This window comes from Alosa pseudoharengus, unplaced genomic scaffold (genome assembly GCF_046254945.1).
Source record: "Alosa pseudoharengus isolate Yale_2024_CS ecotype anadromous, Long Island Sound unplaced genomic scaffold, YU_APseudo_1.1 YU_APseudo_1.1_scf_15, whole genome shotgun sequence".
NCBI lineage: Eukaryota > Metazoa > Chordata > Actinopteri > Clupeiformes > Clupeidae > Alosa > Alosa pseudoharengus.
Window position 1 is genome coordinate 12,445,272 of NW_027468620.1, and position 72,089 is coordinate 12,517,360.

At 41.5% G+C, this 72,089-nt stretch overlaps 1 protein-coding gene across 3 annotated transcripts; it reads left to right on the forward strand.

Annotated features, from left to right (window-relative positions):
* Window positions 1–1,741: 1,741 nt before the first annotated feature.
* mlip (muscular LMNA-interacting protein) lies at window positions 1,742–38,013 on the forward strand. 3 transcript variants are annotated; one of them, XM_076285583.1, is made up of 12 exons: window positions 1,742–1,864; window positions 6,319–6,444; window positions 7,397–7,537; window positions 8,205–9,824; window positions 10,401–10,472; window positions 11,220–11,300; window positions 11,411–11,497; window positions 11,618–11,677; window positions 14,015–14,065; window positions 30,486–30,530; window positions 30,732–30,860; window positions 37,352–38,013. In XM_076285583.1, exons 1-12 carry the CDS (start codon window positions 1,829–1,831, stop codon window positions 37,562–37,564), a joined length of 2,661 nt encoding a protein of 886 aa, XP_076141698.1. In that variant the 5' UTR covers window positions 1,742–1,828; the 3' UTR covers window positions 37,565–38,013. The 3 variants fall into 3 exon arrangements, with proteins under 3 accessions (XP_076141698.1, XP_076141700.1, XP_076141701.1); XM_076285586.1 differs by lacking the exon at window positions 1,742–1,864 and adding an exon at window positions 5,816–5,920; XM_076285585.1 differs by lacking the exon at window positions 6,319–6,444.
* The last annotated feature ends 34,076 nt before the right edge of the window (window positions 38,014–72,089 follow it).

Here is a 72,089-nt window from a genome sequence, read left to right on the forward strand (position 1 = left end):
GAGAGTGTGTCCATGACTGTGTTAAGGGGTGTGGAAGTGTAAAGGGTGTATATCTTGTCATGTGAATGATGGTGATTGTCATGGCGAAGTTGTAGTTTATTCTGGAACAGTGGAATTCTCATTATACACTGGGTGCCTTTTTGTAATGGCTAGTGATTTTGGCAGGGTCTGTATTTATTTACACTCTGTGCTTACATTTCACATGATTGTGATTTCACAAGTTCAAATTATATGTTTCTACCAGTTTAGGAAACACAACACATCTATAAATGTGTACGTTCACCCCACTGTCTGCAGACATTCCCCTGGGGATGCCATATGCATGTTTTAAATATTTGTGGCAGACGTAAACCTGTGGACGAAACGTAGGCTACCTTTTAAATGAAAGAGATGGGTGCGCACACAGCTAAACAACATCTGAGGTTCGCCTCCAGCAGTAATACATGATCAGACACGATAGCGCCTGCTGCATTATTTATTTTCAAGAGAGCGCTTGTGTACTGTTTAAAATCAACACATCAGGCACACATTTATAACGAACGTCATCAAACATTTATATCCATGCAGCAAACAAGACATATCAGGTTTAGAGAAAATATATCTCAGCCAAGACACATCAAGAGACATGGAACAGCAAGTAGATACAATCATTTCTGAATTGAGGTTACCGCAGAAGATACCTCAATCAGTCAAATCAAATTTATGCACCCAGTGAGTTAGGATTATATAGTGATGAAAACCTATTATCGTAGACCATCTAAAATGGATTTCTCAGACTAAATGTCCATTCTTACACTGACCCCCTGGATGTAAAGTGTAATGGCGAAGGCTAGTCTTACAAGCCGTACAAATAAAGTCAGCAAGAAATCTCATTGGCATACCGAAGAAAACGAGAGCCAAGTATGCCACTCACACTGACCTTATACAATTTTAATAGGGCAAATAATTTGAGGAATGACCTTTAACTGAGTATGCATGACCATTTGTTCAAATGTTCCTTTCTAAGTTACTGAACTGATTGCTTGAGTCCGAAGGCTAGACCAGCTAAAGGGGTTTAAGAAAGAATGCATGACTAACTCATATCTATTGTCTATTTTTGACAGCATGGGGGTTCCAATCAACAAAGTTTAAACAGAGAGAGATAGCAGATGATTAGTAAATTAATTAGTAATTAAATTTAATTAAAATTAAATTATTTTTCCCCCTGAACAGAATAGATTGAACAATGTATGCTGGATGAATGCTAGAACTCTTAGCTATTATTTAGCAATGTAAACGATGAACCAGACATGCCTATTAACTGTTGATGAGAGAGGAGAAAAAAACATTGAAATGTATGCATTTATGTTGTGTGAAAGTAAATGTTTTTGTTTGAGCTGTTGCTTCATGGTGTAGTGGCATCCAAAGCATGTGCTTTCTCTGAAAGACAAAAATATGTCCTGGCATTTTTCCAACACCTCTGATTTCTAGCTTCAATGCACCCCCCCCCCCCCCCACCACCACACACACACACCAAACTGCAGCCTTGCAACATGAGCAGTGGCAAAATCTCAAACATACTGTCTTCAGCCACACAAAATGACTGCCAGTAGAGGGAAGCCTCAATGTCGGTAATTGCGCAGTCATTGTTTTTATCGGTGCCATGTAGGCTGGCTTCCATCACCATGCTATTTGTGGGTTTGAGTATCTATAAATGGCAGTGAGCTCTACAGCCTACTGCCACCACTGCAGCATGTCGGATCTCATCTGAAGTAGCTGAGAAGTATGCGATTCCCAGTAAGAGCGCACAAAAGTTGTTTAGCTCCATAAGATTACCCCAGAGGAAGATATGGACATGGAACATATCAATGGCAGCCTGAACAAGGTAAGAGAGCTGTGATTTTTTTGGAAAGGGCAAAGTCAAGAACAGCTGACGTGTGTTCCTGACGTGAAGACAGATGGGAGGCAGAGGAGACAGAAGGCCATGGCCCATGACCATCATGTAGTGTAGTATAATTCTGAGGGGAATGCGATGGAAAGGTTTAAATAGAATATGATTTGTTCTCTTTTGTCTGGGGAGACAAAAAGGATCTGGTGAATAATTGGAATTAAATTATTGAACTATCCTGAACAAATGTCACTTTCATGCTAATTGCATTATGCCATTTAAATTAAAATGTAAAATATTACATTTATATTTTATAAACCTCATAGGACCATACTAGCCTCTGATTTGTGGATACAATTATTCACTTAAATGTGTTTAAATACTTTTTTAAATACAATTAGGCCTACTTCAGTTTTTTTATTTATCCTAATAAATAAGTGTTTAAATACTTAAATACAATGTTTTAATCCTAAAACCAGTGATAATTAAATACATAAGTACCACTACCAAAGCAATCAATCCTTGCTAAAGCCATGTATCTAATACTCTGAAAAGTAAAAAGTAGTGTGTAGACTTTAAAATAGATGTAAAAATTAGTAGGCATACATAAAACATACTAAACAATGATAAGAACAGATATGACTAAAGCAGCTCAACAATCAGTTTAATCAGTTTACTGCAGTAAAAGTTATACCAGTCAAATGCCATTGGTTGCGTTTAAAGAGAAACTTAATTGAACTCAAGAAATATTTATTTTTATTCAGATCAAAGCTCGCTTTGGAGTTGTGTATATTTTCAGGCCAGGCTTGTATTTAGGATATCCTTACAAGTCGGATGGAGAGGCACACCCACTCCAAGCCTCAAACCACCAAGGACCTACAATCATGCCTTGTGGTTGGAGTCATTTATTATTATTGGCCTGAGGTTTGGGGGCTTCTGAGCAGCACTGGCAATCATGAATTCAAAAACATTCAGGCACTTTGTCAACCGTCTACCCACACACACACACACACAGACACACACACACACATACATACGCTCATTCAATCACTCTCACTAAACCAAGAGTGCTACTTAGACCTCCGCTGTAAAATCTTGAGATATATCTGAGAATCTGTAAACAACAGCTGTCACATTTTATTTATGTACAGTGTGTATCTCTCAGTGATAATGGATATTATTAAATGAGTGCTCTCTCTCTACAGCACTGAATGATACACCAGCTGAAAATAACACATTCATATTGAAATGATAGCACTCAGTGAAACGTCATCCGTGTTAAAGTTCAAGGGAGACCTGAGTTATTGAGTGAAAGTCATGAATTGAGACTGAGTGAAATAGCGGCCGTCATGGGTGGTGGTAATCTGATCTGGGAGGACGGTATGACCTCGGCAACGTCCACAGCAATTAAATCACCATAGACAGCTTTTACTGGGAAGGAGGAAATGCCACCGGTAACCTTTAAGCAGACGTGTGTGTTTGTTTGTTTGTAGTTTGTTTACATCTCCTTCTGTCACTGTAGTTACAAAAGAAACAGCCAGAGAAGAGCCAACAAACTATTTTTATTCTAGACTCACACTAAGAGTTACTCAGTTAAAAGCAATGTTTCTGTACTATTGATGATAATGATTCTGTTCTATTTATATACATATATTTATTTTTTATATATATTTATATATATATATATATATATATATATATATATATATATATATATAACCCCAGAGGTTGAATTTTAATGATATGTGTGGTCATTCTCATTGAGTTTTATTGATCGGTTTTGGTATCAGGCAGATTAGGTGGGTTAAGGCTGCTGTTGGATCACAATGCCTGTCCTTGCTGCCAGTCTACTAGCCCTCCCCTCTCTGTAGCCCCTCTAAAGTCTTTACTGATTATCGCTCTCCATGCCACCTGCCAGGGAAAATAACACATTTTACATTCCAAAGTAGTTTTTCTTTCTGAAATACTATGGAGGCAGGAGGGTTGTTTTTATTTCTTATTATTCCAGTCCTTACCCCCCTCTAAAAAAGGCAGCCATGCAAGAAATCAGCTTCACCAGGCTGTCTGAAGTGCCAGCACTGTTTTTGAAAAGGGAAACAAACAACTCTCACCTCCTAGCGGTAATTATTTTCAAATGAGAGATTACTTGACCAACACCACTTGTGTTACAAATCCCTCACTCAGGACCTAGCAGTATTGAACACCTAGCACAATAATTAACACTCTTAAGAACAGGCAGAGGGCCAGTTGCATTGCCTTCAATCCTCCTGCATTTTTATACGCGTATATCAACAGTGATTCATGGCTGCTATTTACTTCTCTGCCACCCAGGACGTGTCCCTTAGCCATCTTACTCTTTGCTTGCTTCCCGTTTGTCTATTTTTATCATGCACACAGGCTGCATGGCATAGCATGAGGGCTAAAGGTTAAGGCTCAACTACTGGTTACTGTACACAAATCAGACACACGATTCTTTCAAACAGCAATATTTTGTCAGTGGTCAGATGAATGACTAAGATGTATACAGACCACCATGGTAGCAACATATAATCTTGTATGGTGGCCTATGTTTATTTATTTATTTATTTTAATGTATTTTTACATAGGTAGTCTCATTGATAGAAGTTTGAACAGTATCAACACTGACACTGTCAGATCTCATGTATGTCATGTGTAAACCACATACAATATATTCTATTATGGCACACACTGTGAGGACTACACTGATAAAGTCATCACACTGAACATACCATTGGCCCAATCATACTACGTATGTGGAGTGTTGAGTGGTTGTGGTCAAGCACTCATGTGACTCATATCTCTCCATATGTCAGCCCTACACCGAGCGATCCTATACATTGTGATCTCCATAGATACCTAACATCACAGTTCATTCAAGTGGGGCTGTCTTGCATGAATCTTTCACCAGGGTCAAAGTCGGTCTCTGACTTTACAGATCCCTTTGTCTATCAACAGCAAATGGTCAGTTCTGTACTACTCCGAAGTCAGAACTGCACACATTGCTTTTGTCCGGGTTGCCTTTTGCTTTGTTTGTTCTTGTCCGCTGACAGTGTTTCACCTTTACAACCTGACTCTCGCCAGATGTATTTCGTTCCGCCTAACTCCACTCATCCATCTGGGATCGATCCATTGGAGAGGTGTTTCAGAAGGCTGGGCCTTATCAAAAATCCTTGCATATGATTGGATAAGCCACTTGTCCGTCATCTATTGACGTGCTACTTCAACCACTCACATCGAAGCCAACCCGTGATTGACTCAGTGCTCCTTCCCTCTGACCTTAATTAAAAAATACGCACTCCAAAAGCCACGGCTGTGTCTTAGAGTGACGGAGCATAGCGCGATCTGTTAAGGTCTTCTTTTCAAGGCAACTGTTTTATCCTAGCTGCAGGGGCTCTGTAGTCGGCTTAGCCCTAGTAGTGTAATTAATGCTGTTTTGAGGGAAATCAAATTTGCTTCATTTTATTGTCAGCAGATATCTGTGGGTGCTTAAATTTTGACAGAAGATGATGTAAGATAAAAAAAATTTCTTGAAAATGGCATTATGTCAATTTTCCATTAAGTTGTTGCCTTGTACCCACTCAGAAGATCCTCATTGCTGTCTATTTTTGATGCTACCATGGCATAATGCCATGCAATGCATTACACAATCACATCTCAAGGCTACTGAGAAAGTAATTTTGCCTGACAAGATCCATTTGTTGTAGAGCGACAGACAGCATTCAGGCAGATGTCCTTGGCCCAGCCTCTCTACCGACAAAAGTTAATTGTCAACGCTCGAAATGTGAACAGGAAAGTTCTGCCCTCTTCCTCCTACATGTTCTCGGACATTGAATAGAACTACTGTTCCAGAGCATTCCATTTAACATACAGCAACCTCTTAGTGAATTGGGATACCAGACCACATTATACTCATGAGGTTCGTTCAACTCAGCATAAGAGCTGTCTGTTCACTTCACAAGGCAATGTGTTAGGATCTGTCTGAGCGCTTCCTAAAGCGCCGCACAGACATCTGCAAAGCGGATCCTAATTGAGGTACCAGCTCTTCTGTTTAAAACCTTGTTATGCCAGAGAGAGAGAGAAAAAACTATTTCAACTACCAGCTAAGTCACTGTTATGCTGGAAATTATATGTGCAGTTATGGCTAATTAATTCAAGTTAAAACTGCAGTGTTTGTGTTAGGGATCATAATGTTGGTTGAATAGATTATTGCTTAGATTATCTAATTTGGACATAATTTGGTTGATATTTTATCTGATTGTATATCCAGTGTTGTGTCTTAGTGTCAGTGTAATGAGGCCTTTCCCTGAAAATACTGTTCGTGAATGGCTCCTGACAAGATGAGGGTCAGATCTATTCCTCAGTCAGGTGCCAACTCATTTCCTGTCTAAAAGAAAATATTGATTGAGTTTTTTTTTTAATCCCTGATGTAGGCATCACCTGTAGGCCAAGCAAACCTCACCCCGTTCACCTTTGTGCCAATTCTGGCAAAGCTGCCAACAAAGAGCAGAATCATACTTGTCGGGAGAAAATTACTATCAGCATTTCACCAAAACCAGGTATGGGCTTTTAAAAAGCTGTTGTGTTTACATAGTTTGTAACTTTTTAGCACCCTGTATGCATCTTTGTATGTATTTGATTTCAGAATCACCAATACAATCCTCCCTTTGTAAGCTTGCCAATATCAGCAATGTTCACAATGTTTTGATAAGTCAATAATCAAAAAGTTGTCTCTGTCAAATTTAGACTTCAGCTTGAGTAAACACCTTACATCTTCACTTTAGTTTAATACAGATGTCTGGAGATATCCTTGTGTGTACTTCCTTTAAAATATACCCTGTAGTTTCTATCTTAATTATTCATGCAACAGAGCTTGCTATAATTGTGGTCTTTGGCACACCTTCTCCGTTGTGTCTAGAATTTTGGTTTGATAATTTTAATAATTCAGAACATGCTCAGCAGAAATGAAATTGGTATGTTCCTGACCTAAAGTCAAATGAGAAAGACCCCATTCCTGTGAACTCCTGTGGAGCCCTGTGTGTGGAATGTTATATTCAGGCGTGGTGACCTGGCATCTCTTGAGGTCGTAGCATATTCACTGCCGCTAGAGTACCCCACTCCCAAAACCCTCTGCTGAGCGAAAGGCATCTGCTGAGCGTGAGCTCTTACACAACCTCGATCGGAGTCATGTGTGGGGGCATGTGCAACAAACATGTGGGACAGATTCTCTAAAGGAGGGATGTGGGAGCTGGCTGCAGAGGACATACACACACACACACACACACACACACACACACACACACACACACACACACACACACATGTAAGCCCATATGCTAACACGCAGGCAAGCCACACTCCCTACTCAACTTAGAAGGAGCTTGCACGGAACAAAATAGTTTGAGTCCTACAGTTGACTCCCTGATTAGACACTGACAGATCTGACAGAGTTTTTCTGAGTTTTTTTTTTTCCGTCCGACTTTCCAACTCCCCACCCCCACCCCTTTCCAGAGTTTAGAGGAACCCATCAAAGACACGTCGTATGAAAATACCATGGACGGGGGTGTTTACAAGGCAGAGTTTGTGTACATAGGAGACTCGGAGGAAAACGAGCCAGCAGACTCCCCTCGAGAAACGACACAGGGGAAAAAGGTGAGTTTTCACCGATAAAGATTGACTTTCTTCCTGAATCGAGAGGTTACAGAGTTGCAGTTGTTGTTTTGGGGGGTGTGGGGCACTTTGATGCTCAGTCACTGCCTTTGAAATCATCAAATATGACCTCCCACTGTACTGTGAAAGCGAGAGGGGGGAAGTAAAAGCTCAAGGAAATCAGACTTCAGAGCCATTTCACCGACCAGTAATCAGCAAAGATGGTGAGACCCACAGCAGGGTCCTTGCTGAGGGATGTTGACAGGCTGTTGAAAAAGAAAGATCAGGAGTGTGAAACTCAGCTGGCAAAAGCCTTCTTTTCTTCCCTCAGGAGAGAGCTCCCACCCTACTGAGCTTCACATTAGTCCTAGGACATACTGTTTGTCTCTGATATGGTTTTTACAGTGTGGACTATGTATGCAAAGGCAGCCAGGATTGTACAAAAGAGTACTGTTACAAAACAAAATAGCATTTGCTCTTTAAAAGTTACTGAGTGATTTGTTCAGTTAACCTTGGCCCTTTTGAAGGTTTCTTCTCAGTATGTGCTGTTACTGTGCCTGTCAATACATTTTAATTTGACAGGGATAATGCTGTTGAAATGGCTGAGATTCTCTCTCTGCCTGGAGAATGTGCTTAGGTGATCTCATGTCTGTCTCGTGTTTCTTCTCAGCTGAAGGCGTCGTCCGCTGATCTGATCGCTCAAACCCCACCCTTACCCTTACCCTCACCCTCTCCCTCGCCCTCTCCCTCACCCTCCACCCCTGTCCCCGCTCTCGGGCAGATCTCGATCTGCAACTCCAGTGACTCCAGCCCCGCGTCCCTGCGTGCAACCATGGAAACCGACCCCAACAAACACGAGGGCTTCTCCTTTCGGCCCGGGTGTCACAGCACGTCTCCAGGCACCAGCGGGCGGCTCTATTTCAACCATGAGCCGGAGTCGGATCGGGACGAGTTCTTGAGCCCCGCCACGTCCGTCGACCTGCTGCCTTCGCTGGTGTCGTCGTCACGGGAGTCCATCCTGTCCGAGGGCTGGGACAGGGACAGAAGCTGCCTGGCGTCCCCGGCGCCGTCCTCCCTCAGCCGCGCCTGGTCACCATGCTCGTCCGTGCGCTCTGGCGCCTTCTCCCCAGCGGTGGTCCGATTGACACGCCACTCCCTGGCGCCCGGCGCCAGTCTGGTGCGAATGACCCCCGGCGGCGGCGCCAGCTGCTCCTCTTCGCGGGCGGCCAGCCGGGGGCCGTCGCCGTGCCCGTCCGTGTCGCCACATGTCCGACACCGGCCGCCCCCCACGCAGCTCTCGCTGCTGACGGCCATTCTGCGCAAGGGCCGGCTACCCGTGCTGTCAGCCGCCACCGAGAGGCCCTACTCACCCTGCTGGCCAATCAGCCCTGTCCACATGTCCTCATGTCCAGCCTGCAGGGCCGCTGCACGGGTGGGCCCGGTGGTGGGCGGGGGTGTCGGACCACAAGACTCTGATGCACACACACCCCAGCAGCACAGCTTGTGTCACAGAGAGACGTCCGAACCGAAGAGCCTAAATTCAGTGGGAGAGCCGCAGTTCATTTCTACGTCAGATGGAGTGTATGGCTCTCAAAATTCTATTTTCAGATCTGAGCCCTTGAAGAGTTACGTCTCTAGTTGGGGCGCCGAGGCATCACGGCTGTCCTCTCCAGCGACTAGGACCTACATGTCGGACAAATCCGCCAGCAATCCTCCGCGACGTGTCCTCAAGCCAGTCAACGCCGAGATCCGTGTTTCCCCAGCCCCGAGTCCACAGCTATACACATCCTTCTCCCGACTCTCCAATTCGCCCAAACCCAGCTACGCCTCCTGCTGCGCCTCCTGCTGCGCCTCGGAGGGCCCGGGCCCCACGTCGCCGCCGTGCCACAGAGGTACTGCTTGCTCCGCTCAGTCAGAAAACTCTCGACCAGCCTCCGGCTCAGAGAACGATGGCAACGCCACGCGACTTTCCTCCGATAAGCTCTCACCGGCGGCGATCCACGCTCACAGGCTGTCTCCTCTTCCCAGAATCCCCCAGCTCTCATCCCCACGACGCACACCCACCCCGACCCTGACCCTGACCCCCACCCCCACCACGATGTCCACCTCTGTGTCACCCGCCCCCTACCGCTCGGCCGCCACCCCAGACCGCTTCACTCTCTCCCCTTCCCCACTGACCCTGAGTCGCGACCTCAGCCCGTCCCCCTCCTTCCCTCCCTCCTCGACGCCCTCGCCCACACCAAAGGGCCGTGTGTCAGTCTCAGCTGACAGGGAGGATAAAAAAAGCCAGGTACCCTGCATGTTGGCATGTGGATTGATTGCACGCCACCTGCATGCCTGCGTTCCACCAGCAGTGCTGAGACGATTGGAGGGGGTGGTGGGGGGGGGGGGGGGGGGGGGGGGGGGGGGGGGCGGGGGTGTAGGTGAGGGAGGAGATAGCATTCAGAATTCACTCCCTGACTGACACTTATGGGATTGCAATATCAGGTCCCATGCTGCTAAGAGCAATGCTACGCCACCCACACACAAATGTACTTTTGTACTATTACTTTCAAAAACTATTTCCACATTTCAGTGTTTTACAGGTGCATGAGTTCAAGTGGTAGAGCTCAGGTGGCATTGATACTTGTGTTTTAAACCCATTTATTTATTTACTCTCACTAAAGCGATCCACAGGTGCTCAGGTGAGCAGAATACCCTGCATGTGTCTTTAACGCTCACAAATATCTGAGGAGAAATCAGCCACCACGTTTCTCACATCTCTTTATACTTAGAAAAAGAGAAAAAAAAAAAAAAAAACCCTACAAAGCATGATTGATAATTCCTCTCTTTCTGTGTGTTCTCAACACTGTCTGTGTCTTTTCAGCCACGCAAGATCAAGTCGTCTTACAAAGCACTCGCCGCCATCCCCACAAACACCCTTCTGCTGGAACAGCAGGTGAGCGCCTATCTCCTGTCTGGCTGTGCACTGAAAGACAGATCCTAACGCATGCTCTTAATGGCCTCATAATTATACTCAATGCTGACATATTCACTCCATGCATATTTTTTTATCATAATGGGCTCCAGGGTCATTATTTTAACTCTAATTTTATACTCAGCCAAGCTGCCCAGCGACAATCAGTGGCCTACTGCTGTGTGCACCATGTGGCTCTGAGTCTGAACTGAATTGGCTTAATACAGATAGGATACATTGATATGGCAATGCTACACTTGAAAACTATTACTGTCGTAATTGACAGTTTATGTCACCAACCAGGCTTAGACAAAAGTGACTTGATATTCTGACAAGCTGATTAGCCAATTATTTAATTATGTTTTCATCCTTAATAAAAAAAATAGATGTATACATTCACATGCAAATAAGGATGGGGAAGGAAAAATAAAATAAAAACACAGATAAACACACCACTTCAAAAAGATCAAAACCTGTCAGCATAACAGACTTTGGGAACATTTCAACATATGACATTCTTGAAGTTAAAAGATTAAATATAATTTTTGACAAATCACAGAAGTGGGCCTCTCCACTAGTCACCCAATTTCATCTTTCCTATAATCAGCCTTCCTCCACTGCTCCTTTCTCATTAAACCCTAAAACACAAACACAGAACAGAACTTTGATCCATTTCCCACTGATTCTCATCCTCTGTATGGCATTCAACTTTAATGCTGTTGTCTTCAGGCCATTGACGATGAGGTTGAAAAGAAAGAGAATTCACTGGACCCGTCTGAGACATTCTCAATGGAGGAGGCTCGAGCTGAGGTAGAGTTATAGTTTTTATTACCCAGCTCAAAATGATGGTCAGTGATCTGTGGCCTATTGCTGCAGAGCAAGTCACCTGTGCTAAGTGTCTGTTACTCTGCTGGGGATAGATGTGCTCGCCTGCCCAGCTGAGGGCCCAGTCCGAGGAGTTGTATGCTGTCATCGACGAAGTCCTGGAAGAGAGCCCCATCCCTTTTGTGAGTTATGCTGATTCATTTTCCCATCCCCTGCTTATTCGCTGTCTCTTTGATCATGTTTCAAAAGTAGATTGTATAAAAGATTCCCTTTGATTTCACAATAACCACGTTCCTCTCCAGCGGCGGCCTCTCCTCTCCCCCTCCCCGACTACGCGCTGGGAAGAAACCGACTCGGTGAAGGTATGCAATTACTGCAGGTTATAATCTCATTGCGCGTCATGAGCACTGTTATTAGCGACGCAGGCATTTCCATTTTCTCTTTTTCTTTGGCAAATGTTATTTGCAACAATGCCTAAGGTCACCCCACAGCATCATCTGTGGTTGAATGATTCACAGCTTTAAAATGGATGCATTTCACTCGTTTACAATGTCAATGTCAAAACAGCATGTTACATAGAGATATTACTCTTTGTAATCTCCATTGCAGCAGATGATCTAACTTGAACATTAGCTACTTCATTTAAATAGGAACGCGTTTGAACACGCACTACAGCGAAAGAGAGAGTGGCAGGTTCCAGCTGGCTTGTCATTGTTGATAATTGATATCTCTTTTTTATAAGAAACTTAAAAGGAATTATTCCACTGCTTGGTTGAATTTCCCATTGTCCTACGTAATTTAGAACGACCATTAACCATATGTTATCTGCACACCTATGAAGTAGATCCATTTTTTTGGCTGTATCACACTTGTATATTAATTCGCCAAACTCGTTGTGAAGTTTAAATGAACTGTCACGTTGCATCCGAGCTGTAAAATGCAGACGTTCAGAACATTGCAACATTGTAGCATATGACGTACAGAACATTGCAACATTGTAGCATATGTGGTGGCTTTTAGCTAGATGGATGACAGCAGGCTAAGTAAAAGCGATGTTTCAAAGCTAAAGTTCATCAGAATCTTGGGATACGCCCGCTTGACAACGGGAGAGATAGAACTAACGACTGGCCTTTGGCCGTAGCAACCATCCATTTAGAACTAGTAACGGCAGTTTGTCCTGTGAGTTGAGAAATTAGTTGATATGTGTCGGAAGAAATTAGTTCTACAAACAAGACAGTTTTAGCGATTAAAACGTTTAAATTGTAACAGGAAATGAACACAACGCAAGTGGCAACAGTGGAATAAGCGGGATAATGGACTCCACGGTGGTCTGTTCACAGAAGTTAATGCACTACTCCGCTTCGCGTCGGGGCCGTTTTACAACCTCGACCGTGCATTAACTTCTGTGAACAGACCACCGTGTCGTCCATTATCCCTTACATAATGAACAGTTCCCACTACTGACCATTTAGAAACTGTGAGAGGGCACAGCCATAGGCCATATTTGAGTGGAGCTGGCAAAAGATCATTAGAACTAAAGGTGCACGTAAACACAATGCTTAAATTGACAGTTCACCATTTATAAATGAGTTAAACAGCATTAAATTATCATCTTTTTTTTTTTTTTTTTGCCGATCCCTGGTCTGTCTGGTTTGAGTTGGCATTCTCCAGCCTCACCTGTCACTTACCTCAGCCACAGCAATGATAAAACCCAAAGTGCAAAAAGCGGCCAACCAGACAATAATTGCTTAGCTGACAGCTCAGTGCACTGTGCACCTCTACACAATCACACTATCCTTGGCCGGTGGACAGACGGTCTGACAAGGGAGTTGTTTGGGTAGGCTACTCCACTCTAGGGCAGGTATTAAGCAGAGAGATGACAGTGCTTCTAATGATGATTTGTGCTTCTACTTCTAATTTTATTGTACTACTGTGCAAAGTCAAACCCCTTAATATTTTCATGGGCTACACGTCACCGTACTGTATACCACACATTTGTTCCTTTGTATTGGTATGGTATAGCCTGCAGAAGGGTTATTGTATTCACTACATAAAAAGTTACTCTTCTTTTTGTTATTCTGTCTTTCACACTGTGTACATCAGTGTTTTTCAACCACTATGCCGGGGCACACTAGTGTGCCGTGAGAGATCAGCAGGTGTGCCGCAGAAAATTACCCAAATGTCACTCACTGGTCCAGAAAAGCAACTGTTGCATCAAAGAATTTATAACCACATGCCCTCATTGATTGTATGATTGCACTATTTGTGGTATGCAGGCATTGTACAACGGGGGCCCCATATCCAGTATTCACAGAATCATCACATATCCAGTTCATAACAACAATTAAATTAGATATAGTCACCTACAAATGAAACAGAGGGCGCTTGTTTTATTGAGCAGGTCTTGCATAATAATAAGGCCATATCTGTGTATTATTTGAAATTTTAGGCTATGGTATGTTTATTTTTTCTTCACACAGGATGTTAGTGTGCCGTGGGACATTTTAAGTGTCAAAAGTGTGCCGTGGCACAAAAAAGGTTGAAAAACACTGGTGTACATGTTTATGTTGCTAGGCTGACACCAGACATAATTTCACTGCATTTCTTACTTCCAGTAACTATATGCATGTGACAATAAACTTCCTTGTATCCTTGTATGTGTGGATGTGTGTCTGTGTGTTTGTGTTTTGCTTGTGTAGAGGTACACGCCAAGATCCTCACCAAGAACTGTGGGAAGGGAAACTAAATATGTGAGTAATTATGTTTTTTATTATAGTGATGCTGTGTTTTGCCTCTTGGCAGTGTCTTGTAGGAGGTTATGCACCTTCCTTGCCAAGGATGGTTTCCCACCCACATACCATTAGCATTATACCTCATTCTCGCCTGGCTGCCAATGTTGATGGTATTAAGTTATTTAACACATAATAATCTTAATATTAAAGGGATATTCCACCATTTGGGGAATTACACTCATTTTTTCACCTCCTCTTGAGTTAAACAATTGATTTTTACCTTTCTTCAGTTCATCCAGCCGTTCTCTGAGTCTGGCGATACCACTTTTAGCTCCAGCCTAGCATAGATAATTGAACCGAATTAGACAATTAGCATCTCGCCTGCTAGCATCACGTTTAAAAGTGACTAAAAAAAAAAATCAATTGTTTAACTCAAAATGGAGGTGGAAAATGAGTGTAATTCCTCAAATGGTGGAATATCCCTTTAATTTAAAGGTTGTATCAGCGATAGCGGGGATACGTCACTTCTGTTGATGTTCAACAAAAGAGCTAGCTCACTACTCCCTCCCCCTCCCTCCCGTGCAATTAAAACTCTCCTAAATGCGCATCTCGTCAGTTATTGGTTGAAACACTTTATTTAGCCTTTGAGTTGGTTGCCAACCCTTAGCAATAGAGCATCACAGTCCCGCCCACAGGAGTTTCCGGAAGTAAGAATTCAATGCAATTTCTCCATTGACAATTCGGGTATAAGCCATAAAAACTTAACTGCACATGGTAGAATCAAAACCAGCTAAGCGATTGTATATGGTCATATAGAGGGCGAAAATTCAAGGGGCACTAACCTTGTTTTGAAATAAATGTCTTTTAATCACGATGTCTTGGATAAGTACTTCATTACCCACAATCCTGAACAATCCCACAATGATGCCTCTGATTGGTGGAAAGGCCGTTATGATCATAGTTTGAAACTTTATCAGCGAAAATTATTGACAAAGATGGCGGAGTCTTTTACTGCCTATGGCGAAAATCTTAATGTGAATAAAAACTTTCTAGATGAACATTGGTGCTTGTATCAACAAGGATTGTGGTTTATATATCACACAAACTTAATCAGGGCCAATACACCATCAAATAGAACACTGTAAATGCCAGTTTAAAAACACTTAACTTTTCAGGTAGGTTAATCATTAGCCTTTCAGACATTAGAATGTCATTATAATGCTGCTAACATTAATATAATGTTTTAGTGACCTTGTTGTTTCTATGAACATGAATTGTTGTTTATAGGAAACATAAACTTAGTCGAGGCATAAAAAGCCCTGTATCTCAAGTACTTCAACTTTTGAACTAGCTAGCTAGCTGATAGCACGCTGGATGCTACCACCAGCTAGCAGCTAGACACTGCAGTAAAATGGTTAGCAAACCGTCCATGCCCCCGTGAATATTTCACTGTTTCAATACAAGGACGAAATCCAAAGGGGTGAAAATCACTTTAAATCGGGTCACATTATTGACTGTTGTGTGTCCGAGGGTTAGCTTGTGGGTTTTGTAAGGGCCAGCATGAGGGACAAGACCTACAAAGTTGTGTGGTGAGTTTTGCAGGGAGGTTGGTAATGCTAGTTAACATTAGTTAACATTAGCTAGGCTACTTCATACTGTACGAGTCATATCATCAATCATTAACCTAGAAATACTTCTTCGTACATTTAATGAACATTTTGCGTCAGGATGCCAGTCGAAATATCACACCGGTAAAACATCTGTAGGTAGCGAAGTTGAAAAAGCTGGTGGGCAGATTGGCCTACACACTTCTGCCATCTAGTTTCCACTGGATTTTTTGATTGTCGGTGCCGTTTAAGTAGTATACTATAGACTATACTATAAAACTATACTATAAAAAATCCAATTTCCAAAATCCAATCAAAAAATTGAATTAACTGATGTAATCCTATCAAGGCCTGTCTGACCTATGCAAATTATGGCTATCTAAACCTAGGGTTAGCATTTCTAACTTGTATAGCTCATAGACAGACTAAATTTGGCATGTGACATCTATGTATGACATAAAATACATGAGCTAAGTAAAATCACAACTCACACATTCACAGACTCTATAGCGCCCCCTAGAAATCTACATTTTCCAATCTTTGGCTCCGCCTCCTGACAACATACAAGCAGCTGGAGGTCTCAAATTTCACAAACAAGTTTGTTATCATTCCCTGTATTGAAATATGTGCCACATGTTGACATTTCAGGACATAATGGGTGTGACACTTACCTAGGCCTGTCTGGCCAACATGGGTATCTAAATTGTAGTTTCTGAGTATGTCCGTTGCATCAAACTTGCCATGGCAGGTAAGGTCAGTGAAACTGGGATTATTTCAGCACAGCACACCTCTCTGTATCATAATCAATGAAAATATGGATGTTTTAATGGTTTGTGTATGATTTAAGAACTTTTGTTGGTCAACATCGGTCAAAAATATGCTTTCTGAACAGCGATTTCTGAGGATTTCTTGTGCCTCAAAATTCCCACAGCATCTAAGATAAGTGAAATTGTGTTTATTTCAGCACAGCACACCTCTGTGTATCATAATCAATCAAACAATGGATGTTTTGATGGTTTGTGTATGATTTAAGAACTTTTGTTGATCAACATTTGTCAAAAATATATGCTCTCTAAACGGCGGTTTCTGAAGCTTTTTTGTCCATCAAAATTCCCACAGCATCTAAGATAAGTGAAATTGTGTTTATTTCAGCACAGCACACCTCTGTGTATCATAATCAATCAAACTATGGATGTTTTGATGGTTTGAGTATGATTTAAGAACTTTTGTTGATCAACCATTGTCAAAAATATGCTCTCTAAATGGCGGTTTCTGAAGCTTTTTTGTCCATCAAAATTCCCACAGCATCTAAGATAAGTGAAATTGGGTTTATTTCAGCACAACACACCTCTGTGTATCACAATCAATGAAAATATGGATGTTTTAATGGTTTGTGTATGATTTAAGAACTTTTGTTGGTCAACATAGGTCACAAATATGTCAATAGGTCATTCGCTTTGAGGCCTGCTGGTGCCACGCGGACGACATTCCCCCCATTTTTTTTTCAGAATGCGGTTCACCTACCAATAATGAACAGATGACACCGATATGGGAGATAGACATTTTTTAGTTTTCTTAGCCTAACAACTTTTGCGTTGACAGTGTAATTGCATTGTGCCAATACAGTTCAAAAGGTAATTCAGTTTGAGGCCTGCTGGTGCCACGCGGACGACAATCACCCCAATTTTTTTTCAGAATGCGGTTCCCCTCCCTCTGATGAATAGATGACACCGATTTGGGAGATAGACTTTTTTTTAGTTTTCTTAGCCTAACAACTTTTGCATTGACAGTGTAATTGCATTGTGCCAACACAGTTCAAAAGGTCATTCGATTTGAGGCCTGCTGGTGCCACGCGGACGACAATCCCCCCAATTTTTTTTCAGAATGCGGTTCCCCTCCCTCTGATGAATAGATGACACCGATATGGGAGATAGACATTTTTTAGTTTTCTTAGCCTAACAACTTTTGCATTGACAGTGTAATTGCATTGTGCCAATACAGTTCAAAAGGTCATTCACTTTGAGGCCTGCTGGTGCCACGAGGACGATAATCCCCCCAATGTTTTTTTCAGAATGCGGTTCACCTACCTCTGATGAATAGATGACACCGATTTGGGAGATAGACATTTTTTAGTTTTCTTAGCCTAACAACTTTTGCATTGACAGTGTAATTGCATTGTGCCAATACAGTTCAAAAGGTCATTCGGTTTGAGGCCTGCTGGTGCCACGCGGACGACAATCCCCCCAATTTTTTTTCAGAATGCGGTTCCCCTCCCTCTGAGGAATAGATGACACCGATATGGGAGATAGACATTTTTTAGTTTTCTTAGCCTAACAACTTTTGCATTGACAGTGTAATTGCATTGTGCCAATACAGTTCAAAAGGTCATTCGCTTTGAGGCCTGCTGGTGCCACGCGGACGATAATCCCCCCAATGTTTTTTCAGAATGCGGTTCACCTACCTCTGATGAATAGATGACACCGATTTGGGAGATAGACATTTTTTAGTTTTCTTAGCCTAACAACTTTTGCATTGACAGAGTAATTGCATTGTGCCAATACAGTTCAAAAGGTCATTCGGTTTGAGGCCTGCTGGTGCCACGCGGACGACAATCCCCCCAATTTTTTTTTTAGAATGCGGTTCACCTACCTCTGATGAATAGATGACACCGATATGGGAGATAGACTTTTTTAAGTTTTCTTAGCCTAACAACTTTTGCATTGACAGTGTAATTGCATTGTACCAATACAGGTCAATAGGTCATTCGGTTTGAGGCCTGCTGGTGCCACGCGGACGACAATCCCCCCATTTTCTTTTCAATAATAATTCCATTGTGTAATTCCATTTTGCCAATACAGGTCAGTTCGGTTTATTGCTTGGTTAACTTATACCACAGACGACAATACCCCAAAACATCCAACATGGCTTTACATTTTCTATTTTACTACTATGAGCAGTAATACAAGCATACACTAAAATGCTACTATGCACCATAAGGACAGAGAAACAGAAGTAGGTATAAAACACATCAGCATCAGCCATTATTGAAGGAAATGAGTGGAATGAACAGCAACATATACAACTTTGTAAAGGTTTAAAGATGCTGTAGGAGGGGGTGATGGGCAGCACAAGGCGGTTGGCATCGGGCTGGGGCGGGTAGCTGGGGCTGGTAGCATGAAGACGGTGGGGGGCAGCATGAAACACATGGCGGGTACAGTGTCCTAGGAGGTGGTGAACACACACACACACACACAGGGTTAATACTGCAGAATTTGATATTGAATTTAAGGCATAATTCAAGGCTTTTTCTGTGCCCCTGCTCTGACACCCACTCATCAACAAATAACTGTTTCATCCACTGCTATTTTTATAAAATTATTATAAAATATAATACAATGCTGATGATGAATTCATGTATGTGTGTTACTCACTTTGAGCAGGCAAGCCTACCTTTTAGCGCGAGTAGGCCTATTGTTGATATCAATGTCAAGAGACCATCACGCTATTTTGTGCTATTATGCTTTCCCATCGCGAGTAGCGATGTATTTCTAAGCTTAAAGCATCTAACTTTATATCAATTATTTGACATGTGAAATGTGATTGGTAATTAATTATCCTGAAAAATCTGTTTGCTACACATTTGCTAACAGGTTCGTTATAGGTTCACCCAGGCTAAAGTTCGTAACGTTTTCCCAACAGCTCAACTAATAAACATAAGCTAGGCTACAAACATAATAGGGGGGTAAAAACAACTTTACACATAAGTGTCTTATTATTTTTTTATTCAACAACCTGTAGAAGTGCAATCCCAGACAAAGTTTAAGTCGTGTTAATTCTACTAGAGGGAGAGCAGCTTCACAGAAGAGAACTTCTGACGGCAAATTTGAGGAAAAGTCGGTAAACCACCTTTCTTACCTAATTTGAGGGTGCTGATTCTGAATATTTTGTTTACCAAGCTCAATTCTGAGTTCTAAGCCTCATAATCGGCATTTTAAAATAAAATAGCGATTATTTTGCTTGTTTTTCCCTTAATTGGGTTGATTTCAAAAGTAATCACTAAAACCAATTAAAAGTGATCTCTAATGTGTGATCATGTTTGAGCATTAAAGAAGACATACTATAGTTTATTAACATATTTAAGTTTTAATAATTAAGTTTCATATTAGGTTTTAGTTAACATGTAATGAACTCGAAAATTCTAATCAAAACACAACCATATTTTTTATTGCTATAGTTAGTCACTCATGTGGTGATTTAATGCATTTCATCACAATAACATAACACAATAACATAATAAAAAGTTGCACAGATAACCTTCAATTCAGAAATAAACCTACATATGAACTTAGATAGCGGGAATAAGCCCAACTGCAATATCTACAACATCTACATTAAAACATCAGCAACAACCGACAAGCATTTTTATTCACAGTTTGAGTTCCACACAAGATGCCTTCATCTTCTCATTCGTGGTAATTTATTCCATTGGCCTGTTATTTATCAATCTCCAGAGGGTCACTGCAAAATACATTAAATTGTTAATTAAGGACATGTGCCAGTATGTAAGAGTAAAAGAAACTAAAAATAAAAATAAAATAGAAATAGAATTAAAACTTACCTTCCTCGGATATTCTATTCCTGGTCTTCATCTCCAGTGTTATGGCATGGGTGATCAGCAGTAGCTCTACATCTACAGGCCCCTGTACAGAGTAGGCCAGCACTGTGGCAACTGCATTTGCCTGTCTTACAACCAGACTTGCATCTGCAGTTCACCATCAGGTTGCAGCTTTTTGGGATAGGTGCAACAGACATGAGCTTGGGTTCCTGGTTGCCACTGACTAAATTCCATCCCATTTTCTCAACAGGTGGTAGCACTGGATTTGCTATGTGTGCTTGTCTCCATACCATAGCTTGATAATGTGCTCTTCTTATATGCCATTGAGCAGCATCACTTGTTGGTGGTAGTGCCTCCGGTCCTCGACATCTAGAAAATAGAGTGGCTCTGGCATCATTAGCTCTCATCGGTGGTGTCATAAACATGGCAAATGAACTTCTCAGCAGACTTTATTGTTGTTTCACTCAGTTCACCCCTGCCGAGTCCATCCAGGAGAGCTGGCTGCTCCAAGAAAGTCTGCCATGATGTTTTCTTGCTGTGACCCGCAAAGTAAGAGACTGTGTCACAGCCAGTTATCGCATGAAAAGAGAGAACATTCTCAATATTCAGTATCTGTGCCCTTAGAGACTCACGCACGGTGTGTATAGGAAGATTCTTTGGCTTCTTACACGTTCCCATGCTCATCCACAACTGCTTGCACTTCATTTTATCAAAATGCGCAATTAATAACAGAAATACATCTGTGTCTTGACTTGAGACAACAAGGAAATCTGCATCAGAATGCACACAGTGCAGGACCATTCGAGTGTCTGCTTCCTCATGGTAACCCTGAAGAGCAGTGATGTCTACATCTGAACGTGAGCATTTCACTGTGTTCTCCTCTTTAAAACCACCCGCTGCAATGATGATCTTGTCATCTGGAGAAAGAGCCAATAACTCATCTGACAGAAATCGTGCAAGGTCTGCCTTATTCTCATCAAGAGCAAGAAAGTTAGACCAGTTCTTTGGCAGTGGCACAGAACCATCTTCAATGGATCGTCGAATGGGTGTAAACCTTCTAGTGCGTTTCTTCCTTGTTGTGTTTTTAATAGAGATTTCCCTGTATCTGTCAAATGTTACATCAATTCTGTGAAAGTTTTTGCCAATTGCAAGCACCCCTCTCACAAACTTTCCTGCATACTCCTTAAATGTGCTGCAGTCAGATGGGTGTCCTAAAGACATGACTAGAGCTTGACCATCTATTACCAGTGTTGAATGAGCAGTTTTTGGAGTGATCACTACTGGACATTCCACATCGCTAGACAGCACCTGAGTTAGGATAGACTTATTTCCACTTCGCAAATAACCATCATTATCTGCAATAGCTACAGGGACATTAATCAGTTCATAGCTGAGAATTTGTCCTAGGTCCACTTTCCTTCCAGCATCATACGCAGTAATGATGCGTTGCAGGATGTTTCTTTCAGCTTTAACTTTGATTACTGCCTTATCACCTCCTTTCTTTCCTGCTGTATGGAGAGAGGAAAATGTGAGGGCTTTATTTTTGGGCAAAGTGTCTCTGAGCTTCTTATGCTTGCCATCTTTCCTTGGTAGCATGAGCCTCTCTTTCACAAAGTTTATCAATTTCTCCTGGCCAAGATTAAATGCATTAAGTAGAGAGTCTTGTATTTCTTGTGTTGCAAGGTCTTTGGTCAATGTTCTGCAACTTATCTGGTATTGCTCCCTTTTTGCCATCAGCGAAGACCATTGACTGCTGCAACAGCTCCACCACTTTATCTTCATCAGCATTATCCTGTAGCTTCCTAAATAGGTTTGACTCACTATGACACATTTGATCCTCATTGTCAACGTGGTACATTTTCCTTGTATGTTCAGCAATGCGTGCACGAAGACTGTATGATAAAGTCCACCGGAATAGCGCTGATGGTGTTCGAGTGATACCAACTATCCCTCCACTTCTTTTCCCTATTCCATTCAGCCACTCTTGAGCTTGATCAGGATCCACTTGATTGAATCTTCGGGATGAGCCTTTTACCACCCAGTTTCCTCTCTCAAATTCTTCATGTACTTCAGCTGGCAGCTGCTTCATCTGTGCAAGGTACACAGGGCCCCATCTTGCATAGTTTGTGTGGTCATAGCGATGGAAGAAAGGTAGCATTTCCTGAAAAGCATACAGGTGTAAGTCCCACTGTCCTTCTCTCTGAGCTCGGATGAAAAGCAGGATATGAACCATCTCTGTGTATTGCCACCAGAAATGAAAATTGGGGTTGTTTTCTTTCTTTGAGGCAATGAAAAAGGACAGAAGTGTTGTGTAATTGTCAGATGATAGCAGATTATGCATTCTTTCAAATTCCTCCCTTTTATCAGATTCTGCACACTCATCAAGACTTTGTTTCAAATTCCCATCATGTTCTTCCATATAGGCCAGAAGTTGTGGTAGGAGAAGCCGCCACAAGGCTTGGAGAGTAATTTTGTGAGCTCGAACACCCCTATTGTACTCTTTCCCCTCAAACACATGGTCAACCTTTCGGGGACCTAACAATCCACTCTCCACCCAGATTTCTGCTAGTCCAGAGCCTTGCATATGCTGACCTAGAACCTTTAGAAAGTTCATTGATGTATGAAGACCCCCTAGGCGAGGAATGAGACTGTTTTTGTATTCTGGAACAGCCCATTTCAGTTCCATAAGCAGTGGGAAAAGTGCTTGGTCAACTGTGAGCACTACATGTGATTGATTAAATGACCCAGCAACTTGAAAAATTCTTCTGACGACGGTGTTCATAGTGTTTATGTCATGTGCTGGAGCTGTTATGATGGGCATATAGCCAACCATGCTTACTTCAGGGTCCTCTTCAGTGTAATCTTCATTAAAAAGGGTCCAGCCTGGCTTTAGATTCAGAGTTTGACGCTTAAAGTAAAACGCCATGTCTGCGGCGACTGCTTTTTGTGCCCCTGGACATTCACTGAGCTTTTGTTGAAACCATTGCTCACAGACTCTTCGTTTGAAATCTGGCTCAACACTTCCCTCACGGATGTACACAGGCAAAACTGCATTTATCTCTTCTGGGATTTTAAGACTTCGCTGCTGAGTTGGAGCTATATTCTCCAGAAGGTCACTAGACTCTTGACCTCTTTGCCAAGCAGCGTACTGCGTTGCATGAAATGTGTTTTGACCATCAAGCGTTTCCTCATTTATGTCAATGTTGTCTGCAGAGAAATGGATGAAGCGCTTCTCAGTCAAATTGGTTGGGATGACAGATCCAGTGTCTGTGTCCATTGATGATAGAGTATGTGCTGCAAGTGCAGTGTCAATCCGAAGAATATCCCTATAACTAACGATATGTCCTGCATTATGAAACATCTCAACTAGCTTTCTTGACCGAGTTGCCTGATGTAAGCTTGCACCGAGCCCAATGTGTTTAGGTGTCCACTTCTTTCCCCCACTCACCATGTACACCAAGTCCTGTGCAATACTCAATACTCTGGTTTCCATCTTCTCTTCATGTTTCCTACGGAGCTTTGCTATTTGTCTTTCCTCTCTCTTTGGGCCTCTTGTCTCATCATCCTCAAGTTCATCAGCAGGGTCAATCTCATCATCTGTTTTCTCTTCTTCACTGTCTTCAATTTCATTCTCAAGAAGAGACTGACCACCAAGCAGAAGTCTTATGAACATGTACAATCTCTCTGGAACACAGGCAATAGCATTTTCTTTAGAAACATTAAGGCCTCTGATGACTGGGTGTGCTAATATATCCGACCGAAGTTGTAGCGCTACATGCACCATTGACAGGAAATCATCTTGCATGTCAGGCTGATAGACCGGTATAGAAAACTCATCATCAGCAGCACCCATACCTTTATTCAATAACTCTGAGACCGGGATATGCGCAAATTCTTTAGGAAGAAGGACGGTTTGACGCTCTGTGATCTCCTCATTTTTAAGTCGAATGAAATCATAAAAATCAGTTACATGAGGCTCAATGTATTCTTTAAACGTTGATAGACGACTGAGAAATGAGAGTGGGATTTCAACGGCTAGTTCGGCAGAAAGTGAGCAGTAATGAGAAAAAACCTATTTCAGTTCCAAAATGTGTCCCATTGTTGCCGACTTCTGTAGGTCATTAATAAGCCACATTAGTATCCTCCCCTTCTCATCGGTTGCCTCTCCTTTCGAGCGTGATACTCTTCGTAGGAATTTCTTGTAACAGTTGGGATGATACTTGCCCTCAGCTGCTATCAAATCACTGATCCCTGCCACACGCACAGAAAGACTGTGATCACACTTTGCACCCTCAATAATCTGTTGACTGACTTTAAAAGTCATAACAGAACTTAGGGTTTCTTTTTTTGAACCTTTACTCTCTTGACAAAATATGCACAAATTCCAGTTGGATGATGAAATCCTACTCCGTAGCCCAGAGCTGGTCGTCTGTGGATTCTGCTTGAATGAAGATAATTGCTTTTTTAATCGAGTGATCTTACCCTTGTCTGTGAAAATAGCAAAACATTTCTTATGCCAACGAACATCTTCGATGTTGTCCTCAGCAGTAGACAAAATTCTTTCAATCGTGTCCATATTAGCAACATCTTTAAAATTTTGTCTTTCCTCTGCAGTCACTTTTAATGACTGTAAACCTTTTGTTGTTGCTTTATAAATGACATCTTGTCGAAATTCTTTGCAAATAATGCAATCTCCATAGCGCTCTTCATCGCTATTCAAACATGCACACTCTTCCATTTTTCTGCATGGCTGGAATTTCAATGATGGGAAAGAGTACCAGAGAGAGGTTTTATAACTAGGCAAGCACAGTCACCTTTACAGTAAAAAAAGAAAATACAGTGTAAATCCTCTGTAAAGACTGAACACTGATGATAATAGTTAGTGACAAATGAGCAGTCAGCTACTATTATATCAAATTATAATCAAGGAATCTATTTTGTTTCTAAACGTCATACCAATTTTTAGCTATTATTTCAATTTATATTTTAATTTGAGCTTATTTTCATGTTAATTTGCTACTTGGGGGTCACTGGGGTAATTCCTATCCTGTCCTACAACCTATCTGATACATAAAGAGTATATTAGTGCGTTATTTTTTTGCGATTCCTATGATATCTGATGGCAAAACCAAAAAGTATGTGAATTATGCTAATTATGCTAATTAGCAATCTTAAAACTCCAAATTGAGCTTGGTAAACAACATATTCAGAATCAGCACCCTCAAATTAGGTAAGAAGGGTGGTTTACCGACTTTTCCTCAAATTTGCCGACAGGACTTTTTCTGAATGTTTGTCAGCTATCTGCTCTCCCTCTATACTGTTCCCATCGATATTCAGGCTGTCTTCATCAGTCATCTCCATGGTCAATCTGAAACAACACAAAATAAACATAGCCATTTATTCTTTTTTGAAAATAGGCTAGGTCACAATTACACTCGTTTTTTTATCATCAGTAATCCTGTTAGCGTTATCACTGTTTTTTCCAAAATAGGCTGGCTGTTTTGCTCAAGCTAAGATAGTAGCCTATATATTGCTGGAAATTACAGTAAGTTATCAATCGCTCGGCTGCTTGTTGTCTCTGAATAAACCAACAGAGATAAAAAGCAGATAGCCTACCTTGAAAAGTTGGGCTGTGTCCTAGTCCAACCCCAGGCTGGCAAATCATGCCAAAAGATTGATAGTGAGCATACCAAAGATCCTTGATTAACGTTAGGCCTACTGCTTAGACTTCTGCAGTGACAAGAATATGGGGTTGTCTCATAGCACTGTTTGATCTGACACAAACAACAATTGACTACTTTTACCACTGCTAGGTAATAATACAAATAATGAAACGAGCATATGATCAATATTGAGCCAACTATCTTCTTTTCCAGCCTTACTGTAGGCCCTAGAAATGAAGTGGCCATGGGAACATGTGCACCCCCCTGGTTTCTAAATTTGTGCCATTCCAAAATACCTTTTTTTTTTCTTTAGCAGCCAGTTGACAAGTGGGGAAAGGACAGTCAATTTAGCAGAATCAGCACCTTAATTACTATAATTACCACCTGGGTCTGCTGTGAAAAAATGGTCCTTCGGCTCATATCACAGGTTTGGGCCAAATCAGTGTTTTGTATTTTAAACGCATTTCCTGACTTCCAGTTGAGTTGCGGAAATCGGACCTGGGACAAATCTGTAAACCGGTGATAAAACAGCATTAGGCTACTAGCAGAGCTGAAACCTATCAGGAGCATATCTGGCCCACAGTCAGATACCGTATGTCCGCTACAGGCGGATCTAAAGGCTTTTATGCGGATCCGGCCCAAAGGAAATTGCTATCTGGGAAAGAAACAATGGTCAAAAATAAGTATTCTGAAATTTACTGATTGTCTCCTTATAGTCTACAGTCAATGTCCATTAGTTAACCAGTGTGTCAAAGTAGCCTACACCAAAGAAACTCTTTCAAATTGTGTCAGAAACCAAAAACACTCCTCTGTCTTTCTTTGATGTGCTTGGCTTTTCAAAAACCACAGAGATGGTTAGGACTCCTCTTCCCAGAGGCACTGTGTGACTTTGTAACAGCGCAGCCTATATACCATGTCCTCATTTTGTCTTTAAGCTCTCAGCCCTTTTCTTATGTAAGGGAACACATGTTAATCACTGTGTATCTCCCCTCTTCTACCTCCTTCTGATACCACTTTCTCCTTCTACCACACTTTGACTACCGTAATTTCCCAACTATTAGCCAAAGTTTATTATGACCGCCGCTAGCGAAGCTAGCGAAGCGGTCATATAGGGATTGTCAAAGTTTTTTTTTTTTTTTTTTTTTTTTCCCGTCATCTACTTCCTGAATTTTTGGTCAACGATACCCGGGACACCGAACCACCGGGGCACATGAAATTTGGTGGGTATGTAGCCCCACTAGACTTTTATGGAAAAATTTTTGTTTCGTCCCCGGGGTCCACTCCCCCCCCGTGCTGGGCCCCCCGAACCGCAAAAAAAGCAGTTTTTCCTAAATAACTACCTGAACCGTGGCACCGAGGATGAAGAATCTTTTATGGTATGTTGGTCTCAAGGGCCCACATCAATCTGGCCCATAATCACTCATTTGTGATTTGCACCCCCCCGGTAAAAAATGAAAATGCAATATTATTCTGCTTTAATCGTCCCTATCTTCAGTTAAGATGTTCAGAACTGCACCAAATTTTATGTGTATGATTGACCTGGCATTCTCTGGGGGTATGCCAAGTTTCGTAGAATTTCATCCATGGGGGGGTCTTTAAAAAAATAGATTATGTGTACATTTAGTGACTGTACACTCATTGGCCTGTAGATGGCGGTGCACACATATACACATGCACACACACACAGGCACCCACATACTATCGGTATTAGAACGGCTGATACATAATTACAAATTCAGTAGGATTAAAAGAAAGCCAAAATAAATATTCATCATCATCATCATCATGGCTGCATTTCCAGTATTGGCGATAAGTAGTCGTTTGTCCACTAGATGGCGCATCGTTGCAGTGAGACGTAATTTTGTTGGAAGTTAAACGTGGGTTGGAATACAATGGCCGCTTCCTACAAGGACTATAGTTTACCGCAGAGAACGTCTAATAAGGATAGGATGATGTTCACATGAAATGTAATTCCCATTTCTTCTTGAAGCCGAAATAAATCTGAGGATGTTTATCGGACATGCTTGGTTTTTACTGCAGGTACGTTAATCTTATAATATCAATAAGGACCTAGGCAATGTTACCGTTAGCGTTGGTTGAGTGATGGAGGCCAATTTGATTGATTGCATTTGTAGAAAACTATAAATGCGGTTATACCAAGCAAATTGATAACAGCACTGTAATTGTATCTTTCGACTGTCATTTGTTGCACGTGCTACAAAAATCATTCTGTGCAATGGAAGATTTACCAACGTTACACCGATCTGATACAGTTTTGCCTACATGCGTGAGACTGAGACGCCTGTTTATTTTGTTTGAAGTGCGTGCAGGGTCTGAGAGGGGAATCGATGTGCTTTGATTCCAGCTTGGTAGTTGTAGTCTGTGAAATTAAAAAGCACGTGTGTGTGAAGTATCCAAACAATGACACCTTCATTTCATTATGGCTGCTTTAGCAACACACCATAAGCTACTGTTTAGCCTAGTGGGTCCCATTTAGAGGTGGCTACTTCATTCGCGCTTTCCTTGACTCATGGAGCTGCGTAAATTTTATTACAACTTTTCGCCACGATATGGCAATTTAAGTCCGCTTGATACTGTAAGGCTTAAGCCATTGGTTTCCAAAGGAGATTTTATTTGTGTCGCCAGCATAGCTTATTGACAATTTATGTTGTAAATAGGCCTACCTTATAAGCCTACCTGTAGCTTAAGGAAGCTAACAGCTTTCTATTAGGATCTAGTTTGTTAGTTACAGTTTTGTCATAACTCCCTGATGCATTTTTGCATTTAGAATAGCCAGAGCGTGAACAATATCGGGTGCCTATGGACTAGGCTCGCTTGGTGAACCCAGCCTGATCTGCCCGCTATTTATTTTTTGATTTCTTAAAAGATTGAGCTTGGTCTGGTGAAAGCCAGACTAGCCATGGACCTCAGTTACACAATGCAAGGGAACATGAATCAGCCTATATTTGCACGAACAATAACGGACAACAGCTCTTCAACTTTGGCCCGTTAAAATGTGTATGAACAGTCTAGCGACGCATTTCATCAAGGGCCATTTGGACATGTCAGTTATTTGCACCACTAGTAAAACAGCATTTCGTTTCAGACTACTGTTACTTAATTTGTGCATTAACAATAACGTTTCAGACTACTGTTACTTAATTTGTGCATTGACAATAAAGTATTACATGAACTAAAGATGACTAAAATCTTATGTAGAAGAAGAAACATTCACAAAAAAATCCATCCATCCAAAAATGACCTTTGTTTTTGATAGCTGTTGAAAACGGCTGAGATGTTTTTGTAAATAAATAAATAAATAAACAAATAAATAAATAAATAACATTATGCTGATACCTTTTGCTTTTCCCAAATACAATGTAGCCTACAGGTGTAAGTGACCTTTCATCAATCCAGTTGCAATGGATGAACTGTGATGAACTGCCCTACTTGTGATTGTTTAGAGATTTTAAAGGTTTTATAACAATGCTACATCTTCTTTGGCTATTCTACAATCTATTCACCTTTTCAGCACCAGTAGGCTACTTTCTGTGCAGCCGCACACACACACTCAGGCATGCCAAACAAGCATACACAAAAGTTTCAAGAGTGGGGGATGGAGTAAAATATGGAGACAAATTGAAGTGTGCTTTATTTTCGCGGAACGGATGTACAGGACTGAGCGGCGGTCATATTTTGTACCGCTATGCGGTACATCTAGTTGATTTTGAAATTTCTTCAGCTATGATTATTAATACACGGGGGGCAGTTAATATGGTATTAATATGATTTTGTTTGTTTAACTTGCATAAAAGACTGTCTTGCGGTTTATACACAATGGGGCTAATGCACAGGAAATTACTGTAGTACTAGGTACTCTTCTCTTATAATGATGATACTGACAGGTGCAGAAGTAATTCCTAGCTCTCCTCTGCACTGTAGCTTGAATTTCATTCTCCTTCTGTAAGTTGCTTTGGATAAAAGCGTCTGGTAAATGAATAAATGTAAAAGTAAATGGTTCTAACAAAATCCTAATACATAAATGGCATGAAGGAGAAATTACTGAGGAGAAAAAAAACATCTGACTTCAGACTGGCTAGCATTTATACATGAGAGACTGTCTAAACCAAACATGGAGAGACTGGAATCCACAAAAAACTACTGTAACGTTTTTTTTTAATGGTTTCAGTATGCATTCAGTATGCATGACATTATCCACATACAAATTATTTCAAATTATGAAATAATATTGGATAACTGCAAGTTATTATTAAAGATTATAAACTTATAGCAGCAACTAGACATTTGGAAAAAAGTGCAGAAATGCTATTTGTTGCCAGTTGTTGCCAATTTTCACCCCCAAAATTATGTTTAATTTTAAACTACATATTTTCAACAAACAATCATTTTACTGTGGGCAGAAGACTGGAGCACACTACATTCTGTAAGGCCTTGTGTAACAAAGTGCCTAACCTGATGGTGAGATGACTCTTATGCTCTCAAATATTATGTATATGAATGCAAAACAACATGAATATGTCTCTACTTTATAGGCAAACCACCATTTGCAATCACCTGGCCTGGGCGAACAGCATGTGGTGAGTGTCCATTTATAGCCCTCTTTATGTGGCCGATGGGTGCAAATGACCTGTAATTTATGGCAACACATGCAAATCGACAAAACACTTGCAAATACTGTAGACAAAACACACTGCAAATTCAAAACACAAAACCAAATTCAGACAACACAGTATTCAAAAATACTGATAAACTGCTCTCTGATGTTGTAATGGTCCCAGACAAAGCCAGGAGTGATCCGTCCAACCTCTGTAACTTCAAGGTTACCCACTGATAACGAAGAGGAAGAGTACATCCCAAATCCTTTCAAGACGTATCAGGACAGTCATCTTAAGAACAACCCAAACAAGGTAAGTCTAATTGTGTGATTGCCTGTGTCAGTGTCATTATGATGCCAGCTGGTGCCAAAGCAGGCTACCAGATAAAAGTAAACAGGTAAAAGTACCAACACGTTTACCTTATTCTTGATTCAGAGCAAGAACCCCCAATTTTTTGCTTTTTTTTAAAAAAAAAATACAAATTTTAAATTGTATTCAAGGCTCTATCAAGATAGAAGTTTGGTTTTTTTCGAGATCATTGCTAAGGCAAATGACAGACCTTCATTTAGGATTGGCAGGCTTTGCATGTCTGCACTGATGTTGTCAAGTTCCATCTCCCAAAGGAAACAGCAGGGGCTCTAAAACACAGACACACAAATGTCATGGAGCACTATTGGTGTATAACTTGAGGCTTTAAGAGATTCCCTTGGGAGGCAGGAGAGATACGTTCCCAAGTAGAATTTCTACATGACTTATCATCAACATGGGAGAAACAGTGGTAACACTTTACTTGGACAGTTAGATAGCATAGAATGAAAATAACTATTGAGGCAATCATTGTTCAGATACAGTCAAGGAATAAAGGCTTCCAATAGTAGCTTGTATGTTTTGTGAATGAGGAAGGAAATGAGTGAGCTGAATTGAACATTTACCAGTGGCTGCTGTTATTGATTATGTCAAAGTCCCTCAGTTTCCATTAAGACAGTATAATGAATAGGCCTACAGGTCTCCTCAGTTCATATACTTTCCAAGATACGGAGTCAAACTTGTCCCAGCAACCACATCTCTTTGTTGTCAGAGATAGAAAAGCTGAGTGCCCAAGGCCTTATCTTCGAGCAAGCCGTCTGACACCTCTGCATCCCCGTGAGACAGAGACTTCTTCACCCGCACAGTTTTGTGATCACATTGTTAGAAAGAAATGCTCTCTGTTCTACGCCCATCTCACACACGCTTAGCTTACCTTTCTCCCAGGCTAGTGGAAACTTAGTCTCTCTGTGCGCTGGTGATTATTCACTGAGCTGAGGGTCATTGACAGTGAACTGGCCTTGCTTTTTTTCTGTGTCTTACTTGGGCAGCCATGGTGTGCTGTTCTAAAAGTATTAGGCGGGATCACACTGGCCAGCAGCAGGTTTCCTATTGTTCTCTATATGGTTCGGCAGCGGAACCGTGGCAGCGCTAGCGTTGAACAATAAGTGTTGAACTTGGTTCAACTTTCAAATTGCAACGCAAGCATATTCAATTGTCAGTTAAGGCAAACCGTTTGTGTTACTTAGGAATGAGATAGAACTTATTATGGTCTGAGCTTTGTATTACGTTTGGCACTGCTGCTCGCCGCTGGCCAATGTGATCCCCAAGGCCACTGGCCAATGTGATCCCCGCCCAATGGTCTGCATTCCTCATGGTCCTTAGCCAGTACTACCCTTTGATTAAATGTTAGAGCATCGTATTGGTTGGGACTTGGGAGTCTAATTATGATTGAATAAAAGTGAAGATGAATTCCCATAACAAATGCTCCATATCCCCCATCTCATCATCATCTGATTTTCCTATAGAGATTATTCTCGCAGGTGGAAGTAGGGTTCATTCTTTCTGAATATTAATAATATCATCTCATCTCACCGTGCTCATCAAATATCCACTGTTATTTGGTCTCATTGTGCATTGACACATCAAACATTATCATAACCCCATCATAAACATGTACTGGCAGATGAAATTCTTTCATTATCACCAGGAGAGAAGAAATACTTTTTCCTGATTAGCTGGTGGGGTGGCTATGGACGACACAGCGTTCGGTTCACAGAAATTAATGCACGTACAAGGTTGTAAAACGGCCCTGATCCCTACGGCCTCATCCCTACTTTTGGTCAGTAAAAGTGAGTGAAAAAGAGTTGTTCATCCAGATGATGATGATCCACATCTGGAACATAGGACACACACATAAAGATGGACAGACAGATGGATCCGATTTCAATACCTCTACATCAAGGGCAATAAGGGCACCTGCTCTTACACAAACATTTAGGCATTCACCACAGCAAAATTGAAGGAGCATGTTAGTTATATACTGTGACCCATTAGGTTTCCTTGTTGGTTGTATTCTATTGATTTGCCAGTGTTTTTGCCCTGACAAGAAAGCGCAGATTACAAGAAAATATGCCAGTCTCCATAATGACAGTGTAGACCTCCCCGCTCAAAGAGAGCAAGCTTTTAGGGAGCATGTATGGCACTAAAATTGCATTGTTGCACTGACACCCTAAACACTGGTCTTATTGTAAGAGGCTTTTACATGACCCGAGGTATTTTAAATTGTGTAAGGGCATGACAACATGGCAGTCTTGTAAATGGGAGTGTGATTGCAGAAAAGATGCAATTGTGGGGCGATTTTAGCGACTTGGAGGCCCTGGGCAAAGGACAATTTGGCATGGCAATTTGAGTTGGCCTATAGCTCAGTTTTAAGAAACTTAAATGCATGCATGCTTAGCATTTTGTGAAAATAAATCAGTATGGCTACATTGACAAACTCTTATCCATGAGCTGTGTATCCTCTGATTTTTAATATTTACAGATATCTAGGTGATTTAAGCACAGCTCAGTTTTAAGAAACTTAAAGGCCAAAGTTGGAGACCATGTTGCTACCATTTCAAAACCAGATTACTCTGGAAGGGCTAATTGTACAGGGGAATGCATTACACCGTTTTGTTCGGTAAGGTCTGCTGTTTATTCTGATATATGGTTTGTCTGATACAGTGCAACTGGAAAGTTTTCAGACCCTTTCAAATTTTCCACATTTTGTTATGCTTTCACTCATCTTAAAATGGATTCAATTTTTTCTCATCAATCAATTTTTTCTCATCAATGGTCACTATGAATGAGATCCAGAGTTCCTTTGAGAAGATGAGAAAAGCGTATAAAAGGACCCTGTTTTGCAGGTCTATGGACAATTCTCTCGACCTCATGGCTTGTTTTCACTCTGACATACACCATCAACTGTGAGACCTTATATAAAGAGATGTCTGCCTTTCCTAATAATGTCCAGGGAATTAATTTAGGCACAGGACTCCAATCAAGTTGTAGAAGCATCTCAAGGACCATTGATAGAAGTAGAATGCACCAGAGCTTGATGGCAAGTATCATAACAAAGATGAGTCTGAAACATAACAAAATAAGTAGAAAACTTGAAAGGGTCTGAAAACTTTCCAGTTGCACTGTATAGGCCTATAGTTTGTCAGTAGGCCTAATTACATTTCTTGAAAAACCTAAATTAATTAGTAATCAAGGATCTTTGATTCAATACAGATCCACAGATCTCGCTATGCAGTCATTCTTAAATAAGCGTAGCAGTGGCACATGAGAGCATAGCAGCATTTCTAAATTGTAGCCTAGTGTCAAAAAGTAAAGCGCTATGTAATTGATAATAATTGTAATAATAATAATAAAAAACATGAAATACGAAACATGACAAGGCCCTGTGGTGACCGAGGCCTTGAGCAATTGCCCGACCTTGCCCAATGGGTTTGCATGCTTCTGATGTAAAATGAAAATCTGACAACCTAAGTTATCATCAAAGCTTAAAGAGAAACGGTTGGACTTGCTTTTTTCACAATGTCAGTTTAGGAACTGGGAACTTACGAAAAAGCTGCTCCTTTATTTTACTCTATTTTATTTTCTCCCAATATCCAGAGCTGTGTGTATGTGTAAGGTCATATACTGTAGTAATATTGGGGAGAAAATGTTATAAGCACACCACATATTTTACTGTTCTTTGTTTATCTTTATGAAATGGAGTTGCCATACTTATTTCCTCCTCTGGTTTAACACCTCACTGTAGCTTTCATCTGCCCCCACAGACAACCATGGTTCACATATCAATCCCCTGCTGTTGTTACCCTGGAGAGCAGAGCAGACTGCTCGCCTGATTGCTTGGGGTGATAAACTTTACTACATCCTCTGATTAAGCTGCTGTCTGCTTCTGGATTTATAGAGACATTTTACATCTTACAATGTTCTGTATATACCGGTAGTAATACATATTATATAGTTATTATTACCTCCCAGCTTGACATATTAAGCATTAAATAGATACTTCCTAATGTGGTATCTATTCAATACTTTACATGTAAAACTGGGAGGAGACAAATAATGTGTGTATGTACACTACAGTATGTATGTATGTTACCATCTATGGACTTGATTTTCACGTACCATAACAATCATGTTGCTGAGTGGTTTCAGCATGAATTTTAGTTAATAAGCAAAAAGGAATCTTGCATTTTAGATAAATGATAATTGACAATTAATGACAAAATTACATACAAATGACCTGTCAGTGACAGTGTTAAGTCAACTCTGAATCAACTGAGAATAGTGTTGAATTGGATATGTTGCATTTCTCGGACATCAATTCAGATTCAAAATCATTTACAAAATAGGGAGCCCCAACACACTGCATTAAATAGAAAGAGAAGAAGGAACGCTTCACTGGGTCGAAAAATTTTAATAGTCAAACAAATTCAGGGTGCTCTTCAAAAAGGGCCTAAGCTAACTTGGCTAAATTGGCTACATGCTAACGCGTTTCAACTATACAGTTTTCATCAGATGAAAACTGTATAGTTGAAATGCGTTTTCTCACACTGCATTAACTATTCTTCCATTTAAGAGCCTGCAAAGCAACAAATTGAATTAGATATGTTGTAAGTCCTCCTGTGAGGCCAGTATGCAGTTAACATGATAATTACAAAGAAATCATGCTTTGTATTGCTATGATACTGCCCCCCACCCCCCCTTCAAAAAATACCTTGGAGTGTATTTTTATTGTCTAATATGAATAGTCAAAAGAAGCAATTTGGCACTAAATAAACTTAGTCTGAAGTTCTGAACAGTCCTACCACCAGATCCCGTTCACTAAGCCTTACTGTAAACTACCTGCCAATTAGACCTATACTTGTCAACTACCTGCTAATTAGCAAACAACCCACAGCCTTGTGCTAAGACTAATCTAAAATCTACAGCTTTTTACATGTTTAACTGTTAACATATGGCCTCTGGATTGTGGGTGGCCCATCTCCTCATACAAGAAGGTATATAGTCTAAGAATCCAATCATTTGTTGGACAGTGGCCTGATTATGCACTACTGTGTGAATAAAAAATAATTTTGAATGACAATTAGTTTTCTTTTTTGGAGGCCCTCATGATAATTACCCCTCCCCCCCCCCCCCACACCCCCCATTCAAGAGCCCAAGGCCCGGTCGTGGGCGACTGAGAGCTATAATTACCTGTTTACTGCGTTAGGATATTCTCAATCACTATCTGATTCTTCATTCTAATTCATTGTTTGGTTCGAGCTGCCGTGCCCTTTTCTAATGAAGAGTCTTAATGAAGTCTCCCGAGAGCTGCAGCTGGATTTGTAAGATGTTACGCAACTGCCCACAGGCCCTGCTCAGTAAGTCCCTATCACAGCCATGCTAAGTGTTTGTGGGAGCCTTTATCCCTGAGATGGCTGGTTCTGATTAAACAGATCATTAGGCAGTATGGGAGGTCTGGAGAGGTCTGCTCATATGAACAGTACGTACGCTAATTAAAGAGTGAAACTCTTGTGTTGTAGGCTATGCCATAATTGATTGGCATTTGCCATTCATGCTGTACTTTCTTTGTCCATATCTAATGACACTTTGCGTATCTGTGCTCGCAGAGAAACACTTGATAGTTTGTTCTGCTTGTGTTCCGGTAGGACAGTTGTTTGCATGCAGGCGCAGCAAAGCCTTGGCTCTGTTGGATAGTGTTAATGATGCCACTTCATTATAGACCGGTTGGTAGTGGGGGCACCAAAACAAGTGTTGTGTCAGTGTCCAATAAGATGAGGTCTATTAGTTTCACAGATCAGTCTCACAAATTACCATATGCGTTTGAGGACAGCCTAATGGGAACAAATCTGTATGGGATCTATTAGTAGATTTTGTTTAATTAAAATCTTTGAAATCTTTGAAATAAATTAGAACATTGTGAAGACAGAAAATAATATACAATGTGGATACTTTTACTATGTTAGTAGGAACTATTCCTTATGTTCTTAGAAGAAGAAAAAAACAGTTGTGGATAGCTTTTTTATGGGTGAAATCTGTGTGTTTCAGTGGCATTGTGTATCACACAACTAATCTACATTGTTTATGTTTGTAGTATTGATCCCTGATTTCTAGTCCAACAAGCATTTCTCTCACAGTAATGGATGACATTTTGACTGAAAATGTAAAGCATTTTTCTAAGTAAACATGCCACTAGTCAAGGCAGTTTGGTTTCGGGGAATGTCATCTACGGTAAAACCCAACACATGTTGCCCAGAGGCAAATTGAATAAGAGGATTAGCATACAAATGCAGCCTGTTTTCTATGAGCTATGACAGTTGCCTTGACCCTGATCTAGCTCAGATAAAGGGGCCAGGTCTGGCCAGGGGCCGCTTCTAAGCAGTGGGGATGAGTGTGTGGTGGAATTGAGTGTCACTAACAACTCAACAACGTGTTTGCAGTATGCCTGCTCACTTCAGTGGGAGCCTGAGGCAGATGGTGGGAGACCTTCAAGCAGCCAGTCCTCTGCCAAAAAAAGCATCTCTTCTGGTGGAATGACGTTCGGCCTGTTACCCCCCAGCCTACGGCTTGCCACGACAGGAGACTCCCAGACTGGGCCATCAGCACTCACTACCACACTGGCCAAGATGGAGGTGCATGAAACTGACATTTAGGCTGCCTTCAGTTGTTAAGAAATCTAAATGGAAAGCTCTCCTGCAAATGTGATAATTATAAATGAATACATGTTAACCCTTGCACTGATGCTGCTGGATAAGAATAAAGATTATAACATCATAACATAATAACATCATAACATCAGCTCAACCAATTATAAATAAACAGCATATTTTATTGTATTGAAGGTGTTGATTTTTACACAGTAATAAAGTTATTTTGTTTTGTTTACAGTGTTTAGCTACATTTCTACCTTCCACTTGTTGTTTAAAGTGGAAAAAACCTTGTAGCCACAATAAATTTGCGTTACTTAAACTTTAAGTTTAAATGTGGGGTCAAACTGAGTTTGTTTTTACAAGTGGATTTTAAGATGTAGTCTATGCACCTGGTCTATGAACATGGCGGGAGTAGTACAATGTCTTGGCTTTAGACCATGCCAGGTGTTTGATGTGAGCAGAGCCTGACTGTGCTACAAGAAACACAGATGATTGAGAGTGGAATAAAATGTTGGTCACAGGGCTACCTCATCTGTGAGTTTCTGGTTTCCATCACAAGGCCAACACATCACACATTGGTTGTGGGGAGGTATATGCTGATTTTCACAGATTGCACCACAACCTGCAGGATGCACTACCAAAGGGCATGCCAGGTAAAAAAGTCACTTTATCAGTTTATCAAAACATCAATTAAAAGAGAGCTAAAGATCACATCATGAAAAAAACAATACCCTCAAGAGGCATGTGAGCAACTTGGTTGACATTAAAAGAGCAAAGACGACCAATACACACCATACCTGACAACTCCATGGTATCATGGAAACAATAGTGCAGTCCTTGTGTCTCTCATTACTGCATCTCAAATGCTGGAAGGCAGTCAGGCAACAAGTCAACATTCCACTGAATTGACTCTACGGTATATTAGCTGGAGCCTGCTGTATTTTGTAAATGAGGTATATGAATGAGGAAGCTAATTCAATAGTCAACTGTAATAACCATACTATGGCAGGTGGGAATGTTAAGGAGTGAACTGTATTTAGGCCAGTTCAGAAAGTCTAACAGAACTATATCGTCATGGAGGAGTTTTGCTGTAAGATGTTTGTCAGTGAGACACCACAAGCAACAGATTTACAAACACAGAAAGCAAATGACAAAAGGCACCCATTAATCATGTGTTGCTGTGACAAAGCATAATTTTATGACAGTGGAATACTAAATAACAAGTTTCTGATCCTCAACTAACAAATATTTCCAATGATTTGCCCCCCTTTTTATTTACCAAATATAAATGACATCTTTTGTACTGTTAGAAATGTCTTTTCAAATCCCCCATTTTATTATAGAGACCACAGAAATTGGCAGCTCTTTTGAAAATTCCTCAGAAAATCAAACCACAGATCTGTTTGTTTTTGTTTACTTGGAGTCTCACACCAAATATAAATGACGTCTTTTGTACTGTTAGAAATGTATTTTCAAAACCCCCAATTTATTATAGAGACCACAGAAATTGGCAGCTCTTTTGAAAATTCCTCTCAGAAAATCAAACCACAGATCTGTTTGTTTTTGTTTACTTGGAGTCTCACTCCTTGCCTCTGTCCTATATCCAAGGGGAAGAGTCATAGGTCAAGATAAATGTCAAGTGGAACAGCTGTACATTCGGTGGCCATCAGCCTGACATGACCATGCCTTGGAAAGAGTGAACTTTATTTTCAATCAACCATGCAACAAGCTGTTGTACAGTGGACAGAAATTGCGTTTCTCCACACTCCATGTGCTGGTTTACAAGTAACAACATTTTTAAAAATACACACACAATCACAACAACAAAGACAGTCAGTTGGTATTGCACGCAGACAAAAAGTACAGACAGACAGGACAAGGTATTGCACAAGTTAGAAGTTAAACATTTGCACAGTGTATCAGAGATATAAACTGAGGTAGATTAACGAAGGTAAAGTGCAAAGTGCTGACATGAGGTAAAGTGCAAGTGTTCATGATATTTTCTTGAGGGAGTTGAGTAGTCTGATGTCCTGTGGGAAAAAGCCGTTGCTGAGTCTGGCAGTCTTGCACCGCATGCTGCGGTAGCGCTTTCCAGATGGCAGAAGGGTGAACAGTTTGTGAGCTGGGTGGGTAGGGTCTTAAATTATACTGGTGGCTCTATTACTGCAGCGGGACAGGTACAGGTTCTGAATGGATGGTTGGGATGTTCTAGTCATCTTCTCAGCTGTCCTCACCACTCTCTGCAGGGCCTTCTGGTTGGCAAAAGAGCCATACCAGACTGAGAGGCTGCTAAGGATGCTTTCAATGGCACCCCTATAAAAAGTGGTGAGGGCAGAAGGGGGAAGGTCAACTCTCCTCATCCGGCGCAGGAAGTGGAGGTATTGCTGCAGGTATTGCTGCGCCCTCTTGACAAAGGAGGTGGTGTTAGTGGATCATGTCAGGTCATCTGTTATGTGCACTCGCAGGAACTTGGTGCTTTTCACAGACTCCACAGCGCTGCCATTGATGGTGAGTGGGGTGTGTGCCTTTTTTCCTGTAGTCCACAATTATTTATTTTGTTTTGTTGACGTTTTGTTTTGTTGAAGGTTCTTTTTTTCCCCTTTATTTAACCAGGTCATATTGAGACAATAGTCTCTTTTTCAAATGGTCCCTGGCCAAGAAAGGCAACACTAAATAAAAATAGAGAAACCTCATCAACAAAAAGACAAACAAACAGTGGACCAACAACAAACAGAACCATGCACACATAAACAGCAGCAAGCACCAGTTAGTACAGACAAAGAACACAAAAAAAGCAAACAAACAGAGCACACCACAATTACATAACACCACCACACAAACCACACCACATTATACAGCAACATAAAGCACAACACAACACAACACCTAACAAGGACAAAAATGAAACACAGCGACAAACAAAATATAACACAAGAATAGCCTATAACATATAACAACCAAGACATCACAACAAGCAAAAAGCCACAAACAGTAAAAATAAGAGATAAGAACAGTAGCCTATGCGATTACACTTATAGCTGAAGGTCTCTGATACAGTACATACAATTTAAACTCATTTACTGAGATAAAAGTGCTTAGCTTCAACTGTTTCTGCAGATCATTCCAGGTTGAAGGGGCATTATAGCGGAAGGCAACTTTATTGTTGTCGCACCGGTTGATGAGCTGATGTACCTCCTCTCTGTAGGCTGAGTCGCCATCGCCGCTGATGAGGCCCACCACCACCAGTGTTGGGTCATCTGCAAACTTGAGGGCTCAGCACACAGCCTCAGGGAGATGTAGATATCCGCAACGGCGTCTGTCAGTTGGTCAGCACATTCCCTGAGCACGCGGCCAGGTATGTTGTCAGGTCCTGCAGCTTTTCTTGGGTTGACCTTTAGTAGGGTCCTCTGCATGTCAGTTGGATTCTGATGAAGTACCTCGTTGTTGGTGTGGTGGTGCTGTTTGGCTCAAACCGGCTGAAGCAGATGTTGAGTTCATTGAGGAAGTCAGTGTTTTCCTCACACAGTGGGGGTGTGGACCTGTAGTCTGTGATTGACTGGATGCCTTGCCACAGGTGCCTGGGGTCTTTGGTGTCTATGAAGTGGGATTGGATTTTCTGTCCACACTTGGCTGCTCTCGTGCATGGTTGAAGTTAGCCCTGGCAGATCTGAGAGCGACTTTGTCCCCGGACTTGAAAGCAACATTCTGTGTTCTCAGGAGCGCATGCAACTGAGAGCAGCACCTGGCATGATCACTTCCAATGACAGCAAATACACAATACAAGTTCTACATGTTCAGCTGAAGGCTGCTTCAACTCCGCTGTGATAAGGCCCATAATAGAAGGTCATTCCTGCCCACTCCTATAACAATTTACAACTACTCTGCTTTGTGCTGGGAGAGGAGAATCATATTCTGAGAGACAATGTTTACACAGTTTACAATCAATTGCACCGAGACCTCAAATCGTAAATGTATTTTTCTTATTTGTGTATGTGTGATATATGTTGATATGTTGATTATTGATTGTTGCTGTAACACCATCATTTCCCTTTGGGGATGTTGGAATGTTATCAATAAATCAATCAATCAATCAATCAATCAATCAATCAATCAATCAATCTATCTTTCCAACTAACGTCTTGTGTTCTCATTCAGAGAACCGAAGTTATATTCATACTTTTATGAATGTACAAGAAGTCCTTTAAACTATAAGAACTATAAAGACAAGGATATTTCATAATCAATGCAATATAACAGAATAAACACAGTACTATACAACCACTATTCCTAAGAAAGGACTGTTCACAGTAGAGGGTTAAATACCATTCCATCAGCAGAAATGACTGCACTCACACATTCCACATTCAGCCTTATTATACAGCATTATAGATTCATGTATAAAGTTGAATATATACAATAAAGTTGAATCTAATCTAATCTAATCTATAACACAGGTATTTTGGTAAGTCACTTTGGAAAAAAAGATCTACCAAATAACTAAACAAGAACTACAATATATTACTATGTTGTTAACATAATATACTAAATTAATACTGTATGCCATGACAGTAAAATATATGAAAACTTCATCAACAAAGTTGATGAGGCCACCAGCTCCAGTTAAACTGCTGCCATGTTGGGAAGAGATAAGATGAGCGCCCAGGCTTCATGAGTCAGGTACACAGTGTTAATTACAACAGACGCCCCATGGCTCTCCTCAGCAAATGGTCTACGGCACCAACGTCAGATCAGAGTCCTTTAACCCTGAGCGTGGAGGGACAATGGGATGAACTTATCCGGAAGGGAGGGTCAGTACAAAAAACAACGTTTCCTGTCAAGACTAGCCTGGATGAACCCAGACGAATCTGCAAGACGAGCACATTTGAATTTGCTCTGCAGATCTGACTGGCAGTTCTTCCATTCACAGCTATTTCCAAAATCTCTGAAAACCCAGGAATCAAGCACGACCACATATCCAGCATGGGACAGGTATTATGTGATGACAGATAGAGGAGTGTGGAATTAGGAGGAGCAATATTGAACACACAACCAATATCACTTCACCTTCACCATGTACCTATTTAAATTTCATTTCACTGCTGAAGCATCCCCAGACCAATTCTCTTTTGGGAAGCAGCTTTGATAACATTTCCCTCACCATCATAACTTGCATATACATATACACAGGACTGTAGAGGAGACTAAACACAAGTAAATGCAGTTTATCCACCTCTGACATTTCAGAAATAGAGTTTAGCACCTCTCAAAAAAGTTTATTCACCAACTGCCACTTTTAACAGTGAAAAATGTTACAGTGAAAAATCACACTGCATTATCCACATTCACAGTATGTACACTCATCAACAGTCTAGGAACCATTTAATATCACTGGTATTGTTATAAACATTGGACAATAACATCCACCATCATCAAACATGTTCTGAATGCCTTTTTAAAAAAATCTGATAGCATGGCACAGTCCACCTTACCGTGATCATATAGTTTAACACTACACCCCTGCATATGCCATCCTGAGATAGTTTGTCTCCTTTTCCTTAGCTTTCATTTTAACACATTGATGACACTTCATAACTTCACAGTCATTACCATGCAATAAGTGGGTAAAGTATCCTGGTAATCAGTGTTGAATTATGGTAACAGCAATACCATTCATAATGATTAAAAAATGACCTAATAGTTTCTAAACAGTTAATAAGTAGTAATCCACTATTTGTTTGGGCAATAAGTCTGTTACAAAATGGTAATGTCTTGGAGTTTATATGGAAATACCTTGTAGCAATGGTAAAATGTAAAGGTGAGATATTCCACTTAAAGGTGCAGTCAGGGATTACACAAGAAGTTATGTTTGTTTGTGTTTATGTTTAGACTTAAATTTATTAGCAGACGTTTTTGTGCAAAAAAATTCCCAGAGAAACTCCACGCAGGGTTTCGTTTTTGTTAGGTGGACAGGCTGCCTCCACTTTGTTTGTTTCCAGTTTTCGGAGCTGCCTACAGAGACTGTTTTCACGGAATGGGCAGCTAGCGGTCGTGAGGAGATGATTGCTGAATGTGACAAAAAGTGTCATGGGCTTGAAATCGTGTACAATCCCTGACTGCAACTGTAGGTGTTCCCAAGCCATGGCCACTGTGTGGGAGGCAGATGTGGTCTGTCCATCTGATCCGTTTGTAGAAGTCTTCTGCCTACTGCTACTTGTCACTCTCCCATATTTACCCACAGGCATTTCTGTATGTGTGCTGGAGTGTGCATATGCCGCATGTATGCACTATGCATACATTATGTACTGTATACTACTGACTGATGTACAGTATGCATGAACATATTACCATTCCATTACTCTTTGACTCTCTCTGCTTCTTTTCCCTTCCTTCCACTCTGATCCCCACTCCCTATCTTTGCACCAGTCTTATGGCGCCAAATGTAACATGCCTTATTTCGTGGACAGAATCACTTTCGTGTGACGAAATACATATATTCATTACGAAACCATGTTACATCGTAACGCCTTTTGTCCACGGAATGCACAAATTGGTTTGCATTGTGTCCACGAAACACTGAAGAGAGTACATCATTTCGTGGACGAAATTGACTGGTGGCCTTTTCCTTTCGTGGACATAATGCTGAATTCAGTATTCACTGTCGTAGACGAAATGTTTGGTCAAAAGTAATTATGTCTACGTAAATACGGAATGCACCTACACGCACCATTCTGTGCATCCTATTTCAATTTCGTCCACATAATTATTGTGTTGTGTTACAGAAGGCATTCCGTCCACGCAATAGTAACTTAACAACTTACGAAATGCATTCAGTGACATATGCTTTCACGAAATGCTGTGGACGAAATGCATAAAAGAATCACGAAATCAGTTTTGTGACCTGCTACAATACATTGCGTGATTCAGCAGTTTACGGAATTAATTATGTGTCAGGATAATTTCATTACGTGGACGAAATGCATAAAAGAATCACGAAATCAGTTTTGTGACCTGCTACAATACATTTCGTGAGTCAGCAGTTTACAAAATGAATTATGTGTCACGATAATTTCATTACGTGGACGAAATGCATAACAGAATCACGAAATCAGTTTTGTGACCTGCTGCAATACATTTCGTGAGTCAGCAGTTTACGGAATGAATTATGTGTCATGATAATTCCATTATGTGGACGAAATGCATAACAGAATCACGAAATCAGTTTTGTGACCAATACATTTCGTGAGTCAGCAGTTTGCGGAATGAATTAGCCAGTGGGTAGCCTAGGCTACCATTTAGAAGTGGCCACTTCAATCGCGCCTCCCATTAGTCAGAGCTCTTTATTTGGACGGGCAAGTAGGCATAGCGATTAGGCCTATTATGCGCGCACTCCAGCGAGACGATACTGTAGCCTATAAACTAGGCCTACTGTTAGGCCTACAACAAGTCGCGATTTATTAGGCTATCCAATCGCTATACTGTTTTCATTAACATTACAGGAATCCACTTCATTCATTGTTTTAAATATCGTTGCTTAGCCCACGAGTTTGTCAGTTTCACTTGCACAGACACGCATAGACTTTGAATGAGCACTCACAGCCTACCACTACCACCTCGGCTAATATTATGCCTCTATATTTGATGAATTAAGAAGTAGGCATATGCATTGATCAGGGAAACATGTAGTTTCTTTTTCTTTCGGTCCACGGTTCCAGCAGTTGTGCCGCAAAATTAACAGACAGAAGCACCGGGCATAGACCTAATCTAGCCTAAATTCGTGGTCCAGTGGACCAGCAATCTAGGCTAGCCTACTCGTCGAAGAGGCTCATAGTTTGAAGATCATAGACCATAGATAATTCAGAGAAAGCCTATGCAGTTGCTTTTCGCGGACCTAGGCCAGGGCCCACTTCCCCGATAACGACGGAGACACGCTCTTAAGAGGGTTTTCTACGATTCATCTTACGATCGTTCGTTTGATTTTTCCGACTGTTTCCCGAACATGCTCGTAGCGTGAACGCGCGTGCACTGCTCTTAAGATGCTCTTAAGGGGAGCTGTCCACGTTAATAGTTCTGAAATATCCTCTGATTTGACGGTGATGTCAGGTGACTGCACGTCACAGCTATAGGCCTATTTAAACTTCGGATCTACACATTAATTCACATCAATACGAAAATAGAAACACTTTGAAATCTGCATGTAAGCATCCCAAGTAGGTTATATACCACACAGAGACATAAATAAAATTATTTTAAGATTAGATTGTTGCACCATGTAATACTTTTTCGCGGTGCCACTTATGAACACGTTTGAAGATAAGAAAGAAGTCGAGTAAAGAGAGGAAATGTGTAGGCTTAGATTTTGATGCAGTAGGCTACAGACTAAACCACATGTTGCTTTCTCTGCTTTTTACCTCATAGGCCTAATAAAATATTCACTTAGCAAAGATAATGTCAAACTATTCTGGCAACGTCTCGTTTCATAACTTGATTGCATTTTTGTCCGCTTTTCATCACATTATTATGACCATTAAATGTAGGCTATTTTGCACGCTAAAATCTGATTCATCACAGGTAAACACAATAAAGAATGGGAACGTAAATTGGATTATGTATTCTAAGTTGTAATTCCTCTGTATGTCCTGTTGGTGACCTCAGTGAGAAGTACTGTTAAGACGCTCTTAGCCGGTAACGAGTACTCTGGAGCACTCGTAGATCTACGAGTGTTTTCACGATGCTCTTAAGCTACGATGGTTTCGGGAAACAGTCGGCAAATCTTAAGACGTTCGTAAGAGGGACTTTACGACGCTCTTAGGCTTAAGATGCTTTCGGGGAAGTGGGCCCAGCACGGTCTGGCACCGGTTCGCGGATTGCCAATCACATTGCCGTTGCAAAGCCTCTGAATGCAGCCAGCTGTCCCGTTTACCACGGACTTTTAAGCTGCCACCTCGTGGCGAAAAGTTGCAATACATTTCACGCAGCTCTGTAAATAACGGGAGGCGCGAGTGCCACTCCTAAATGGGACCCACTGGCTAATTCATTCCGCAAACTGCTGACTCACGAAATGTATTTTAGCAGGTTACAAAACTGATTTCGTGATTCTCTTATGCATTTCGTCCACGTAATAAAATTATCGTGACACATAATTCATTCCGTAAACTGCTGACTAACGAAATGAATTGTAGCAGGTCACAAAGCTGATTTCGTGATTCTGTTATGCATTTCGTCCACGTAATGAAATTATCCTGACACATAATTCATTTCGTAAACTGCTGACTCACGAAATGTATTGTAGCAGGTCACAAAACTGATTTCGTGATTCTTTTATGCATTTCGTCACATGAAAATATCCTGACACATAATTCATTTCGTAAACTGCTGACTCACGAAATGTATTGTAGCAGGTCACAAAACTGATTTCGTGATTCTTTTATGCATTTCGTCCACGTAATGAAAATATCCTGACACATAATTAATTTCGTAAACTGCTGACTCACGAAATGTATTGTAGCAGGTCACAAAACTGATTTCGTGATTCTTTTATGCATTTCGTCCACAGAATGAAAGCATATCACTGAATGCATTTCGTAAGTTGTTAAGTTACTATTGCGTGGACGGAATGCCTTCTGTTACCCAACACAATAATTCTGTGGACGAAATTGAAATAGGATGCACAGAATGATGCGTGTAGGTGCATTCCTTATTTACGTAGACAACATTTCGTCTAAGACAGTGAATACTGCATTCAGCATTATGTCCACGAAAGGAAAAGGCCACCAGTCAATTTCGTCCACGAAATGATGTGCTCTCTTCAGTGTTTCGTGGACACAATGCAAACCAATTTGTGCATTCCGTGGACAAAAGGCGTTACGATGTAGGCCTAATGGTTTCGTAATGAATATTTGTATTTCGTCACACGAAAGTCATTCTGTCCACAAAATAAGGCATGTTACATTTGGCGCCTCATACAGTCTGGCCTCAAGCAGAGGGGCACCACACTAAAGATAATTTAAAATTCAATATTCATTTAACACTCAAAGTGACAAAAGATGCTGTGTAGCATGGAGACTAATGTCCCATATATTGCAATGCTCATTTTTGCACGTCTACCAAATGTTCAACATAGACACCAACATCCTTTTTGCTTTTTTAAATATACCTTTTGTATCATTTGTAAGGCTGTGGCATTTGTTTTTAAGTTGCACAGTTGATGGTGGTCTGATAATATGAGGTCAACTGATTAGGATAATGGATTTAAATGTTTTTTTAATGCTAAGAAATCAAACTGTTTTAGAGAGTGGGTGCGCACATGCCTGACGAAGATCCAGGGTGATCGAAACGTTGCTATGTTTTTAAAGTAATAAAGTTTATTTTTGGAGCAATTGCAGTGTGCAGACCACACTTCTTCCACAATAAATCAAACTGTCTCATGTTTATCTCATGGATTGAAAAAATCCCACAGATTTTGAGATACATGTAAAGGAAGAAAGCACCTGCTTTCTTCTGCCATAAACTAACTTCAGTTTAAATCAGTTCCTTCTTGTTGGAAGATGACCTCTCATCTGGATCACAATGGCTGAATTCTGTTAAAATGCAACAGTAACCTCCTCCACAAAAACCCTCACACTGGTCCTGGCTCTTTCCTTACACAACGTTTCTTCAGCACACAACGCACGGTCTAGTGCTCACATCTGATTAAGCTTCTCACTAAGCTTCAATAGCTTCAATAGCTTCATTACCATTTGGACCCATTTGAGACATGCACCTGCTAACCTGCTCGCAGTCTCCCAACACATGAACTTTGATGAGATTCCTGGTATTTATAGCTTTGGGTAAAGCCTAGGTAGGTTTAAATAGATTAGAGCACAATCCAGGTGACTGCCATCTACCAGCTGGTTGCCAGCTCCACTGATTAATCTCCTTAATAAATGAAGTCGCTAATTAAAGACCCAAATGCCTCTCTCTAAATATTTCTTAAAAGTTTTACAGCCTGTTGAGCAACAGGGGACAGGTTAGACGTGTAATGTATCGTGGAGAGGGATTTGAAAGAGAGGGTGTTGAGTCTTTGAACTACTACCACCTAATGTGACATTGGTGACTTCAACCATACAGTTCAGTCCTCCAGAGAATTGAAATAGGCCATGGACAGACCCTTCAGACTTGTGAGAGCCCAACGAGTAATCATGAAGAAAAGAATTCAGCTGTGACTCTCGTCTCCTGTGTCTTCCTGGATCTTCTCCCAGCCTTCTTGTCTTGGCCTTTATTTCCTCAGGATATGGTTGGTCACATCAGGAATCTGGCATGAAAGAGCATTCAAATCACAAGCATCTTCCAGTAGCGTTTCACCGACTGGGGGATCTTATCACTCATTTGCTCTTGAAACTTATTATTAATTATGGAATAATGCCAGGTAATATAGCCTTGTCTAATGCATACTGCATACACAATAGAATAGATCTAAAAAAAAAAAACTCATCCATCACTGCAAATTATCATATCATATCTGTCACATCATATCATAGATCATATTTGTCACTCAGTGCAGAGAACAGTCACTCTTGTGCTACTGCTGTGGAACAATGATACAAGTGTATATAATTTACTGTTGCTTCAGACTGAGCTTCTGTGGGATTAATAGCTTAACCAATACAGGCTGTTTCTGTGTGTGTTAGATAGGCTATGTTGCTCCATGGTAGCCTAGAAATCTAGACGCACCCTAGCGGCAGCAAGGTTAATTTAAATTTGCTGCCAGGGCTAGTCTAGCAACTCTCCGTTGGCTTGTGAGCTCGAAAAATTAAACTTCTATCAGGCCAATCAAATCGTGTATAGAGTCGTTAGGTGGGCTTAACATAATGATTGATGGCAGAGTTGCAACGGTTTGGCTTGAATTCCCTGCTACTTGAAAACAAATAAGATAATGTTGCTGTTAGCGAACAGTGTGACACGAGTTAAGCTTTAGCTTTTATTAAGTTGGCAAAAGTTTGAACTAGCCAACTAGCTCCGCTGGTGGGAAACGCATGGGACTCATAGCGCTGTCCTATTGCGTGCAGAGAGAATTTGAAAGACAACCGATTATCCCGCCCCTCGGACTGAGCACTGCATGCCCAGACCCTACATTTTAATGTGGGTCTGGCTCGTCAGGCTAGCTCCATGGGCCTTAATGCCTTTAAACCTGTAGAGTGAGGCACTTTGTTTACATTTCCAAAGAATATGTATACCGGTATTCTGCATGCATGTTCTGAGTATTTTCTCAGTAGCCTAGTTAGACAGTCTTAGCCAATATTAACCGTTTATGTGTCTCATGGCAGCCGTTTGCATTGACTGACAGCATAATTCAATTCTCACCCATCATGCTAAAGCACTGTGAGGACAGAGCATACTAATTGTGTCCTTTTATGAGGACATTTAGTCATTGTTTTGTTTTTCTTTCTGTGCTTTAATTACATAAGGACTCATTCCCAAATGCCCTTTTAGAGTCCACATTAGCCTGTAAGTCTAGCAACAGATACTATAAAAAGATAACAATAAAGATATTTGCAAATATAGACATTGTTCTTATTTGCTTAGTAAACTCTTACACTACTTACTTACTCAACTTTATGATTAGTTTGAGCAAGATTTTGATTCCCTTGTCTACACAAACTAATTATCCAAAATATGGAGATTGATCCAAAATATGAAGCTTGATGAGTGCATAATCTTTAATCAATGGCTGCAGAGATGGGAAATTATTTTTCTATTCTGGATTTTTTTTTTCACAACAGAAATGTTCAGGTTTCCTCTCTTTTTACACATAAAAAGAATAATAATTACAGACATTCATACTTCACACAATGTATCTTATTACTATCAAACAATCTAAACACTTCAATCATTTCTTTGTCTGAGTACCCAGTTATTAAGGGAAGCTTTTCGAACATTCTGTCAATCACCCAAACATTGATTGGTAAGACAAATAAATGTGAAATATTTTTGCCACTGCCTTGGAAAACAAATCAGTAATGTACAAAAAACATCACTACAACTTTCAGTAAAGCATCAGACTTTAATTTATGGCTTATTAGCCATTGAGGAGATGACACTATTCAATCAGTTTATTTAATCAGTGTTCGTCCTAATTAGGATGAGTTTTGCCACTGTAGAAATGCTGTTGCTTACATCTTAGAGAGTGCTTTCATCTACCTTCTAAAGAATATTCAGGTGACCTTCATTCAGATGACCTTTTGTGCGTACGAGTGTTCACACCATGACAAGGGCACTTGTTACTTGTTTGCAGCTAACCTAAAAGATGATGGATAATGAAGTTCTTCCAATTAGGTACTCACTTGCTCTGTCCATTCTTATATTCTAGCGGAGACTTGCTGTACATTGCTAATTTCAAAGGCATTTTTATAGCATATGTAATGCTAAAATACTCCTATGTTTATTGAAATAGTTTATTAAATGTGTAAGAAAAAATATAATGGCATCAAAATATAATGAAGTCTTGTAGTAGAGAGGCACAGGGATATTGTATCTATGCGTTTTTTACAATAAAATAGCTTTCATTGTAATCTTTGTAATCATTTTAAGAGTATTGGGCAGAGCGGTAGTATCAAATTGGGAAAGATGGTCGGATATGTGCATTTATATTTCATTCACAGCTAATTCAGAAAGTGTCACTATGGGCGCCATATGATCAAAGGGAGTTTTGTTTTTGGCTGCCTCAGGGGATTTTATTATGACTGTGATTAAATTAAACTTTGCCAGCATGTACTTGCAAGGCAGTCAGATGATTTTTGCATTGTTGGTAAGCAACAGTTCAGAAATTCACCAATATATCTAGTATTACTGCTACCTTTCTTGCTTTATCCCTGGCCATTGAATGCCGTGGTAAAATACATTAAAATGCATGGAGTGTGAGTGGGTGTTAGGAAGAAAACCTGTCTCTGGTGTAGTCTACACACCAGCAGATCACCACTGTGTTTGCTGTTGCACTGTAACTGGCTGGAAACCATTCCAGTTAGTGCCACTGTTTTAGAATTACAAAATTGACTAGAAAAACACACTCAGCTCTCCCGAACAGGGGCGCGTTCCCCAAAACCATAGTTGCTAACTAAGTTAGCAACTTTGTTGGTTGCAATGCAATTCCCCATTGCCAACCAACGAAGTTGTATGGTTTTGGGAAACACGCCCCAGGCTAGCAACCTTGCAAAAGCTTGACCTTGATCTTTGACCCCACTTAAGTGTCAAATCCAAGGGGGCGGTGGTAGTGTAGTGTAGTGGTTAAGGAACTGGGCTAGCGTGCAGTAGCCTGAAAGTTGTCGGTTCAATTCCCAGCTTCCACCATTGTGCCCTTGAGCAAGTTGCTCCGGGGACATTGTGATCCCTTGTAATATAGCTGACATAATAAGTCACTTTGGTCAAGAAGTGTCTGATTAATGTAATGTAATGTAAAATTAAACTATTGAGTGAGAATGCAAATGGGGCTCTAAAAGATCATTCCCACCATGGTCCTTTGGGGGCTCTGTAGAAATGTGTGCACTCACATTTCCTAATAAAATATTCATGAATGCACTAAAAATGTAAATAAACTGAATAGACAGCTATACAGCTAGTGTCATTGAATTATTAAACATCATAACATAATAATTATAATATCACCTGTATTTATGGAAATATGACAGTTTAGCTTATTTGTCAATTGCTGCAGGACCTGCTTCAAATGCATCAAATAAAACTACTGTTCAGGGCTGCATTACCTTCATGACCCTGGTGAAAGAGTGCACTGTGGCAATGTACAGACATATATTCATGATGGGCACTCTGTAACAAGGAAATGCACTTCTGTTTGGTCAACAAGTGTATGTGTGATGTCTGTTTAAGTCATTCATCAATCATACTGTATTGTCATTGGTCTGGATTTGTTTGAGTGCCATTGTGAACCTAATTCAAATAGTGTGAGTGAATTGAAATTGCTTGTTCTGTCTTCAATAGACAATCACTTTGCCTTAGAAATGGTTTCCTGTTATGTAATTATTTTCCTAATTCTTTCATTAGTTTTGAGACCCTTTCTGAGTTTGTGAGAAGATTAATTTGTCTCAGATCAGAAAGCATGCTAATTGCACCCTTCAGCTACTAATTGCTAATGTCCTAGAGCAGTGGTGGCACAGCATTTCCTGCTGGAGCTGGAATTCTAGAATGGAAAGGCATTCTAATGTACTGTAGATAGCGTACGTAAACAGGTAAAAAAGGTAAACCTGTACAGGAAAACACATACAGTTACATGGTAGGGATCATGACATTATTCACACTGACAATTACACTGATGGTTCACAACTAACAATTAATTCCTACAGGCAACTAAAGCATCAGGCACACAAGGGTCATGGAGCCTGAATGAGGACAATTAAAACATTAACAACACAAACACAACAACCATGAACAGCCAATGCTTACTTGGAACACCCCCCACTGCACCACAATACAAAGATGACTGACAAGTATCCTGTGTGCACACGCACAAAATGTCTTCTATGAAAGATCACAAACATATCTATTATGTATTTTTTTTTTATTACACAGAATGAGATGGCCAAGCCCCCTACAGACCTGGATATGCCTCATTGACATTATGAAGAAGATTGATGACTGTGGGCGGCAGTGGCTCACAAGGTATAGGAGTCCTCCAGCTAACTGGAAGTTTGCTGGTTCGAGCCCAACTCCTCCTGACCCTGTCGAAGTGTCCCTGAACAAGAAACTTAATCCCAGTGCCCCCGATGAACAGGTTGGCACTTTGTATGGCAGCCCCCACCATTATATGGGTGAATGTGACGCATGACAATGTAAAGCGCTTTGGGTGCTCGCAGGAGTTGAAAGAAGCGCTATATAAATGCAGTCCATTTAGGACAATTGCCATAATGCATTATGTAATGTTATTGTCACAGGTAGGAGAAAGACCCTTTTCGTTGGTTTTAAACAAATTGGGTACCTCCTTAATGCTAAATGAATACTCTATGAATACTTTATGAAAAAGGGGAATTCCAACATTGAGTTACTTTAAATAACCAACCAACCCAGGCTGTGGAAGAGAATAAGCATTTATTAAACTGGGGAGTAATTTAAAATATTTGGAAAAAATGTTCAGAAAACAGTATCTGATGGTCTGCCACTGGAAAATACTATGCAACAATGAGGTCATGTAACATTTTTTAGGTTGATTAGAAACCTCTCCTCTTCACACAGAGCCTGTGTTTTACAAATAAAATCAGCAGTATTCACAGATTTTGAGAATGAGTTAATATGTGCACTTGAACATGAACGCGGAATAAAAAATAATGATTTCAAGTGATGGGTGGTAATTTTATTGAAAGATGAGCTGAGGGCAGTCTAAACTGTATTTATACCAAGAGTGTTGTGGCAACTAGGATTATGCCATATTTAGCACCTCTGAACATTTTTGACCCAAAACAACCACTGCTGTCGTGCTACTCCCATCATGCCATTATAATGTGATTAAATCGCTGGAATGGCATATGAAAGGTGTTGCCATCTTGTTGACCTGAAGGCCTCATCAGTATGGAAATGAGAATTGAGGTATAGACCTCTGAAGTTATTCTACAAAAAAGCTACCATCTTTGTCCATAAAAGGAGATCCGGTATCTTGAGATTTTTCCTATGGGAAAATAACATGGGGATTTTAAATTATCACACCTCGCGGGGACTAAGAAATCGGAAATGCAAATTTTTTCCTCTGCACACTTTTGTCCTCTGCCTTCGAGTACTGTGATCTCCAGTATAGGTCAATACTCAGTCCCTGCCTCAGTCATTGCAAGCGCCTCATGCTTAATCACCCCTAAGCACATTATGTGGATACTGTTTTAGACTGATTTAGATTGAGTGTTATTTAGTATAATTTGTATTTTAGTATATTCTTTATCTTCTACTGTCCTTATTGCTTATTTGTGTTTTTTATATTATATACTTTTATTACTTTTTCTGCTGTTAGTGCATGTTGTGTGCTACTGAGACCTTGAATTTCCCCTTAGGGATCAATAAAATATCTATCTATCTATCTACAGTATCTATCTATCTATACGGCACACTTTGATTTTTGCTACCCCAGAGCTAACTTGCAATGCAATTTACCATAGGTTGTTAGCTTCAATTAACACCCACATCTCCTTATATGGGAAAAGATGGCAGCTTTGGGTACTTTTTGTAGGCAAACTTCAGAGGTCTATTGATCTTCTCCGACAAATGGTCATGTCTCATCTTGTGCTGAATGAAAACATGAAATGTAAATCTGTGGAAGATCCAGGGACACTGTGGTGCCACTAGCTAAATTAAGCATCAAAGTCACCACAGAATAGTCACCATGGCCTTTATTACTTGGGAAATCTGTTTCAGTGCCCTCTAGAGCAGTCAACCTGGGGGATGTGGTCATTTCTGGGGTCACCAGATTGTGCAAAACAAATTAAACCATCACTTTTCATCAGTTTTGTTTAAAGCAACACCAAAGAGTTTTTTATACCTTAAAATAATGTTTCCAAAATCGTTTCAGTCGTTCATCAATAGGGTTGGGTATCGTTTCAATTTGAACGATTCCGATTCCAATTCCGATTTCTTATTTCGATTCCGGTTCCTAACGATTCTCGATTCCGATTTTTTTTAAAGGCAGGGTCAAAAAAAGTTTAGGATATTTTAAATGAGCTAGCTAACCAACGGTCTTTCTCAGGGTATCTGCACATTTTCCAAGTGCAAATTTAAAGACTTTTAAGACCTTTTCAAGACATCTAAATGAAAATTAAGACTATACCACGGCAAAAAGATATATAAGACTGTTTAATGCAATAGTTTTTTTTTCCTACTAATTTTAACCCCCACCCCATTTTGGATGTCTACAGAAGTTACCAAAAATATTTTGGCGAAAGAAAATAATTGTGTGTGAATTACCTTCACAGCTATAAATGCCCAATTTTAGGGTCTGGACTGCTTGCTTTTGAAGCTGGCTGTACTGTACATATTTGGTTTTGCTTACTGCTGAGGCTGTTCTTCACCTGTGTCTGTAGTAGCCTAGGGCTACTTGCCAAAGACATGTGCACTGGACTGGATTCCCTTAAATATTTTTTTCAAAGTTAACTAAGCTATTTACATATTTTAATAAGCCTACTTTATATAATTTACTATGTGCATCTATTGTCCATATGCAGCACAGCAAATTAAAGTTAATCCACTACTTTACATTTTGCATACCAGTTGTATCTAAACCAACCAAAGCTTGACTGAAACATTGTAAAACCATTGACTTGTTTTAAATTAATTAAGAGACAGGTCCTCTTCGCATGATCCTGCTGAAAACTGCTGGTTTCATCTCAAGCACGCACGTATGAACGCACGTATTTTTATGTAGCAGTCGCCGACATTCAAAACATATGCGGTTATATTTCACAACTTTTGCTAAGTAGGCCTAGCCTACTGGGAAACGCTGGCAAGCAAGCTGCTGGCAGATATTACAGGTAGGCTATTATAACTTAGACAGATATTTTCTTCCCTAGGCTAGGCCAGCAACACACGCTGGAAAGATGCAAACAGATCAACTTAACATACCGGTATACAGTATTTCCTCCTGATTGCGAAGCACTGCACATAATTTCACCAGCAGTCTTCGCGTCCATAGTTTGTGAAACGATGCTGCGTCCGAGCAAAGACTTTAGATGCCAAGCGCAACTCCAAAAAGGAGAACAAATAAACGTCCGGCTTGAGGCTGCGCCGGACGCCGGACAGGGCTTTTAAAATCCATATGTCCGGCCTAAATTCGAACATATGGCCAACCTATCGCTAACTGGCTTACCAACTCTTTCTCCCGCTCATTCTACCGTAGGCTCCCTCATTCCACGTAGGCTACCCTGTCTATCTCTCAGGCCTCAGCTACACCACGAAAACGCCAGGCATATTATTTTGTACATAGGCCTACTGTATTATTACCGTTTTCACACCTTTAACCAAACCCGTGAAAAACATCTTCACTCTGCAACCACTACACTTCCTCCCGTAGCCTAATAGCCTATCACGTATACAATTGCGTTTTAAATACACGAAACTGGATGGAGACATCACTCGCTCTCTTGCACTCGCTGGCGGTCCCATACGCACATTTAATACCTCTCTTTCGAAAATTCAGTTGTAGCCTATTTAAGACTTTTTAAGGATCCTCGGGAACCCTGCTTTCTGAATGAAATAGTCTGACCTTCTCCATGAATTTTAATTCTATTAACTATGCGCTTCTTCGTTGGTGTTCAGACGTTTCTTCTTCCTGTCGGCAGACTGGGAATCGAAAGTAGGAATCGAAATTTAAACTTTTGAACGATTCCGGGAAAATCGCAAAGATAGTCCCGGTTCCAACCAATACTCGATATTCGATACCCAAGCCTATTCATCAACTTGTAACAGGGTGAACGGCACTTCTGCATTTGCTTCGCGGCCCTCTATCGGCTATAACCGCACTATATAAGTTTCCCAGATCGGGTAGCGGATCTGTAGTTCAATGGAATGAGACATAAGAAACTACAAATTTGACTTGCATCTGATGTCGCAATACATCGTAGGCTACTTTTTTTTATAAATCGTGCAACATATTCTACCTTGTCTGTGGACATCGTTATTTGCAAAGCCGGTGCTGGATAAACAAATAGCATGCGTGCGACAGAGGGAAAGTTCTTTGGTGTTGCTTAAATATCCATTACAATTTCTAACATACACTCAAATGAACAGCATTATTGTTCACACTGGGCAGTCTATACAATGGCAGTCTGGCCATCAGCAAAATGACAATAGTAATATTGCAGTCTTTGTGGGCTAAAAACGTTTTAACTTTACTTTTCCCAATCTAAATCTAATCTAAAAGCACTGCAGTAAATGGAGCTTAAATGGAATTGATTATTCTATCTGTGGGCAATAAAGTGCAGGGAGCATGCAGGGTGGTGCTCTATAATGCCCCGTCATGTAGTTGTGAAAAGTTGCCTCAAGGAAAATTCAATAACTTATCTTAATGCGTGCCCCTTAGTGGTGAAAATGTGATGCAATGCCCAATAAACTTTATTCTTGCACTGTTGCACTGTTGAACTTACTTATTTGCACCATCACCGACACTCACTCTCATAGAGCACCTTACCATGCATACAGAATCACAGGCTCAGTCCCTGCCCTGTCACTGCAACGCCGCATGCTTAATCATCCTATGTGGATATTTGATTTAGTTTTATTTAGTATATTTAGTATTTTTTTTATCTTCTACTGTCTTTATTGTTCAGTGGTGTGTTTTATATTTATATACTTATATTACTATCTACAGTATCTACATCTATCTATCTATCTATCTAATAATGAGCCTCTTAAAATGGCCTATACTTGGCGTTCCCTATGTGTGCCCTGCCATAAACAATGGGTGCAATTATGGAATAATCTCTATGCTGCCCCTAGTCCTGCTCCCAAGGGTGCCCTTTCCAGTACAGGATGCTCATATTCTGCATTGTGTGTGCAACAGATGAGAAAGCATAAAGAAAGTGAGAAAGTACCGGTACACTCTTAAAATGAATGTGTTGAAAATAACACAAATTGTTTTTAACACATCTCTATGTCCAGATAGGGACAACACAATTTATGTTGTTTCTAACACCTTTGTTTTAAGAGTGTAGGTGCTACTCGAGTGGATTTAATGGGATGCAGTGGAAGTAAAGGATGTACTTACTTGCATCAATTTAGTAAAGATTCTTAATGAATGCCCCTCCTCTAGAGGAAAAAATGTGATGCATGCCTTTACAAACTTGAGGTTCCCTCCCTCTCCAGAGCTTACCTACCAAATTCTGTCTTTAGGTTAGGTTACATTATGTTCAGTTAGCCATGTAGTTTGAATTGTAAGCATTTAGTGCCCCATTTTTTTTCAGCTGAGTTCTGGTCTCTGTTCAGATGTGTCAGATGCAGAGAATTCCTATCTGACCGTGACAGCATTCAAGTGCTGCTGACAGAGGGTTCACATTTAAAATCAGTGTCAGCTCAAGGCCTAGTGTTTTCATCAACTGTCATTATACTTCGAAGTCTTCCAAACATCCATTAGACCGACTATTTTCTCAGCCACAGAGGAGTGAATGGTTCTGCTGTGTCCTGCCATTTTACCCTGGGGTAATGGAAACTCCCACCCCTTTCAGTAAGGTCCAAGAACATTCATGTGTGCTCTTTAGAGCTTGTTGTACTTTACTATTGTATTTCATGTCCAGACCCTGCTTCAGTTTCAGTATTTGACACTGCTGTCTGTGTGAGCATACATGTCTCCTTGGCTTTTAGCAAAGGTTGTAAATGACACAACACAATGGTCACCAAAGCCTGGTATTGTAGGCCCTTGTCATGAAAATTAGTGAGATGATTTTACCCCATAGAATTGTTTTAGAAACATATTTCTAAATCTCTCTTTTGTTGAACACTGGTATTGGTATAGTATTTTTGTTTTCCTGTTTACATTAAGTCCATAGATACAAGGCAAAAAAAACAATGAAACACTAGGAGTGGTATGTAGGGCGTTGATGAAAGCCATTTGTGGAACCTGTCTTGCAGAAAAAAAAGGTATTCAGCTACTCTGCCCAAGTTATGTCCTTCAGAGTATACTTTCTTACATAACAGATATTCAGGCGGTCTTATAAAGTGGTTCCCATAAATTTGTCTACATGCATACAATGGAAACAACAGTCATGGGTACTTTGCTCGTCTCCACCAATGACTCATATGTGATGCAACTGGCCAGGGTTGTGTAGTGACTTGCTGTATCTGGGCTTCATCTGATGGGTGACACCCACCCCCATGTCCTTGTTAAATGCAGTGGCATGACAGAACCATTGCGTTGATGTGATATCTTGTCAGCCCAGAATGTTATCAAACAACAGGGGACAACAGCATGGCAACCCACACCAGAGGAGAGGGGTCAATTGAACTCCCTGGTCTGGCTCCAGTTTTCATGATAGGATCTTTGACACAAGAGCCTCTGTTCACAAGGGCGAGATTTCAGTCAGCAAACAGCAATTAATCTGTGAATTCAACTGTAAATAGAGTTGGAAAAGAGCAAAAAAGTTATTCACATCGAGTCTTATGACATATTAATGTACAAAGCCAGGTAGCAATTCAAGGTAAAAATATAGCTGCAAGCAGCAATGAATGGGGTCTATGCAGTTGCAGATCTTGAAGCAGGTCGCACCACACAGTCTTCTGATGTAGCAGTGCTGTGCCTATGTCAGGAATCAAACGTATGACCCTCAGCCTGCACAGGAGCCGAGAATTACAGCCTTAAACGGCCCTTGTCCGTTCCCCATATATTCTCTGTTGGAATTATTATTAATTAAACACTACAGATCGCTCGTTTTTTTAGAGGTCATTTCAAAGTCAGAGAATTGATTATGATAGAGTAGACAACTGTGTATTTGGTTACAAGGTAACTTTGTGACCATGCAATGAACTGTCCTTATTCAACAAAGCCAAGGTAAAAATGGCTTTCCCTTCTATGTCTGTTTTAAAGGTGAACTCAAAAACAATCGATTTTACCACTGCGAGAAAAATGGTGTATCCAGGACTTAAATTCCACAGTATTCTCCCTTGCACACCACAGATATACTTATATCTGAGAATATACTGACCTGTTACACAATTGGCGGAGCGAGGAGAGAGAAGCAACGATTCTAATTTCTAATTTAACTTCCCCTCGGTTTCTCTATAAATGTTACAAAATGTAGGCTACTATTACTGAGCAAGTATCCCTTATTTTCAAAGCCCAATATTGACAGATAATCTGATTTCCCACACGATGAGTTTAGGCAATGCCAGAGCCGAGATGTAGCGGTTTAGGGCCTACGTCATAAACCTGGCAGGAAAGTTCAGAGCGGCGCAGTCAGTTTAAACAGCAAGCCGGTAAGAAAAACTATTGTCAAGACACTAGGCAATTAGGCTACTGTACCCCGGAATACAAAAATAAACTTCAGAAAGACAGAAAGTTTGTTGTACTGTATTCATAGAGTCTCAATGACCGAATCAGTAGAGTAACCTGTCGTCAGTTGAGTTCGTTCAATTCATTTATTGTAGGCTAGTAGCCTAGGCAAATATGAAACGGAGATGTAACGTGGCTACCGGCGGGATTTTGAAATTGCATGTTTCATGCATTTTAGGGCAAAATATACCATGGGATTGATGTGTTCTCCATTTGAGGAACGTAATCAATTGCGGACGTGCACAGACAGCTCAGACACAGAGCGCATATAGGCCTAGGTTAGGCAACTTTCACTTTCTAGAGTGCGCATTCATTACGTAAAAGATGCTTCATACTAAAACAACAATATAGTAGGCCGACATAGTAGGCCTAGGTTAGGCTACTTTCACTTTCTAGAGTGCGCATTCATTACGTAAAAGATGCTTCATACCAAAACAGCGATCAAACATTATTAAATGTATCATGACGTGTTGTCACAAAGACTTACTCCAATTAGAAAATCAAAACCAAAATCATGTAAGTGTAAGTGTTCTCTCATTGATGCCTGTAGGCCTATAAGGAAAATGCGATTTCAGTTTGTAAAATGTATCCCCCCCCCCCCCAACTAAATTAGTCCCCCTATGTGAAGCACTGAAGGGGGGAATTCCCATTTTGAAAAATGAATTTTATGCCCTGGATTAAACTTAGCTTCATGTGTTCCACTGAACATTATAATTATAATTATTAATTTAATAAGTGGGTTCACAATGTGTGGGGCTGTGCTAAACCTGACCATAAGGCTACTTTGGCCAGAGTTCAAAGTAAAAATGTATTGAGACAAGGTAGCATCCCATCAGGGTTATCTCAGCATAGTATACTAGCCTATAATATACAAACCATAACTCATAAAAAACGCTTAATTAACTTAGTGCATGCTGATCAGATAGGCTATGCCTATAGACCTCTCTTGAAAGACCCAAAGTGCCAGTCAGATATACCTCACATTTTTAAAGTCTCAATGTGTCCATTAGTTTACACAGAATTCACTAGAAGTCATTATTTAAGGGGTTATTTTTCAAAATGTTCTGCTGGGGGGGAATGCCCCCGGACAGGGGCGCCTTAATACCACCCGAGGCCCCTGGGCTATATGTTTTTTAAGGCCCCCCCCCCCCCCCCCCCCAACCGCAAATATTAATTATGATTAAATGATACCCGGCCCGCGATCTGACCCGAAACATAGCGTGCGCTTTTGGTTAATAATATGCAGTGTAGCCTATTATTCAGCCTATGTAAAACCTTTACATAAACAGGAACAGAATGCCCTTGAATCACGTCAGCCTACCCATGACATCGCTTATCAAAAAGGCTAGCCTAGGCAAAGTCCTTTTAGGCAAGTCCCTCCACTCGGCGGCCATATACCAACGTTTTATGGGCACTCATCAGGCACAGTCTTTGGGTCGAAATGCGCGTGCGCAAGGCTTCACGACACCAATCTTGCTCCAGCGGCGAGATCACAACACATGATTGGCACGATGTCTTCACAACACACCATATGATTGGCTCAATGTATTCACATCACACCACATGATTGGCTCAACGAATTCACATGTCGACGTTTTGCCGAGGAAGGGGTGGGATATGTGTAGACAACAGCCATATTGGCGTGACAAACTAGCCCCATGCATTTCTATGGAGTATTTTTTGAGTGCCGTGTCTCCACATTAGAAAGTCTCTGGCCTAGGCTACTGCACGAAAACAAGCGTTGAACTTTATCAACCGTCTCCGACACACCAGTTTAACGCAGTTTGGGAGGGACAGAAATACTTTTAGCCTAGGCCTATAACAAGCTGGCTCATGTGACGTGAACATGGCTACCTTATGCATTATCACTACATTACATGGAGACATATCTCACGTTAACAAGGGAGAAAACATAACATAGGCTAGACTATTATATGTGCGAATGGGTTAGCACAAACTTAGCTGTTGGTGAACGGAGATGCAGATCACTAATTCATGTCTTTGCGCCACAGCCCATGTTCTGCGTTCACTCCAATGAGACAAGTGAATACATGTTTTTAAAGCCGTTTCATTTCCAGGCTATTTGCTACGATATTTACCTGCTATGCCTTCTGTTGTCATGGACAGTTACAGGAATCCACGTCATTCGTTTATCGTTGCTTCAATCCTACCCACGTTATCTCCAGAGTTTGTATGATCAGTTTGTCAGTCAGTTTCAGCCTCTCCTCTAGCTCCTCTACACCCGTTGGGATTTATTACGTTTTGTTACATTTTGTTACACTTTAGAATCGGAGAAGACAAAGGGGGCCTCTGCATGGATGTAAGAGCAGTAGCCTACGATGTGCTCAATTATTTAGGCTAGCTCCAGAGTAGGCTAATGACGCCGCGAATACGGACACGCCGTTTATTATTATTGATTATCATTATTATTAATAGGAGGCCCCTCATTGGTCGAGGCCCCTGGGCTGAAGCCCAGGTAAGCCCCTGCATTAAGGCGCCAGTGCCCCCGGACCCCCTAGCCTTCCTGCCCCCAATGCTTCAAATGTCTGGCTCCGCCCCTGTGTTACACAATCCTGGATACAGCTGATTACATACAAAGGCCCTGTCCACACGTACGAAACCGATCTTTTTTTCCTCCGTCTTCCCTGAAACCGCATCAAGAATATTTGCGTCCAAACGGATCCATCTCAACACGACTCAACACGTTACTTCATACCCCAGGCCTATAGGTGGCATTGTTTCTTTACAGAAATTGACCAAAATTTGCGCTTTACAAACAGACAGAATAGGCTACGACCAAATGGCTAGTGCAAGGTAACCAGAATTGTTTGTGTGGACTGAGGGTGAACTGTCAACTGTAGTCAACTGTAAAACTAATAAACTTTATTTTACGGTTTGTGAAGGGTGCATTCCCGTCCTTTATTTGGCTAATGCAGGTAGGCCTACTAATCACCTTTACTTTCTTTGGTTGTAGGATAGTCCGTGATTCACATTAGTTTTGGCCATCACCACAATTAGGCTACTAAACGCAAGGGTTACCCAAGTTCTAGGCTATTCTGTCGCCACATTTATACTATTGCTATAAAACCTTCGTTAGTAACAGTCAATACTTTTGCCTGCATCAAATCGCGCATTCGCATTCGGTGTGCTACCATCGGCTTAACGTGAGTTCTAAGCGTCTTTGTATGCTTATATCTGATTTCACTCGACTGTGAATGTGTAACCAGGTTAATATTGTATTTTATTTTGGAGGTTGAAATCTCACCAAAACCCTTCAACAGAGTGTATTATTCGTTGTACTATCATTTACTATGTATTTTTATTTGGGGACTTTTATTGTGAAAGCCAGATAAGCTTTCTTGTGTTGATTCCCGTTCTCTCGTCAGTTACCGCTAAACTTGACTGAGAGAGGTACGTATTAATACTGTTCGAATGAAAGTGTGATTTATTTATGTTATTATGGACTTACAGACAGGAACTTTAATCCATTAGAGTGTATAGGTGTATCTGTGCGGATTTATGTCCGTATATTTCAGTTGGGAGTTAATATTGAGACACTTTGGGGGGAGAGCGAGCTAGTCCAGAAGTTTTCATTGTGTATATAATGCCGCCATTTCATCGTCTTGTGTATTGCATGATTAAGTTGGTTTTCTTTTGTGTTAGGCATTTTATGGATGAACGTGCGTGTGCTCTGCTCCTTTATGTTTCATTATACACCAGGTACGTGTTCATAAGGTGTACTGTACTCCCATACTATCACTGGTTATCTGTATATTCGTTCAGTAGGTCAGTTACCGCTAAACTTGACTGAGAGAGGCATTTTATGGATGAACGTGCGTGTGCTCTGCTCCTTTATGTTTCATTATACACCAGATGCAGTTTGTGTGAACCAGTGGAACGAATAAACCTGTCAGTGGTCCTTGAGTGTCCTGTGTCCAGCTTCACATTGTGCACAACACAACGCAGAGTAGTCGGGGAAGCGCAGGCCAGAGCTTCACCCGTTACAATGGTGCCGTGACCTTTTAAGGATTGGTCTGTGATCGACGTCAGCTCGCTCACCGGGGGAGCTCATCCTTAATGGTATCCAGGTATTTCTTTGGACTGTGACTGGTACACTGGTCGTTTCCCCCCTCTCTTTGGACTTAGTAAATGTAGAGACTCGGACGACGCAAGCAGTATTTCGTGGATTTTTTCTTCTTCTGTGTTTTCATGGACTAAAAAAAAAAAAAAATAAAAAAAAAAAATGTTTAAGTAGCCTAATGTTCTATATGGTGACATCAACTTAAAAACATTATTAGTGAACTGTTGCTTATTGATGGATGTTATTGAACTCTGTGATTTAACACCATTTAATATCATTCTGATTTTGATGTGATCCTGATTTTTTTATTTGAATTTTGCTTTGTGATATAACTGGAATATGGCAGAAGGGAAGACTTATTCACTTGGTGGTGAGGGTGATGATGGTGAGTGTACCTTTTCTGAGTACCTGTTAGGTAGGGGAAGGGGAGGTTTAATCCCACCCATAGAGACAAGGACACCAGGGCCTAGAGTCACAGTTTTAAGCACTCCACAGCTTACTTCTACTCGTTATGTGGATCGTGCTATACCTAGCCAAGCTGAGCAGAATCCAGATTTATGTTCACTACTCACACAATTAGCTGAAAAGCTAGGTGAATCCATCACAGCTAGGCTGCAGTCTGATAGGAGCACACACAGTGGTAATACTCCTTCACAGCCCTCTGACACTACACTACCCAATGTCAGCGTTGTAGTACAGAAGGACGCTAGGGAGCCCCCCATATTTAGGGGTGACAGCTCAGACAAATTCACCGTTCTTGAGTGGGAAAATCTGATGACTTCATACTTAAGGAAGCGTAACATTCCAGTCCATGAACACTCAGGAGAGATTATGGCAAAGCTTATGGGCAAAGCAGGTGATGTGGTGAGAATCAAGCTACGTAATGACAGATCTATTGATCACACTGCAAATCCTCATATGATTTTCAACATCTTGAAGCAGCATTTCAGCGAACAGTCTTATTCGAATATGCCCTTAGCTGACTTTTACAACACACTGCCGAAGCCAGATGAAGACGCCATGGATTATTGGATAAGGCTGAATAAGTCAGTGGATGTGGCGGATGAATGTTTGAAGAGACAGGGCCGTAGAATTGATGACCCAGGGCATGAGGTCAGTATGATGTTCGTCAAGCATTGCCCAGACCAGACTCTTGCAAGCGTGTTTAAGTTCAAGTCTGCGGATAAGTGGTCTGCCTGTGAAATCCAGGAGAGACTTGACGAACGCATCCAGGAGAAGAAGACCCGAGCCCCTGTTGCCAAGCCTCTTGAGAGTGCTGCCACAGTGCGTAAAGTCCATTCCCAGAGTCAGGTACCAACAGTTGATAGTCCACCTGTTTCAGACACCGTTGCATCACCAATGCTACAACGGGCTGTACCGACGGTTGCTGGTGGTGATAACGATTGTATGAGGAGCTTAGTGAGTTTGTTGGACCGGCTAGTGATGCAAAATGCACAAGTGGCAGCTAATGCCAGAACCCAGCAGCGCTTCGGTCAGCACCCTGCAGTGCCTCAGTCCCAGGTGGTGTGCAGAGTTTGCAGTGCTAATGACCACTCAACGCTGTCTCACTGCAGACGGGAGAACAGATGTTTGAAGTGTTTGGCTACTGGTCACTGGAAGAAAGACTGTCCTCAGCAGACCAACAGGCGCCGCAATGGGCCCTCCGCTGGCACTGGTGCTGGTGCTCAGGACCAGCAGTTAAACTACTAGACCCATACTTGGAGAGGGGCAGTGTGGGTGATTTAGACAACTCCCTCTCAGAAAGCAATAACTTAACTCACCTTTATGAAGATAGCTGTGCCAAGGCACCCAGTGGGTCCAGGGTAATTGTTCAGGCCACTCAGAAGATCCAAACTTTCTGCGAGTTGTTTAATGCATCCGTCCTTGTCAACCACAGTGTGCAGCTTAAAGGCATGCTGGACTCTGGTTCTATGGCGTGCAGTATCAGTGAGCATGCAGTAGAGAAACTCAGTTCTGGTGGTGTTTTGCCTGAGAAGCAGCGTTTAGAAGAGAACATCATCTTGGTTGGCTGTGGTGGTCTGCAGACCCGCCCAGAGGGTTTTTATGATCTAAAGATGCAGATTTATGGGGTTTGCTTTGTCGTGTCTACCTTGGTTGTGCCTGGCCAACCTGATGACCTCATCTTGGGCTCAAATGTTATCAAACACTTGCTTCATGACCTGAAGGGTGACAACAGCTATTGGGACCTTGCCTCCAGACGTGAACCTCAGTCTGACCCTAGGATTGAGCATTTCTTATCTATATTCACCAATGTCGACTGCTGGAGAGGGGGTGCCATTCCTGACAAAATAGGCACTGTCAAGCTCACCCAGGCAGTGACTCTCCTGCCTAAGCATGAACACTTGGTCTGGGGAAAACTCCCTGCTAATGTGCCTATGTCACCAGGAAGCACTGTAGTTATTGAGCCTACCAACTCCAAAGCTATGCCGCGAGACATTCTTGTGGGTCGTCTTGTCACGCCTCTCTGGGGTGATAGATGGGTGCCAATGACAGTGGTGAACCCCTCTGATAGAACTATCACACTGAAAAGGAATAGTAAACTGGCTGATGTGTCTCCATGCTTAGCGATTGAGGATCTGGAGGTTTACCAGGGTCTGCATGTGGCAAGAGAGACACAAGTGTCTGACAAAGAGAAACAACGACTCGACCCCGCATCCAGCGCAAGTTCTACTGCTCGGCTGACCAGAAGTTTGTCAGAGTTGGGCTTGAGCGACATAGATGTTGACTCGTGTCAGGCAAGTGGAGCCTGTAAGTCCCGGCTTATACAACTGCTGATTGATTATCAAGACATTTTTTCAAAGCACTCACTGGATTGTGGTGAGGTAAGGGGTTACACACATCGTATTCGTCTCACTGATGATCGTCCTTTCCGTCTACCATACAGGAGGGTGCCGCCAGCTCACTATCAGAAACTGAGGCAGGTTCTCACTGATATGGAGGAAACAGAGATCATCAGGAAGTCCTCAAGTGACTATGCTTCGCCTCTGGTGATGGTATGGAAGAAGGACGGCGGGTTGCGGATTTGCACCGACTTCAGATGGCTGAATGCCCGCACGCTGAAGGACGCCCACCCATTACCAAACCAGTCCGACTGCTTGGCTGCCCTTGATGGCAATTGTTTCTTCAGCACCATGGACCTCACCTCGGGTTTTTTTAACATCCCAATGCATGAAGACGACAAGAGATACACAGCTTTCACAACTCCTCTTGGACTCCATGAATACAATCGCATGCCCCAGGGTCTCTGCAACAGTCCCGCCTCCTTCATGAGAGTGATGACTGGAATCTTCGGGGACATGAACTTCTCAAAACTCCTGTGCTATCTTGACGATCTTCTTGTATTTGCCCCGACGGAGGACGAGGCCCTATCCAGACTTCAGACAGTGTTCCACAGGTTGCGGGAGAACAACCTTAAGCTGGCTCCGAAGAAGTGTCATCTGCTGCGTAAACAGGTCAGATTTCTTGGTCATGTCATTGATGGTGGGGGTGTGTCCGTTGATCCAGACAAAGTTGAGGTCATCAGTGCTATGAAGATCCAAGACCTCATGAAGAGAATCAGATCGTTCCTTGGCATGGTATTTTATTACCAACATTATATCCCGCAGTGTTCCTCCATTGCAAGGCCGTTGTTCGCCCTGACAGCTGGCCAGAAGAGACGGGGGAAGTCAGCTAAGGTCAAGAAGTCACAGGGGGTTTTCCGTAAGCTCACCCCTGCTGATTGGACTGATGAATGTCGGACAGCTTTTGACAAGTTAAAGTCCATGCTGCTGGAGTGTGTCATCCTTGCCCATCCAGACTTTGACGAACCATTTATTTTGTCAGTCGATGCGTCATTGGATGGACTTGGTGCTGTTTTGTCCCAGGTGCCTAAGGGAGAATGCATGGCCAGACCTGTTGCTTTCGCAAGCAAAACACTCAGCGCGTCGCAGAGGAAGTATCCAGCCCATAGGCTGGAGTTTTTGGCTTTGAAGTGGAGTGTGTGTGAGAAATTCAGTCACTGGCTGAAGGGACGCAGCTTCACCGTTTGGACGGATAACAATCCGCTTACCTACCTCCTAACAAAGCCAAAGCTAGACGCATGTGAGATCCGTTGGGTGTCTAAGCTTGCTTCCTATTCATTTGATCTCAAGCACTTACCTGGAAAAAAGAATGTGGTGGCAGACACCTTGAGCCGTGACCCCTTTACCAAGTGCATTGGCCAGAGACTGCTCAAGGAGCCATACTCTATGCTCATTCAGGAGGCTGATGGGGTCGCAGAAGATTCTGTGCTAGATGTATTTAGAGTCAGCTGCCAGTCTCAAACCAGCAGACCAGCTAACAATCCAGGGACCTTGGGTGTGTGTAACGCGGCCGAGATCAGGGCTCTCTGTCAAGTCCACTGTGATTGGGATGATGCGGCAGAGACTAGGGCACTCCGCTTAACCCAACATGTTCAGCAACTTCCAGGTGGTCAGGATGCATTGCCCATGTTCTCAGTCCAGGAGTTACAGATGGGTCAAGAGCAGGACCCCTGCATCTCTAAGGTGTTGTCCTTTGTCACTGCCAGGAAGCCACCATCTAGGCGTGAAAAGCACGGCGCTGATCCAAGGGTCCTCAGATTGTTCAAGCAATGGGACAAGCTGCGTGTCCATGATGGTGTCTTGTACAGGGTGACAAGAGATACTCTGTCCAAGCTAAGAAGGTTTCAGTATGTGTTGCCTCAAAGTTTACGAGACAAGGCACTGTCTGGCATCCATGACTTGGCAGGTCATCAGGGTCAGGATCGTGCGCTCTCACTTGCGAGGCAACGATTCTATTGGCCTGACATGGAGAAGTCTGTTCGGTCATATGTAAAATGTTGTCCAAGATGTGTGGTTGGAAAGTCACCAGAACCTGCTGCTCGTGCGCCTCTAGAATCTATTAAGAGTTCCGCGCCTATGGAGTTAGTGTGTGTGTGGATTTTTGGTCAGCAGAGGACGGCAAGCACCGGTCTGTGGATGTATTAGTGGTCACCGACCATTTCACCAAACTCGCTCATGCGTTCCCTTGTGCCAATCAAACGGCAAAGCAGGTTGCCAAGAAGCTCTGGGATAATGTGTTCTGCGTTTACGGGTTCCCGAAAAGGATCCATTCCGACCAGGGCGCCAATTTTGAGAGCAAGCTAATTGCGGAACTCCTACGGTTGGCTGGTGTTGCAAAATCCCACACAACAGCCTACCATCCGATGGGCAATGGGGGCACAGAGCGGTTCAATCGCACTTTGGGAAATATGCTACGCACCCTTCCCCTTAAGGACAAGAGCCAGTGGCCACAGCAGATTCAGACTCTTACGTTTGCCTATAACGCCACCATTCACGAGACAACAGGTTATGCACCATTCTTTCTTATGTTTGGGCGTGTCCCTAGACTACCGGTGGACGTAATGTTCAGGCAGGTTTTGAATGATCCTTCAGTTGCTGACTATGACTCTTATGCCAAGTCTCTGGTTTCCTGCTTGAAAAGTGCCATGGAAATCGCGCAGAAGCACTCTTCCACAGAGCAGCAACACCAGGCCCAGCAGTATAACAGACGTGTCAAGGGCACCTACCTGTCTGTGGGTGATCGCGTCTTGGTAGCTAATAAAGGGGAGCGGGGAAGAAAGAAGTTGGCCGACAAATGGGAGGATGGGGTATATACAGTTGTTGGTGTCAATCCCTGTGTGCATGTGTACAAAATACAAGATGCAAAAGGACACACAAGAGTTGTACACAGGAATCTTTTATTGGAAGTCAACTTTTTACCACTCCTTGAAGCGGTCCAAGACGAGAATGCTTCTACAGCTGACCTGTCAATGAATGATGAGGAGTCAGATCATGACAGTAATGGCAGTGGTGATGAAACGGGTTCAATGTCTGATACACTACCTCAGGTTGATGATGCCCAGGCTTTGCCCGTTTCTATGGATGGTGAGGTGCTTCAAGTCTCGCCACCTGAAGCCTCACACCAGTCCAGGTTGGCTAGTTCAGAGGAGCTGGTCCAGTCTGTTCCAGTATTCTGCCCTGCTGGTGCTATTGCAGACAGCCCGTCTGCTTCTCTTTCACCTCACAACACTTGCCCAGTTAACACTGATTCACATACATACACTGGGGCTGATGGTTCTGTTAGGACACGTACTGGCAGGCTAGTGAAGTCAGTGAACAGATTGATAGAGTCTTTGGTTCAGAGACCGTTTTTGAAAGGTTAAAACACCTTTAGTAAACAAGTTTCTCCTTTTATGCATAAGGAGTGGTTATTATGTAAGTTTTATTTGTGTTTTTTTTCATAGTGCAAGTTTTGATACATGTGAATGTGTTTATGTGGCAAGTATTTCTAGGGCCAAGTGTTGTGTGGCGTACTAGGCGTCATACTGTGCTAGGGGAATTCGGAGACCTGATCAATCTCTTTTCTTCCCTGAACCTTGTATGTGAGGTGACTTTTTAGTTGACATGTAGACTAGGTCTTTCTTTTCACTTGTGCCAGGGTGTGCCAGAGATAGATGCATTGCATATCTGACAATATAGTATTGATTGGGATTTTGGTGGATTTCAGGGGGGGTGAATGTAACCAGGTTAATATTGTATTTTATTTTGGAGGTTGAAATCTCACCAAAACCCTTCAACAGAGTGTATTATTCGTTGTACTATCATTTACTATGTATTTTTATTTGGGGACTTTTATTGTGAAAGCCAGATAAGCTTTCTTGTGTTGATTCCCGTTCTCTCGTCAGTTACCGCTAAACTTGACTGAGAGAGGTACGTATTAATACTGTTCGAATGAAAGTGTGATTTATTTATGTTATTATGGACTTACAGACAGGAACTTTAATCCATTAGAGTGTATAGGTGTATCTGTGCGGATTTATGTCCGTATATTTCAGTTGGGAGTTAATATTGAGACACTTTGGGGGGAGAGCGAGCTAGTCCAGAAGTTTTCATTGTGTATATAATGCCGCCATTTCATCGTCTTGTGTATTGCATGATTAAGTTGGTTTTCTTTTGTGTTAGGCATTTTATGGATGAACGTGCGTGTGCTCTGCTCCTTTATGTTTCATTATACACCAGGTACGTGTTCATAAGGTGTACTGTACTCCCATACTATCACTGGTTATCTGTATATTCGTTCAGTAGGTCAGTTACCGCTAAACTTGACTGAGAGAGGCATTTTATGGATGAACGTGTGTGTGCTCTGCTCCTTTATGTTTCATTATACACCAGATGCAGTTTGTGTGAACCAGTGGAACGAATAAACCTGTCAGTGGTCCTTGAGTGTCCTGTGTCCAGCTTCACATTGTGCACAACACAACGCAGAGTAGTCGGGGAAGCGCAGGCCAGAGCTTCACCCGTTACAAATGCATGTATATATGTTGTAAGACATGTAAAATAAATGAATGACACTGGCACTACGCACAAATTAATGTAGCCTAAACTTAC

Bases quoted from the DNA above. Each gene is read 5' to 3' on its own strand.
- mlip (XM_076285583.1), top strand. From the start codon at position 1,829: ATGGACATGGAACATATCAATGGCAGCCTGAACAAG. The intron at 1,865-6,318 runs GTAAGAGAGCTG...TCCCTGATGTAG, and splicing joins TCAATGGCAGCCTGAACAAG to GCATCACCTGTAGGCCAAGC. The intron at 14,066-30,485 runs GTGAGTAATTAT...TCTACTTTATAG, and splicing joins TGGGAAGGGAAACTAAATAT to GCAAACCACCATTTGCAATC.